Source organism: Lathyrus oleraceus, chromosome 2 (assembly GCF_024323335.1).
Source record: "Lathyrus oleraceus cultivar Zhongwan6 chromosome 2, CAAS_Psat_ZW6_1.0, whole genome shotgun sequence".
NCBI classification, from domain to species: Eukaryota; Viridiplantae; Streptophyta; class Magnoliopsida; order Fabales; family Fabaceae; genus Lathyrus; species Lathyrus oleraceus.
The window spans coordinates 63,959,798-64,031,886 of record NC_066580.1 but is presented as its reverse complement, the minus strand read 5'-3'; the positions used below and the strand labels follow the sequence as shown (position 1 = coordinate 64,031,886).

The following is a 72,089-nucleotide window of genomic DNA, read 5'->3' as shown; positions in this document are numbered from 1 at the left end:
GCCTACCAATTATTTAAAAGTTGTAGCATCTACATCGTCACCCTTAACATTAGAATCCAACTTGTGATTTGTCTCTGCATGTGTGATTACAAACTTCCAATTCATCAGCTCAAATCTCTTCAGAAGCTCAAGTTCATACTTCAGCTTTTCCAAGATGATACCCTTATCAGAGTACATAATCTTCATCCCTATAAAATATGTCATGTTTCCTAGATCTGTCATTTCAAACTCATTCATCAACACCTTGTTGAACTTAGCTATCTCATCTAAACAACTCCCTGTTAGCAATATGTCATCAACATAGAGACGCACCAGAATCATATTGTTATAAGATGTATGTTGAACATAAACATCATACTCCATCTCATATTTCCTGAATCCTTGAAGCTTGAAAAATGAATCAATTTTCAGATTTCAGGCTCTAGGAGCTTGCTTCAATCCATACAAGCCTTTATACAACTTGTACATCATCCCTTCCTGATTCTTTTTCACAAATCCAGGAGGTTTTGGTACATAAACTTCCTCTTATAAATGACCATTTAGAAATGCAGATTCCAATCTAAATGCATCATAGGCCAATTCCTATTAGCAGTTATAACAATCACCAGTCTGATTGTTTCATGTCTAGCTACAGGAGCAAACACCTCAAAGTAATCTAGTCCAGATTTCTGTAGAAATCCTCTAGATATTAACCTTGTTTTGTGTTTGCCAATTGATCCACTTGGATTTAGTTTCATCTTGTAAACCCATCTGACACTAATGGATTTCTTGTTCTTTTAAAGCTCAGTCAACTCTCAAGTCTTGTTTCTTTATATAGCCTCAAGTTATTCTTTCATGGCCTTCATCCATACTTTCTTTTTGAGAGCTTCTTTAGTACTTACTGGTATAGAGTCTAAAGCATGTTTTTCTCTAAGTGAAGGTACTTTAAATGGTTCACATACATCATAATGTACTACCCCTAAAGCATGTTTTTCTCTTGGAGCCACTTCTGATGCAAATGGCAATCTAGGTTGCTTACCTTTCATGCATATCTCACATGACTTCTCATGCATCACAATATTATGAGCGCTATGTACCAACTTCTTAGAACTCAAATGCCACAAGCTTCTTAAGTTTAGTTGCCCCAATCTCTTGTGCCATAACTCATTATCACCTTCAACACCTTTTGCACTAAGATATTTAGTTTCAGTTGTTTCAACATTCACCTTAAAAGTTTTGTTGCTTCCCTGTTCATAATGCATAATCAGCTTCTGATCAAGATCATAAACTTCAAGAGATTATCCTTCATAGTAACTGAGAAGTCTTTCTCAATTAGATGACCTACACTTATTAGATTACTTTTTATGCCACGAACATACCAAACATCCTTGATCAGAACAGTTTTTCCATTCTTCACTTTGACCTTGACATTTCCCATTCCTCCAGCATTCAGATACTTATCATTAGCACGTTTGATCTTTGTCCACTTTCTAGGGTCAAAATTAATCAACCATTGTTTGTTTATAGTTGGTTGGTTTGAGCAGCCAGTGTTTATATACCACTAGTCTCCTATGGCTATGTTTGCTTCTTCTGATTTCCTTTCCTTGTTTGACCAACAGTCAGCAGTAAAGTGACCAAACTTCTTACAATAGTAACATTGAACCTTCTTCTTGTCAAACTTCTCATTTCCCTTCTAATGTTTCTTCTCATCAGAGTTAGAGACTTCAGACTTCTGATAACCACCATCATGTCTCTTCTTGGCCTCTGACCAAGTCAACTTCTTATTCTTTTTACTAAAAGATGCCTTCAGGGCATGCTTATACAGAGACTCATTGTTCTTCATATTGAGATTCTCATAGTGCTTATACAGAGACTGGAGCTTCACCTTCTTCACTGATGCATCACCTCAATAGCAACATATCAGTATGTCTTATGCAGCCTTTGTCATCGTTGAATTTATTAGACGAAGGCAAACCTAGAGGGGGTGAATAGATCACAATAAAATTTTCTGTAAGTGGAAGCAATTCTGGATCGACACTCGTCTATCCCAAACTGTTATCGGAATAACCGGATATGCATTTACACTATAAAGAAACATATACAAATGATGAGAAAGTAAATCAATATATCTTACCAAATACGTTAGAGCTAAATCATACATTGATAATCATTTTCCAATGAAATAGAAAACGAAAATTGACAAAGACAATTTATCGAACACTTAGTGTGAAAACAATTTATCAAGCACTCGGTGTTCCTCAACTCAATTATGATTACAACAATCCTAAAGTGGACCTTATCAATATATTATATATGATAATCAACAAAATTGATTGTGTGTAATTGTTGAATGTATGAAGAAAAAGGTTGAAGATGAAGAGAAAATTCTTTGTATATTCTTGGTTTTGTTTTTTGAGAAATGATGTATGAATGCATATTTATATGCACATGTGTATCTAAAAGAAATAACAAACAAAACATATTTTTAGCAAAAATTACAAGTTTTAAAAAGTTTGAGCCAATGCATGTATTGACTCGAAATTCGTATGAGTCAATACATAGAGCTTGGGAGCCGCTACATAGAGCCTGTGAGCCGCTACAAGTGAGGCAGAAGTAAGGGCATGCTAAAACAATTCATTTGGAGCTCATACATAACACATATGTGTCGCTACATACGTAGTATGTATTGACTCAAGCCTTCTATGTATCAATACAAGTGAGGCATAACTAATTTTTTGAAAAAACCTTTTAGCATGAGCCGCTACATAACAAGGATGAGTCGCTACATACACAATATATATTGACTCAATGATGTTATATAGCTCTACATAGAGGATAAAAATTATGTTTCAAAATTCTCCATTATGTATCGACTCATAGCAATCATGCATCGACTCATTCACTTGTTTTTCATGAAAAATCATAGTTTTTTTTACTTATAATGTCTTATCAAATATGATTTTAAATGTCCTATTACGATGATTCACATCTCAACATAAACAATAAGATCAAATGTACACAGAATACTAAGTATCCTAATTTTAACATCATTTAAAACATATCTAAGATGATAGTGGACTCACAAAATCGACGATCTTCTCAAACACATTCACATCCACACACTAATGGATTTAGAATAGAGATTTCTGATCCTTCTTCCTCAACTCTCTATACGTGTTCCTTTATGCTTCAGTTGTATCTGCTATAACAACTGCATAACCTTCATTAATGAGATCAAGAACATCTTGAGCGCCAAACAACACAAGCATCTGAATCATCCGTCAATTCCAATTCTTTCCATTAAAGACTAGAAACTTGATGTTCAAGCTACCATTTCCATCATTCATCTTTGATCTTATGCAAGAATCCACTAAGATCTTGCTAAACACTCGTGTTTCCCAATCTTTCAGAATCAAGAAATGTGATTCTGTTACGATTTTGATCATAAATTCAATGTGAATTCAAGAAATGAAATAAATCAAACTCGTCTCACGTCCGCTCATGTTTCCCGTGGTGTTCCTCGTAGATCTGACCAAAGCTCCAGATACCAATTGTTGATGCAGAAGAGGAAGAAGATGAAGATGGAAGAGAGAGAGAGGGAGAAGAGAGAGAAAAGTTTCTAACAAGCTCTAGAAAATTGGAATTCTGTTATTGATTAATTCATACTCTATTACAAACTAAAACCAACTTGGTTTATATACTACTCAAAGAAAAATGAAAATTCAAATGCAAACTAAATTAAACTTAAATGCAACTAAAATGAATAACATCTAATGCCTTCCACCTCCTTGTGGTTCCCGCCCTTCAAGTTCTCCGCCATTATTTTGGTTGGAGAAATCACGAGGTATATTATCTCTCAAAGGGTGTGACCATCGTCGGGCAGTTTTATAGCCTCCGCCTACTCTAACAGTGGCTTCTCTCTCTTTGTGATTCATGACATTCAACTGGTTCACTTTGCAGGTTTGCTTTCTACTTCATTTGTTGATCTGGGCGTGTTCAATTTTGCAAGTTGTTTCTTTTTCGAATTGCCATGGGAGAATCAAGCTTTTATGGTTCATTTTTGAAAGAGAACGAACTTCTTGGGATACCATTATGTGTGCCTTTGATTGGAGATTTCAATTTAACAATGGTTGTGCTTTTAATTGAAAAGTCTGTGTCTGCATTGGATAATTCTACTATAACTCAAGCCACGGATCCTAAAATGAATAGTACAAATGCAAAATCTTTTTCTCAAGTGTTGACTAAGAAAAGTTCTATTATACCTCATTATCAATTGATGATGTCTAGTTTAAAAGGATGAGTACACAATTAGTCTCGAATCTTGCAAAAATGATCTCCATAGAAGGTTGATTCTATCTAAAGGAGATATTCCCCTCAAACTTCAAGAGTTGCGTGATAAACTAAATACTCTTTAGAAGCCTTTAAGTAAATGAGGAATTATTTCTTTAGGAAGAGGATTCTATGAATTTATTTTGTCTTCAGTTGAGGATGTTTATCGTGTTCGTGTGGGGCTTTCCTGGAGCTTAAACCCTGGTTTTCTCAAACTTTTTGCTTGGACTCCAGATTTTAATCTGAATAATCACAAACAAACAACTATTCAATGTTGGGTCTGTTTTATAGACTTGCCTCGAGAATAGGAGCCCTAATATTATCTTTGCAATTGCTAACTGTCTCGGAACGCCAATATGTTTGGATGCTGCAAAAAGTAAGGGCCCTCTAGAGAGATCTTTTGGACATTTTGAAAGAGATTTAGTTGATATTGATTTATCTTTTAAAATTAGACATAAATTTTGGGTTGAAAGATAAGGATATGCTTTTCTAGTTAAGGTTGATTATGAAAATTTGCCACTTTTTTGTTCGCATTGTCGTAGCATTGGGCATAGTTTGTCATCCTGTAAAGTTGTTAAAGTAGATCAATAGAAATGGGTATTTATTGAGAAGCATAATTGCATGGTACATAAATCTAAACCTGTTCAGAAGGAGGATTTGAGAAAGGAATATGTGGAATGTGTAAGAAATATAACTACTAAAACATGTGTTAATAATAATCCTCTTTTGGGATTTGTGAATTGTTCGAAAACTATTGATGATTAGGAGGTTGTGATTATCGATACCTTGCATCCAAAATACATGGGTGCTCAAGGTAATGAGAATTTAAGTGGTTTAGTTGATATAGAAACCTCTAGTCAAAATAAAATTGACAAGAATCTTGAGGAGGATTCATATTCATTTGACACTTTCTTTCAAGAGGATCATCAAGAAGAAGTAACATTCAAATAATATCTAGAAAAGTCTTGAAGCTACTCTAATGAAAGATGTGAAAGTTCGTCAGACCATGTTCATCTGTCTATCTCAGTGAAGTGAGTATTGTAAAAGTAAGGTAGCGTCTTAAGAGTGCTAAGGAAACTCACACACACTTTAAAATATTTTTCTGCCTTGAAAATGATTTTCTAAATCGAGACCAAGTGATTAAAAAGCTATCAAAACATTTTCTTAACAATTTAATCGATTGGCAAAACTTTTTGATATATCCGATCGATTATGACACTTGTACAATCAATTAGAAGTATGATAATCAATTATACAATCGGCAAAGATAACACATTAATAACTTACAACGGCTATATATCCAAAATTTCCTAATTGGGTTTTACAATCGATTACATTTGAGTTGTCTAATAGAATAAGAGTATTTACTAATCAATTAGATAATCAATTCAGCCCATGGAATGTTTCCTTCTTGACTTTTCCAACTACTATATAAGGGAGGGTCTTTCTCACTTCATATCAGACCATTTTTCAAAGTTTTCATATTTCTTTGGAATTTATCTCTTTCTCTCCTTTTGGAAAATATTTTTTATTCACTCCAAATTGCCTTAGCGCTACTAAGTGAAACTTTATTTGTGAGGAAGATACTTTTGTAAATGGTCGTGATGGTCATTCATATTCTTAAAGGTGTGATACCTTTAAGTTATTAAGATTGGTTCTTGAGATCAACCTTTATAAATCTCTTATATTGGTTTATTAAGCTTTGCTAGAAAAAACTTTGTTTTGGTTATTAAGATTATCCCTAAATCTCTAAACGGTTCGATAGCGTAGGCTGGATAAAAGTTGTCATTTGATTGGGGATAAGTCTATATTAAAGGTTCATGCAGGGGTGGACAACGGTCGACTGCGGACGGTTTCAGACCAAAAAATGTCCACCGGCAAAAATCGATGGGTTTAACATTTCAACTCGCTGCCGTCCATTTTGCGTAACGGTTTGAACGGGTCGCGGTTCTTTCGGATCGCAGATTTAACGGGTGGGTTCTTCGGTGACTTCTCTCGGACAAAGTGAAAAACATCAAAATCAAAAACAAAAAACTCCAACCAAAAGAGAGGAACTCACAGATGAAATGATAAACAATAAAAAAATTAACTAAAATCAATCAATACAATAACTTTTATTTTGAACATTTGTAATATATTTCAGTTCTTTTTGAAGCTAAATCTACATAACATGTCAACTTTTGATAAGATTTGAGTAGAAAAACATAACAATGTGTATTTCATCTTGTCATTAAATATTTGCGCTAAACTTAAGCTTTCATTATGGACTAAAAATGGTGGAATAGAAAGCTCTCATCATGGAGATTGTCATGATTTAAAAGGAGCCTTTAAAAGTGACATTTAAGTGTACGAAGAGTTGTGTGGTGTCTGGAGAAAAAATGAAGAAAAAAAAAGCAATTGTGAGTGAGAGAAAGAAGAAAATGAAAAACTATAATTATGAATGAAAAAGAAAAATGTACTAGTCCTACACATGAAGTACACGTGAATATCATAATAGTTTTGAAACAAATTATATTAAATAAACTTTAAATGATAAACTGTGAGTCTCAAGGTCATAAGAAGAACAACTATAATTATTACTCCATCTATACCTATTACCTACCACACTATTGAGATGAGACAACTATAATTATTACTTCATCTATACCTATTACCTACCACACTATTGAGATGAGAATATTTAACAGATTCGGTTGGATTTGGATTTCATTGGACCAATAGTTAATAACCGAGTCCGACCGGAACAATCCATTGGAACTCGATATTTTCAATCTTTTCATCCGACACCCATTTGTATCCGGCCGTTTCAATAAAATTCGGATCGGACATAGCGGATCTCGGACGGGTCCGGTAGTTTTGTCCACCCCTAGGTTCATGGGCATAACCTTAAAAGCTCAAAGTTTATAGTGAAACTCTCAACAAGACCTCTTGGGGACAATAATAGGTCAACGTTTGGCCAAACTAGTATAAATTTCAGGTGTAATCTTTCTAACCCTATCATTTTACTTATCCGCAATTTACTTTCATTGTTTAATTTTCTTCTGTAACTAGTCACATAAAATTACTAATATGATCTTAAATGATAAAGGGTTAAAATTAATAACGAATTTTGAATATTTAATCCCAACTTGGACAAAAAGGGAAATTGGAGTTTTACATTCCATGACAGTCTTGAACAATCGGCCTTGAGGCACACGTCTTGGTTCTAGCGAACGTTCATTGTCTGTAAAATAAATTTGATAAACACTTTAAATGAAAAAGGTACATTGAAGTCTTGCATTCCATGAAAACCTCGAATAATCGGCCCCGAGGCACACGTCTTGATCCTAACGAGTATTTATCATTCTCTTAAAAAATATTCAACACACTTGTTCTGGACTGGGCCATGACACTTGGCACGGCCCGGCCCAATGCTCGCCAAGCCCACGTCCAAACGACCATGTCCAAACGACCACGAGGACACGTCAGGTGAACGACCGTCCGCCCGAAGAACGTCTCCCCGGCCCCTTAAATACGTGTCGGACAACGAGCGGGTCCTCCCCATACGATCTCCATCCACTCATCGTCAACCCACGCCGCGGACACCTAAGTTGTGTCGGGCAGAGCCATAACGGCATCCCACTCACCACGTCACCCAACTCCCCTATATTGTCTCCTTAGGGATAGGGGCAGTTGGACCAGGGGGCAGACCTTGGTCTAGGTCTTAACGCTTCTTACGCGTCCCCTGGCAGCTCCTCCTTGGGCCTTGCTAATCCAGCCCATTAGGAGCCTTGGCCCAGCGCTGGGGGCTCAATATAAATACCCCTTTCATGGCAAAGGGGCAGGTATTCTAACTCACACTCTGATAACCTCATTCTGTACCTTTTCTGACTTAAGCATTGGAGCACCTTGCAGGTACACCCCCCTCTCATTTCATTCTCCGGCCCATTCACCAAGACCTTGGAAGGCCCTCCTGATCAGGTAAGATCAGTGGCGCCGTCTGTGGGAAATAGCTATCCCCATCTTCATCAAACGAGGATCAAAAGCTCATTTATTTCTGTCCTTCCAACATGGCCGGAGAACAACATAGCGATCACAGCCGTCCCCTCGTCAACTACAATATGGACGACGGCCCGCCATCCCATGAAACGGACGCTCGGGACGGTCATCCATCCACCCCGTCTCCAGAGCCCCAAAACAACGGGGATGCCTCTCACGCCCACAATTTAGGGGCAGAGACATTTCATCCCATTCCCGTTCCCGTTGAAGGAGACGCCGTAATGATTGCCATGGTGAATGCCCTCAATCAGGCCGGTTCTATGCTCCACCAGCAGCACGAACGAATCATGGCCCTCGAAGCCGAACGACAAGAGGCCCGGCCCCAGCCGGTGAGTAGGATACAACAACGTTCGGAGCCAACGAAGAAGCGAGGACGTCGCTCTCCAGAACCCCACGTCAGCAGGGCACGCGCCCGTCGTGACGGTGGTCGAGCGGGAACATCACCAAGGCGCGGACACAGCCCCGACAACAACGAACTGTCTCCCTTAAGGAGCGACGAGGAAGATTTGCATTGCCCCCTATCTCGGGCAATAATGGAAGCCCCGCTCCCCAAAGGCATGGAGAAACCACCAAATCTAGCTGTGTACGACGGGACTACAGATCCCGACGATCACGTCGACAACGTCAACGCGATGCTCGACTACCGCAATGATATAACCGGGCACCTCAAATGCCGACTGTTCTCAACGACCCTCAGGAAAGGGGCCATGGCTTGGTACAAAAGCTTGGCCCCTGAGTCCATTACGTCATGGAGAGTCATGAGGTCCATGTTCACCAGGCACTTTACAGCTTCCCGTCGTCACCCCAAGACTGAGGCGACCCTTGAAGCCATAGTGCAGAAGAAGAATGAAACACTGCGCTCATACATCGAGCGATTCAACCAGGAAGCTGTCGAGGTAGATACCACCGAGCACATGAAGAAGTATCTCCTCGAGAGAGGTCTCTTGCCCGGCAGTGAACTTAGCAGAGCCGTAGGGATCGAGCCTCCCCGCACCTTAAACGAGCTCCTGCATAAAGCCCAGGCCTACATCAGATACGAGGAAAAGCAGGTGGCACACAATGCCCGCAGCGGACGTAACGCTGGGGAGACCGAGCACTCAAAACGCGAGGACACGAGCATTTCCCGTCGCAACGGAGACAAACGAAGAGAAGAAAGACCTCGCGAGCTCCGGAAGGAAGAGGCCCCGCGGGCAGATATAGCGAGTACACCTTACTGACAGCTCCTCGAGAGCGCATCCTCGCAGAATGTATCAACTCTGAATTTAAGCAGGGCAGGGTCAGGTTCCCAAAACCGTCTGCACCAAAGCCCCACACCGACAAATCAAAGTACTGCCGGTTCCACAGAAGTCACGGGCACGTGACCGAAGACTGCGTCCACCTGAAGGATGCGATAGAAATTTTAATCCAAGAGGGGCACCTGAAGCAGTATACGAGGAAGAACGAAGCTCCCAGACACGACGAGCCAGAGAAGAAGAGACCCCGGGAAGACACCCCCTGACAACTCTCCCTATCAAGTGGCCCTCTGCGTGTCACGACCGGAAGATTTCTTCCTCCCCGAACCATTGCCCGAGGGCAAGATCACTGCACTCAGCCCCTGGGAAAACTTCCCTACCACACTGGTGATATCAGGAGGAGGAACTAACGGGGAATCCGCGGCCCTCTCCGTCAAACGTAAGTTCGACGAACTCCTACTGACTGCCCCCGAGCAGAAAGCGACATTGACAAAATACCGGGGAAAATCCAACCCAATATCCTTCTTCCTGGAGGAACTCCCGGGCGGATCCCCGAACTCGGGCATCCCACTATTGATAAGGGCAAAGATGGCCCAATTCGACGTACGACGCATCCTGGTCGACCAAGGCAGCTCAGTGGATATCATGTACGTCCACCTCTTCAAGACTCTGAAGCTAGACAAGACCAACTTAGCCCCCTACGTCGGATCAGATCTCCAAGGATTCAACGGAGCAACAACCAGACCGTGGGGATATGTTGAGCTCCTCGTCACCTTCGGCGAACAAGAAACGGCCAGGGAAGTCAAAATCCAATTCCTGGTCGTAGACTGTCCGTCTCTCTACAATTGCATCTTTGGACGCCCGACACTGGCCGAACTCACCGCGGTCCCATCCACCGTCCACCTGAAGATGAAATACTACACCAAATTGGGACGTGTGGTCACCATCCATGGTGACATCGAAGCAGCCCGGCGATGCTACGACGCCGCAGTAAAAGGACAGCCCGTAGTCAGCACGAAGAGCAACTGCGACAACAAAAAACTCAAGACCGAGGATCCTGCCCGAGGAGTCAACGCCATCGACCTCGACTGTCGCATCGGGCTGGACGAGACCGAAGAGGGGAGGTTCCCCAAGGAACGCTCTCTCGAACACCCGGTCCGACCAATCCCCGACGGGGAGTTCGAACTCATTCCTCTTGGGGACGATCCGGAAAGGACGGTGAAGATAGGTAAGGGACTACCCGAGGAAACAAGAGAAGAGCTAGTAGCATGCCTCAAAGAGAACTCCGACCTCTTCGCGTGGAATGCCGCAGAAATGCCCGGGCTGGACCCCGAGATCGCGTGTCATAAGCTAGCTTTAGACCGGGCAGCCAAGCCCATAGCACAGCGTAGACGCAAGCAATCGCCCGAAAAGGCAGAGGCTGCCGAGCGAGCTGTAAAAGACCTCTTAGAGGCAAATTTTATTTCTGAAGCCCAGTACACAACCTGGCTCTCTAATGTAGTCCTCGTTAAGAAAAATAATGGAAAATGGCGTATGTGTGTTGATTATACTGATCTTAATAGGGCTTGCCCGAAAGATGCTTTCCCCCTCCCTAATATAGACTTGCTCGTCGACAACTCTGCAGGTTTTAAACTCTTGTCCTTCATGGACGCATATAGTGGATACAACCAGATCCCTATGTCGCCCGCAGACAAGAAACACACAGCCTTCATGACCCCAACGGGCAATTACTATTACAACGTGATGCCGTTCGGGCTCAAGAACGCTGGCGCTACATACCAACGCATGATGAACAAAGTCTTCAAGGACGAAATAGGGGACATGCTCGAAGTGTACATGGACGACATGATCGTCAAATCACACGAGGAGATAACCCATGCTCGACACCTTGCGAAGGTATTCGAGCAGGCGAGACAGTGTAAAATGAGGTTCAACCCCGAAAAATGCACGTTCGGAGTCCGGGCAGGCAAGTTCCTCGGTTTCTATCTCACCGAAAGAGGGATCGAGGCCAACCCCGACAAATGCCGGGCATTCTCGGAGTTTCCGACCCCGAAAACCAAAAAATCGATCCAGTCACTCAATGGAGTGCTCGCCTCACTCTCCCGTTTCATCGCCAAGTCCGCCCAGCACGCATTGCCATTCTTCAGACTCCTTCGCAAAGAGGCTACCTTCGACTGGACCGATGAATGCGAGCAAGCGCTACTCCATCTAAAGAAGGTTCTGTCCCAACCCCCGGTCTTATCACGGCCATCAGAAAAGGAAACCCTATACTTATACCTATCCGTGGCAACCGAGGCCGTCAGCGCCGTTCTAATAAGAGAAACCGACGAAGGACAAAAGCCCATCTATTTTACGAGTAAAGCACTCCAAGGTCCCGAGCTCCGATATCAGCAAATCGAAAAGGTCGCCCTGGCCCTCATCAACGCAGCGAGGAGACTACGATATTACTTCCTCGCACACACGATAAAGGTGAGGACCGACCAGCCAATCAAACAGCTGCTCGGGCGCCCGGATATGGCCGGGAGGATGCTCAAGTGGTCACTAGAACTCTCCGAATTCGACATACAATACGAAAGTAGGAAAGCCTTGAAAGCTCAGGCACTGGCCGACTTCGTCGCGGAGATGACCCACTGCCCGACTCCAGCAGAAAGCGCCCACAAATGGACGATCTTCGTCGATGGCGCCTCTAGCACATCAGGCAGCGGGGCCGGGATCATCCTCGAAAATGAAGAAGGGATCCTGATAGAGGTATCATTAGCGCTAGCGTTCCCAACATCAAACAACCAAGCCGAATACGAAGCCTTCCTCGCAGGCCTGAGGTTAGCCGAGGACCTGGGAGCAAAAGAGGTAAAAATATCCACCGACTCCCAGCTCGTGGCCTCACAAGTGCGAGGAGAATACCGAACCAAGAACGACAACCTCCTCGAGTACTTGTCCCTCGTCAAAGAAAAACTTGATACATTTGAAAAATGGGAAGTTCAACACATACCCCGCGAGCACAACACACGGGCAGACGTTCTCTCGAAACTAGCCAGCACGAGGAAAAAGGGTGGGAATAAATCAGTAATCCAAGAAATTCTCCCTCGGCCCAGCATCGACAAACTACCGCCTCCACTCGAGGTCAACGCTATTGGAGATGCCCACTGTTGGATGACACCCATCTACAATTACCTCACACGAGACGAACTCCCGGCTGACCCGAAAGAGGCGACCGCTGTCAAACGACGCGCATGCTCGTACGTACTCCTCGAAGGCAAACTCTACCGGAGAGGATTCTCCATCCCACTACTCAAATGCGTCGAGGAAGAGAAAGTCCCCGACATACTTGGAGAGATACACCGGGGAATTAACGCTCAACACCTCGGCGGACGATCGCTCGCACGAAAAGCCCTTCGAGCAGGCTACTACTGGCCGACCATGCAAAACGATTCGAAAGAGCACGTCAAAAGATGTGACAAATGCCAACGACATGCCGACATGCACCTCGCACCCCCGAACGACCTCAAATCACTGTCTTCCCCATGGCCCTTCGCGTGGTGGGGCATGGACATCCTCGGACCCTTCGTCACCGGATCATATCAGAATAAATACCTCATCGTCGGGGTGGATTACTTCACCAAATGGATCGAGGCGGAGGCACTGGCTAAAATAACCGCGCAGAACATTCTCCGGTTCTTCAAACGCAACATCCTCGCTCGGTTCGGTATACCCCAGGCACTTGTCACAGACAACGGGACACAATTCACGGACGGAGGATTCCAGGACTTCATCGCCAGCCTGGGCACCACACAGCATTTCACGTCTGTCGAGCATCCGCAGACGAACGGGCAAGCAGAGGCGGCCAACAGGGTAATCTTACGTGGCCTCAAACGCAGACTCGGTGAGGCAAAGAGGGCATGGGTCGAGGAGCTACATAGCGTCCTATGGGCCTACCGCACGACACCACATTCTACCACCGGGGAAACCCCGTTCCGACTAACTTACGGCACCGAGGCAGTCATCCCGGTGGAGATACGGACGCCAACGAGGAGGACAGAGGAGCCCCTAGACGAGGAAATGAACGATGAAACCCTTAGAGCCGAGCTCGACCTAGTCGAGGAGATACGTTCCGAAGCAGCTCTCAGGGAAACAACCCTCAAACAAAAATAGCACTACGCCATGACGCGAAAGTCATAAAAAGAGAGTTCCAGGTCGGCACCCTGGTCCTCAGAAGAAACCAGAAAAACCCGAGAGAGGGCAAACTGGCGGCCAACTGGGAAGGCCCTTACCGCGTCCGCGACAAAACGAGCAACGGGGCCTATTACCTAGAAAACCTACAAGGAGAACAACTCGCTCGACCATGGAACGCAGAAAAACTTAGACAATATTACAGCTAAATACACCACGGGGAGACGTGGCAGGTACGACCACGCTCTTCGTCCCCAAAACCCAGGGAGGAACCACGAGACCCGGGAACGATCCGGGGTCACATAACAAACACAACCCTCCCCGACGGTTGGGATCTTGACCAAGACTCAACGTCGAAGTACCAGGACTGGCAGGGCACCCAGCTCGCGATGGGAGGACCCAAGCCTCGGGACCAGGGTTCGAACAACGGACCCGGGCTTCGATACCCACGGGCACAAAGCCCGACACTTCGTCGGTTCCCTAAACCGAGGAGATTAACAAAGTCGAGCAGAGTACGAACTCATACAAACAAGTATCAAACACAAACGAGCACAATGAATGATAACGTAAATATTCATACATTAAAAACGATAAGAGCGGCCGAAGCCAAGTACGCCCGAAGGCCATATTACAACGCCCGAAGGCCAAATACATAAGGCACGCAGGCCATGATAACTAAAATCAAAGAAAAACAAATAAACTAAGACTCCGCTCGGAGCACCTCTTCATCCTCTTCTTCTTCTTCTCCCCCAGCTCCTCCTCCGCTTCAAACGGGCAGATAATCTCACCATCCCGGACGCAGCAGTTATAGGCCGACCCTACTGTCACCAACTCAGGGTTCAGAAGCCCGAGCTGCTCGACAGCATTGTCGAAACCCTCTTTGAAGCAGGCCACGAGATCTTGGTTGAGAGTCCGAATATGCCCTAGCAGCTCACCGCGCGAACCAAGGGCGCGTTCCTCCTCGGTCTCATCTGCCAGAGGACGGACCTTTCCCTCGAGAGACTCAACCTGAGCCCGTAGGCCAGCGTTGTCCTCGGTCAGCTTCTGATGGTCGACCACCTGCTCTTCCAAGCTCGCCTTAGCAGCCTTCAACTGGTCCCTCTCCTTTTCCACCTCCTCCAGCTTCTGGCTCAGCCCTTCCTGCAGCTGATGCTCTTCTTTGTAGTCCGACAGATCTTTAGATAGTCTTTCCTTCTCCGTCCGAACCTGCAAAAGGGCATCCTCCAGCGAGGCGGTGGAGACCGAAGTGTCGGTCAAAACCATGGCCGTCTCCATCACCCGGATGACGGCAGCAATATCCCTGGCCAGATCTTTCCTCCGGACAGCAACATCCTGGTCCAGAATAGCCTTGGCCTCAGGCGCAGGCACAACAATCGACTCCTCGGCCTTGAAGAACGACCGTTCCACATAGCAGGGAGGTAGAAGATAGCTGCCCGGTCCATTCGAACTTCCTGGAGACGACCTGGTAAGGGCCCCAGCCGGACGCTTCCGTTTATGGAGGGGAGAAGCCGCTGGCGACGGACTGCTATCAGGAATGTTGATCGGGTTAGATCGAGGAGGAGAGGAAGGAATCACGCTCGCCGCCTGCGAGGGACTAGCCCCGGCATCGCCAGCAGTCTCCAAGGGACGGGCCACAGTTTTCTTCTTCTTCTTGGGCACCCGGTCAGGAGCGCCGACCTGATTCGCTAGCTTCAGCACCCGATCACGAGCATTGGGCATGGCACCTGCAAATAAATTACACACCAACATTAGCGAGCGAAGTCATAAACAGAAATAAAAAGCTAAACAAAGTCTGCCTACTCAATAACGCCAGAGCTTCCTCCTCGGTATCACACTCGAGCAGAGCCTTCGTATTGATATAACGCGCCTCGGTGATTAGTTCCCCGGCCTCATCCAGGTAGGGCACGCCCTGTCGATTCGCCCAGAACCCCAAGCTGAAGCTCTGCACGTAATCGACCAGCTTCTTGTACGCGAGCCTATCCTCCTCGCCGAGCATCGCATACTTGACTCGGTAATGCGCCGTGGAGAGATCGAAATGATCACGCTGCCACCTCAGCGGTATCTTCGACATCAGCGTCTCCTCCCCATTGGGTTTCCTCTGATAGTAGTATAGAGAGTGAAGGGCAGCCCGGGTAATCGGCATCACCACGTACCACCGGTTTTTGAAATGGCGAACAGAATCCTCGTACGTCTTGAACAGACGCACGGGCTGCTTGAAAGAAACCCAACTGTGGCGACCACGGGAACCGGACCTCTGGAGATGGAAAACGTGGAAGAAGAGAGCCCGGGTGCAACCAATGCCGAGGAACTGGCAAACTAACTCGAATGCCCGCATAAATGCGAGAGCATTAGGATGTAGTTGGGACGGCGCCAGCCGGAGCCACTTGAAGACCGACATCTGGAAGGAGTTGAAGGGCAGTCTAATCCCCGCCTCACGGAAAGCAAATTCATACATGGTGAACTGCTTCCCCGGGAAATGATGGCAAATGCGGTCTTCTTCCTTGGGGGCGCAGCAATACCAGTTTGGTGGATCCTCCCGGCTTATGGTCTCGACCATAGCGTAAGCAATGATGGCCTCGTCACAGAAGTCTGATCCCTCCTCCAAGGGCTCGTCCGCAACCCATGAGAAGTCGACCTGCCCGGAAGAGGAGGCGTGTTCGGTACCATATCGGACACTCCCATCCCCGACGGGGAGACGAGCGATTGTCGCGTCTTCGGTGGAGGACCCAGAATCTTCCCTCCTCGGTCGTAAGCGCCCGGTAGCACCTGAAACGCAGACAGAAAGAGTGAATTCGACGTCATATCAAATCCACCCTTCCACCGCAGGTCAAGTGAAAGGGCGTAGCGGCGACGGACACTAACCGTGCTCAACTCGGTGACGCGCGCATTCTGTGGAGACCGGGCATAAACTTCATACAGCCTATGCAAGTATTGCCCGGCATATGAAATTTATGCCCGTTACAGCATGATCCCAACCCTATTTTCCACCATCTAATATACACCTACAGTCCACTACACTGTTCCTAAGTTAAACCTAACCACATTTCTACAAAAATAGCATGCGTTTGACAGGAAACAACAAGGAAAAACAGTGGGTCACAGTGGAAAATCATACCTGACATAGTTAAGTTGAAAGGGGTACGGTGGTGCCCGAGCAGAAGACGGTGGTTCAGATAGGAGGACGGGCGGAGACGGCGGTCCAGACGGTAGAGCGAGCAAACGAGGGAGAATGTGGAGAACTCCGGTGAACGTGTGAGCGAAAAAAATGGAAATGAAGTTACTCAACCCCTTTTTTATAGGGCTTGGCACGTGGACCAACACGCTAGGTCATCATTGCCTAGCCTGCCTACGCCGTCTTTGCACACGAAACGAAGCGACCCCACTAATTCTGAGACACGTCTATCAAAGATAAGAAACTGAAACGACCCGAGCGCCTATCCGTCTCCTCGACTCACCAAGACGCCACCTCCCCGCGTCATACCCACGTTTACCACAAGGAAGGTGCAGACCAACCGATCACCTCCATCCCCGTCATTACCGGAGAAAGGGTCGGTCATGAACAGGTCTGTTGCGACCTCACCTGTCTAACGATCAAGCTTCCCCATCGTCTCGGGGAACCCTTAGTTGAAACATAAGTCATCTCTCTGGCTCAGAGACTCGACTTGGGGGGCTCCTGTTCTGGACTGGGCCATGACACTTGGCACGGCCCGGCCCAATGCTCGCCAAGCCCACGTCCAAACGACCATGTCCAAACGACCACGAGGACACGTCAGGTGAACGACCGTCCGCCCGAAGAACGTCTCCCCGGCCCCTTAAATACGTGTCGGACAACGAGCGGGTCCTCCCCATACGATCTCCATCCACTCATCGTCAACCCACGCCGCGGACACCTAAGTTGTGTCGGGCAGAGCCATAACGGCATCCCACTCACCACGTCACCCAACTCCCCTATATTGTCTCCTTAGGGATAGGGGCAGTTGGACCAGGGGGCAGACCTTGGTCTAGGTCTTAACGCTTCTTACGCGTCCCCTGGCAGCTCCTCCTTGGGCCTTGCTAATCCAGCCCATTAGGAGCCTTGGCCCAGCGCTGGGGGCTCAATATAAATACCCCTTTCATGGCAAAGGGGCAGGTATTCTAACTCACACTCTGATAACCTCATTCTGTACCTTTTCTGACTTAAGCATTGGAGCACCTTGCAGGTACACCCCCCTCTCATTTCATTCTCCGGCCCATTCACCAAGACCTTGGAAGGCCCTCCTGATCAGGTAAGATCAACACTAAACCTATTCCCCCCTGTGTGATCGTAAACCTTTTCAAAAAAGGACATTGTTTAGTCCGTTCTATCGCGATACAAACAAACGCTTTAAACCTCCAATTGCGAGCACAAGCAAAGTCGCTAGAGCGCAATCTAAACAGTCGTTCAATACAATTAACTAACCAACATGTAGTTTTCTCCGAAGAACTGCGTAACTTTGAATTTCTCATTATATATGAGGATACGTATCAGCTAAACCCATAATCTCTACAAGCACCCTAATAAAAAAACCTTTTTGCGACCCATTTTCTTTTCCGTTTCAATCTTTTATTACTCGAAGAAAATAAATAACATAAGTTAACATTCTAATCGCAAATCTATTTAAATGGTTTATGTTGAGTACAACGAATGTGGGGGATATTAATACCTTCCCCTCGCATAATCGACTCCTAAATCGAAATTTGTTTGTGACGATCATTTTCATTGTCTTTTAAGGGTTTTATCGATATTTTTTCCTTCTTTGAAATAAATAAAGTTTGATGACGACTCTGTTTAATCATTCCGCGAGCGCGCGGACACTCATAGGTCATAATTTTTTAGATATGACACATACATGCAAATTTTATCAGACGTTACCTTTGATATGTCATTTGATCTTATTTTTAAATGCGTAAGCTAATAATTTTGATGAATGAATATGAACAAATTCATTGTACAATGCGATGTGAAAATTAAATTTATGCATAATTTAGAATCAGATTTTTTATTTTATTTTTAAAATAATCACTTTTTTCATTAAAAAAATCTCAAATAACCACATCTTCAAAATATATATCAAACTAACCACTTTTGAAAAAAAAATTGACCCCTAGAGAATGCGCGACTGCATGTGGCACATGCATTCAAACTTGTCTTAACTTCCATTGCTTGTGGTGCATACTCATGTGTAATGTCAATGATAATGGCACATGCATACAAATTTTAGGAGCATGTGCCATTGTCTATGACTCCTATATTATATACAACATAACATAGGAGTCACGGACAAAGACGCAAGCTCCTAAAGCTTGTCATTAACATTACACATGAACATACGCTACAAGCATGACACCTAAGACAAAAATTTGAATGCATGCATCAGAGACCGTGGTGGATTCTTTAAAAGACAATTTTTAAAAAAAAATTATTAATTTGATATATTTTTAAAATGTGATTATTTAAAAAAAAAATCTTGATAATATGAATGACTTGTACGGATATGAAAATATATCTTTTTCTAAAAACATCAAGAAAGTTGAATATTGGTATAGTCTCAGTACCAAAATATAAATATAGACTCCTACTTGAATGTAAACCATTAAAAAATACGAATATCAAAACATAAGGTCACCCTCTCATTTTTCTTCTATCAATTTCATTACCTTTAAACCTTTCTTTCTCTCAACCTTTTTCAATCTTTTACATCTAGGAAAAGAAAGAGAAAAACCCACATGAAAGTAATAATTTAATTCCTTCCATTGTTCCTATATACATTCATATATATGAATTTTGAATCAGCAACAGGAACCTATAAATTTCTTTGTCAAAATCCTCGCAATCATGCAAGTTATGATATCTGGCACTCTGCCAACCCTCTTCATAACCCACGCTCTCTTTTCTTACTTCAATATTCTTTGCTTTCCATTGTTTCTCAATTTATCTTTCTTTGTATCCAACCTCTTGCTCAATCTTCCATTGTTGCTCAGATTCTTGTAAGCTTTCTCTACTCTAAACATGTTTTATATTCATCAATATCATATTAATATTGGAGGAAATATGCATTTTATTCTTTGAAATTATGTATCTAGCATCGACACCTCTAATATGTATCTGAATTCATGTCTGTATTGGTGCTTCATGGTTCAATCATTATATTTGAACAGGGTGGAGTATTACTTGGGCCATCATTTCTTGGTCACAAAAAGATAATGATATCAAATGCATTGTTTCCTCCAAAAGGTTCTATGGTAATTGAAACAACAGCAGCATTTGGAATCATGTTCTTCTTCTTCATAATAGGTGTAAGGATGGATCCTGCTACGTTATGGAAGACTGAAAAAAAGGCCAAGATGATAAGTTTTTTTGTATTCACGTTCACATTACTAATTCCAACAAGTTTATCCATTTTGATGATTTCTTATATTCCCATGGACAAAACCCTTTCCAGATGTCTTCCATTTATAGCTTTTTCGCAATCCTTTACTGCTTTTATAAGTATATCAATCGTCCTTACAGAGCTAAAGATTCTAAACACGGACATCGGCCGATTAGCCATGTCGGTCGCAATGTTTTCTGACATTGTTGGATTTTCAATGGCAGTACTTGTCTTTTCTATACTTCAATACAAACATGTCAGTTTTTCTAAATTCCTAGGTATCTTTTCATCTTTAGCCGGACTCGTTCTTTCGATTATCTTCGTAATGAGACCGATACTTATGGCGATCTCTAAGAAACGAAGAGGCGAAAAACATGTTAGTGAATGGTCCTTTGTTTGTATCATGGTCTTTGTTCTTATAACTGGACTTCTTAGTGAAACTATTGGACAACATTATGTTATGGGACCATTGCTTTTAGGATTGGTTTTACCAGAAGGGCCACCTATAGGAACAAGTTTGATTGAGAAAATAGAGGCATTTACTTATGCATTCTTTTATCCGATTTACCTTACGATTTCCGGAATGAAAACTAATCTCTTCAAAATTGATTACAAGTCTATGTGGATTGTGTGTTTCCTTGTGGTTGTTTCTGTTATGGTGAAAATTGGATCTGTTATGGTTTCCGGATATTACACGAATGTACCTTTGAAAGAATGTTTCGTGATCGGACTGATTATGAATTCACGGGGCGTAGCAGAACTTCTTATGTATAATCTATGGAGGGGAGCCAAGGTACAGAATTGTTCTTATATTTCAATTCAACACTCATTTGTTTTTCCTTTGAGATATGTGAATTTGTTCTTTTTTGTGTGTATGACAGTTACTAACAGAACAAGAGTTCTCTTTGGTAGTGTTTTCTATCATCGTGATAAATGCGATCGTAACGCCGCTTATAAAAATCTTGTATGATCCTTCAAAACAATATCATTCTATAATAAGAAGCTCGATTCAACATGCAAGTGGAGAATTGGATATTCTCCGGATCATGGTTTGCGTTTACAGGAACGAAAACATCCCGACAATGATGAACCTATTGGAAGTATCTCATGCAAGTGAAGATAGCAATGTTAGAGTGATAGCACTTGTTCTGGTAGAGCTTTTAGGAAGATCAAGACCGCTTCTCGTCGCGCATCAACCGCACCATATCCTACGGTGCACCTCGTCGAAATCAACACAAGTCAATCATGCATTTCACCAATATATAGACCAGAACAAAGGGTATGCGACAGTTGAACTGTTTACTTCAGTCTCAAATTTTGAAACCATGAACGATGATATTTGTCGTATAGCAATCGACAGAATAGCCAACATTTTGATTCTTCCTTTTCATAAGCAATGGGAGATTGATGGAAGTGTTGAAGTAACAAACAAATCAATTCAATACATGAACATTAAGGTTCTCAACACGGCGCCATGTTCTGTCGGAATCCTAGTTGATAGAGGTGCAAACAATACCAAACAACTGTTTTCAAGCCCTACAACACCATTAGCATACCACGTCGGCGTGTTCTTCCTTGGAGGTTCAGATGATATAGAAGCACTAGTCTATAGTTCAAGAATGTGCAGGCATGAAAATGTGAAAGTTACGGTGATTCGGTTTCTACAACACGGATTGGAAAATTCTCCGGAAAAGAGGCGCGAGGGCGATGTGATAGGCGAATATCGAAACTTACATAAGGGAACCCGTAGGTTTAAGACTGTTGATGAAGTTATAAAAGACGGAACAGAAATGTCAAAAAGAATACGAAAACGGATAGATTCTTTTGATTTGGTTATGGTAGGAAAGGAACATGCAGAATCTGCTTTGCTTCAAGGGTATGAGGAATGGAGTGAGTGTCCTGAATTAGGAGTCATTGGAGACATGCTTGCTTCTCAAGATTTCGAAACAAAGACTTCTGTTTTGGTTGTGCAACAACAGAGAATTATTCAAAGAAAGTTTTCTAAGGTCAAAGTTTTTCCAATGACAAATGAAAAAGAAAACGATTACCTTTTACATTCTCATGCACTTAATATGCAAATAAGAATAGATGACAAAAAAATAGAACATAAATAAATGCTCATTATGCTCTCTTTTAATTTATTTTGTTGGTTGATTCTTTCATGCCTGTTAAGTATTTCTTACATGCACGTAATGGCTAGCTAAGAACATGTTTGGTTTGCACAAACAAAAATAGGAGCATTTTTGGTTTTTGATGCATGGTCTAAAATGCAATTTTTATATATGAATCAATTTCTCATCCAATTAATGATAAGTGATGTTGGATCACAGATTATTACATTATTTCTTAAAGATATAGAATCTAATCTACCATGGTTAATCACTTATTACATTATCTAGTCATTAGTGTAGAATGCAGCATGAAAATTGACATGTCAATGAGAGAAACTACCCTTATTTAGTTTTTCAACCTTCTCTAAGTATCTTAAAACTAGAGAAACTAAATGATTCTTGGGTTGCACAAAGTTGAAGAGATGCTGGTTCAAAGAATGAGTGAGGAGCTGAGTCCAAAACAAGACTGAATGTTGATGCATAATAATCTTGTAGACCTTGTTCATTCATTAACATTAAATACGTTTCATCATTTTCTTTTCTTAGCCATAAAGCAAAATATCTATGGTATTTTCAAAATCAATCATTACTGGATTGTTACAGCAGAATACAAAGCATATATGGTGTCTAACGAATCATCAACAATATGAAAGGCTGGCTCAGTTGATATTGTTGAATGCTGGTGAGACAGCAATAAGAGGGTCTCCATAAGCAACAGCCTCTGAAAACAGTAAGCAGAAAAAACACCAAGAAATTCTTCAAAACTATGTATGTCGTCAGATTTAAGAAGAAATGAATGTTCAATCAATGGATGTTGAATTGAACCCCTCATCAAGAACTTCCAAGTTAATTTTCCAGCCAAGTGAGCTAAGCTCACAAAAATGGTAACACTATTAAAATCCTTTCTATTATACATATACTTGAAACCTAGGGGGTGTTCGCGGTGCGGTTTTGACGCTAAAAATATCTCAGCCGCAAGAGAAAAAAACATGCGGTTCGGTTTGGTTTGGTTTTCTTTTAGAAACAAAATCAAACCAAACCAAACCAATGCGGCTAGGCTAGCATTTCAACAGACCATCTTTCTCTAGTCTTGGTCAATCATTTTATACATATACTGCTCTTATTTGAGAAGAGTCATGCTACTTGAATCCTAAATGCATTTTAATAGAAGTCATAGACATTATACCTTCATCCTGAAAGAGTATCTTCAATACTTCTCCAGCCACATTTGACTGCAAGATTTGAAAGGAAAAAAACAAGTCAGGAGTAGTACATAGGAAGGATGAATAGCTACAGAAATCGACAAAGATCACCTTCACAGGAAGTGAAGTGCCACACTGATCCAAATAGCCTATAACTTGACCATCTTTGATTATATCACCCTGTGGATTTCAAAATTGAAAGCAGGAAATTGAATTTACGCAAAAATATGAAAAACCTGGCATATATTTTAAGGTTACAACATCAAATTACCTTGGTAAAAATATACATTTTAAGGTTACAACATAAAATTAGCTTGGTAAAAATATACAGGTCAACCTATATCAGAGTTCCCATGATAAAATATTAATTTACATTTTCATAGATAATTTTACAAAAAAAAAAGACTATTTCTTAAAACAATTTGGGATTCTGCCCCAGTTATGGGTTATGGACAATAGACACAGGAACATGTCAAATACCTCTTTACATATAGGAGGTTGCCTATTCCCTTTCACAGTTTTACCTCTTCGAAATAAACCAACCTAAAAACAAAGAAGGAGAGAAGAAAAATAGTGATTGCAGACTCTACTTAGCTCATGTCCAAGATGGTAACTAGGTGAAATCAAAACTCAACGTAAATATTTATATATGGCATACCATAGGAGATTCTACCAAGAGATAATTTTTGGTCTTAGATGCCTCCAATGCAGCCAACTTTGGTGACTTATCATGGAACTCATTTACAAATGGATTGGTTTTTCCTGGAGATGGTTTAGGTGGTGGGGTTGAAGTTGTTGATTCAACTATGAGTTTAGTTGGAACAGGCGATGGTGTAGCTTGTGAAATGTCGGAAATTGGAGCATCTGCTACTCCCATGCTTCGTTTCATATGCATCTCAAACTCTCCAACCTATTTTCATAACAAAAACCAATTAAAATTATTCTCAAGATCCCATATTCAAAAAGCAAAAGACATGTTTCTTTGAATAAACCGATAAAGATGCAAAGTTAGGTCTAAATTGTTGCATACAATGCTATATCAAATGAAGGCCAGCAACATCTGGGATACATACACGTGAGCCAAAAACATCTTAAACATTCAATTAGATTTGCACATTTTCATATCAAATGAAGGGTAATCCAATATCAGAGGTTGAAAGATTGAAGAAGACAAAAAATAATATAGGACAAACACTTAAACACACAAAAAGAAAATGTGGAAACTGTACCATATCTATAGTCTCGGGGTTATAAGCATTCAATGAATTTCCATTTTATCCTTTAATTATACTTGAAGTGTGATTTTAATTTTATGAAAGCAGAAAACAAGAAACTAGAAAGTCACCTTTAATTTCACTTCAGCAATTTGAGTCTCATCGCATATATCTAATAGTAAAGCCTGTCATAAGCAAATCAGACCATGTCAGACAAAACGGAGTTTGTAGGATGATAATACAAAGTACTATAATCATCAAACAGATCCATTTTAATATGTAGGCAATGCAACTTTGTCCTATAGATTGGTAAAAATAGTGTCAATATGATTGCCCAACTATGTTCATCATACTAAAAGTTTGCTTAGGATTATAAGATATTCAAACTCACAAGGCAATGATTCAAGTAGAAAAATATGTTGACTAGTGGCACACTATTGCTAATTGCCGTAGAAGTGTATAATTTTTCAATAATAAGCTACATGATGTTCCTGGTAAATACTGCTAAATATAAGAAAGGATAGCTATAGACCTCAAATCCATTAGGAAATGTAGCTGTTTGCAAAGGATTTTTCTCCAATGATTCTTTTGTAATGTTGTCCAAAGAAGCTGCAACATTATAACATAATTACCAGGTCTTAAGATATAGCAGCCAAATTGAATTAACATGTTACCTCCAAAATACATATCTCAATCAGCAAAAATAATGCTCATCAGAAAGTAAATAGAATTGTTGCCGAATTTTAAGCATTCAAGTAAATATATAATTCGTTTGAAAGAAGCAAAGAAACAAGAAGAAATTAGAAATGACATATAGCTCTTACATTAAAAGTCGACTTATTCACATACAAATTTTGGAAAATAACAGAAGTTAAGACTTTCAAATTCGATCAAGATATTATAGTAAGAGAAAATATAAATCTTGAATATGTATAGAAATATAAACTGCTGGCAAATACTTTTATAGTGATAACCGCAATGCAAAATGTTATAACCATTAAAAGAAAAGCTAGAAATCAAATACTAACAACATATTAATGAATAAAGAATAAGGCTTCTTAGTTGCCATACTCAACACAAAGCCTAATAGAATAAATTATAGAAGATAAGTACACAACTAATTTCAGAATCAAAATAACCCACCCTCGGACTTGGTAGTGTCAACAGCTTCTGTTGGTTTTGAGCAAGACACTAGTGTTTTCTTCCATTTGTTGTGAGAATCATTGTGCTTAACACTAACTGCCAAGCTCTGGATGAAAGTCCTACTTTGAAAGTTCCATCCAACATTTTTTATGGGAATTACAACTGGTTTCTGAAATGAGGATTGCATATGGGACATAAAGCCTGTGGCATTTAAAGTCAAAAAAGTAACATTAAGCTTCTGATTGCAATGGTTTTCAATAAGATCACTAAGAATATGGTACTAACAGTAATAAATACATGAATATCTTATTTGAATAAATTTTAAAGGTATCCACAGTTAAATGATACACAATTAGGGGCTCTAACTAACTATCTTTCAAGCTCTTTATCACAGCGTTCTAAAAAACAGTCTGCAATCGTGAAAACAGCTGCGACAAAATATGTCGATACGGATGACGACCGTTTTTATGTTAAAGAACTAATTATGGATAATTCACACCGAGACGACCGCAATAAGTGTTGCAACACTTATACCGACCGAAAATATAAAAGCCTTTACTCTAACGCGTTACCGGAATGCGACTGCAACAGTTTTTTTAAAACCATATAATCATTACAATTTTAAAAACATAATGGATAAAATCTTTATCTAGATAAAAATTTAAAGCGCATTCATATATCACGAGACTCCGCACAAATGTAAAGCGCAGAAAAAGAGTACAAATGGAATCAATCAATGAATGTCAGTGATTCAGAGACATTCAAAGCATGAAGCGGAGAAAACGGAGTTGCGATTCAAATTGCAAAAAGTATAAACAAATCAAAGATGAAAAACAAACAGCGAGATCAGAAAACACAGAAGCAAAGGTCAGATTGCAATGAAGATACGAAAATAGAAAGAAAGAAAGAGAGGGATATACAGTGAGAAGATCGAATGGCGGCGGAGGAATCCATGGAAGAAACGAGAGTTTGCAGAGAATGGGTAAAGTGTGAAGAGTTTATTATGTTATAGAGAAGAGATGTAATGCAAATGGCGAAGTAGTTGACGAAATAAGTGTTGTTGTTGTTACTTCGTAATGTTCACCTCCTCTCTTCACTTTCTCCGTCCCATTTTCGTGATGCATCTATTAAACTTGTCTTTAGGATTAATCAAAAACTAAATGATTCGTATCACTAAAAATAATAATTTAAATGACAATATAAAACTAATTTTATATAAAATAATTTAGTTTTTATCCAATGATATAAAATAATTTTATAGTGTCAACTAATTACCATCGTGTATTCTACTTTATTATATTCGATAACTTTTAAGTGAATGGTATGACATAACTGAATAATAAATTTTTATTGAATGAGAATATAAAACTATTTTACACTATAGATGTGTCGCTATGCGAAAAATACACCGTCGTTATCGGATTTTATTTATTCCAAGAGGAAAAAGAAAATATTGATAAAATCACCTAAAGATGAAGGAAATGGTCTCACAATCAAATTTGGGTTCGAAAATCGGTTATACAAGTGAAAAGTATTAGCACCTCTCACATATGTCGTACTCGACGGAAACCATCTAGGTTGTTTAAGCACGAATGAGTGTCGTTATCTAAGGGTTACTTGGTATCAAGGGAAAATGAGAGGTTTTTTATTAGTGTGCTCATCAAAGATTGGGGTTCTCGTACCTACGTATCCTCATTGTGAAATGAGGAATCAGAGCTCCTTAGTTCGGAGTAAAAAATGATTCTTTGTTAGTTGATTTTACCTTGGAAAAAAAATAGTTTGGGAAAGATTCCCTAAGGTGCAAAAAAGAGTTTGATGAGTTGATGTTGTTTTTAGGATTAAAAAAAACGTTATTTTTTATTCGAATCGCACTAAAGACTATGAGTGGAGGTGAATATCTCAAACAACCAATCCAAACGTCTTGTGTTCAAAATAATTAGAATGAGAGTAAGAAAGTTCAATTCTCACTCATTCTCCACTACTTAAGGCTCGTGGCGCGCAATTCTAATCGTATTTTAAAGTATTTTTTAGTTTGATTGAGAAAATGTTGTTTGACGTTGGATCAAGGGTTTGAGAGTTTATTAAGAAATGGTGAGAACGATCCTAGTTCCTAGGGGTGAGCTAACAAGCAAAACCAAGTCGAAGGAGAGCAAGAAATAAAAAGTACATCAAATGAGGGAAGGGGTATATAAGAAAATTATAAGGAAAATTAATGCGAGAAATAAAGAGTCTCGTTGTAATGTGGTCCAAGAGAAAGTCACGTGTGTGCAAAGTGTCTTAAGTTAAGTCATGGATAATGGAATCAAGATTACATGCTTCCCTTTGCCTTAGGGTAGTGCCATGAATGTCATTCTTGCAATTAAAGATTACAAGTCCATGATGAAACTCCAAGTCAAGCATATGTCAATCACAAGATCCATGGTCCATCTCAAGTCCTCTATGTCTCACTATTAAAACTCAAGTGTCATATCTTTTTGGTCTTTTCCATTTTTATCATATATTTGTTCTTTTCTTTAATAATATAAAACAATAAAACAAAGGAAAAATAAAATGACATGAAGTAAAGAATGCATGAGATAAATAGATGATAATGAACATAAAAGTAAATTGCAAGAACATAAATAGCAAGAAATAAATGATAAGGAAATAAAATGAGCCAGTGGTTAGTAATTAGGGTTAATAATCAATTAATCGAGTCAGGATAATATAGCGCTTTGTTAAGCAATCGTAGCACGGTCTTGTCGCAACGCGAAAAACAACCGCCGGAAAAAAAACACAGAGCCGTCGCCGACGCTATTCATCCTATGACGGAAAGGGAGCGCAGGACTAACCTAAGAAAGGGAAAGGAACGGTCTTACGACCAGAGATTACAAGGCACGGGAGTCGGTTACGCAAGGGGAAGGTATTAGCACTCCTCACGTCCTCCGTACTCGACGGGATCCACGCTCAAAAGAATAGGAAAAGGTTGCTAATAAACTGCTCAAAGAAATTGCACACACTGGAATAATAACACAGGTGAAAGAAGATGGAGGAAGTGGACTCGGCAGGATGTCGCATCCTGGGCCTACGTAGTTTGTCAGAAACAAACATCAGAGTCAACGTAGTTCGGGGAAAGGAGACATGCTCGCTAGGATGTCGCATCCTGTGCCTACGTATCTCATCTGGAATGAGAATCAGAGCTGTCGTAGTTCGGCTAACGCACGCCGAAACAAAACACCAAGAAGAGACGCTGAGACGTCAAAAGAAACACCCAAAAGGAAACAGAATGTCAATACATGGGCTTACATCCGACTCCAAACACACAAACAAAAGGAAATAGAATGCCAATAGATGGGCTTACATCCGACTCCGAACAATAACCAACGCTAACCAGCGAACACCAAAGGAAAAGGTTCTCCGACTGACAAACTAATAGGGAGTCTGGAACTCTAACCTAATAGTTGTCACACGAACACAAAGAGACGCTGAGACGTCAAAAGAAACAAAGAGGTTGAACACACTCAAAAAACAAAAGGTTGCCCGGAGAGATCTCGCTCGATCTCCTGCCTACGTATCTCATCTGGTATGAGAATCAGGGCTATCGTAGTTCCCCTTAACAGGGGAGAAACTCTCTCCTAACCAGAGACCAGGGAAATAACAAACTAAAAGAGAGACTGACTCGAGCCTAATAGTTGTCATGTAAACAAATCCCTAGGTTGAGGTCTCTAATCATGCATCTAACTCACACAGGAAGCAAGTCAGTCTAAACAGCAAATAAACATCCCAACAATCATCACACTCTATATACAAACAAGAGGTTCAGACAAATGGTTGGGCTTTAGTCAAGAGGGGTCATATCAACCTCGACAAACAAGCCAAAACTGTAGGGGTGTGCTGAAGCTCTTAACCACTAACATTGAGAGTTAGGGTGAAGTTGATGAAAGGTAATGAGGATTAGACCTCATGCTCTTAACCCTGGCCTGGGTGAGCTCAAATCAAAGAAAGCGTGGGGGTCCAGAAAGAGGGACCCTGTTCCACTTGACTAACCCTATACACAGATCTTGGGTTCATTGTTCAAGAGCATCAGCACGTAGTGCGAGCATAATGAACGACTCACTGACTAACAGGGGATTGATTGCTAATCCCTTCTATATGTAAATTGCCTCTTCACTTAGGAGGACTTATCAAGTAACATGCTTCATTTAGAGGTCTTTGGCACAAATGTAAACATACACAATCAGAGCCTCATAAGGAGGACTTCAGCCAAAATGCCTGCCAAAAAAGTGACAGGGCTTCCAGACTACATGTAGTGAGAAGGCTAAACTACCTCAGTGGTGTATCAACCACACTCCAAAGCTTAAGCAAAAGCAAAGCTATCGACTAATGTACTTGTACAAAAAGCCAAACAGTTAATATTGTATTCAGAAAACCAACAAACAACAGTGGAACTTTCCAATATCTACACAATGCAAGTCACAAGTGCAAGCACTCAAGTGAATTCATCACATCAATGGACCTACAACACAACAATAGTTAGTAATCAAAGCAACTTGCATCTCAAATAGTGAAACCAAACCAACCATTAGTGCCAAATGCACAAACCTGAAACACAAAGCACAATTAGTATGCATACAAATCACTAGTTCAAAGATTAGGTTCAAAAGCAAGTCACATGACCAAAACAGAACATGGTCTTTCACATGAAGCACATTCAAACAAACAAGAAAGTGTCCTCAAAAGGACCAAGACCAATTCATAAGGCAAAGGCATCAAATGATTCATGTAAATCAAAGACAAGCAATGTGATCAAAGTTGGACATCAAAAATAGAAAATCCAAATTAAAACAGAAATGTATCCAATGATCATGAAATTTTTTATCCAAGCACTTCATGTTATAAGCAAACATCATGCAAAAAATTAAATTCAGAAGAGCTCAGATGGTACATGAATGAAAACGCACAAATGCAACATAAAAATTGTGACACAAATTGTCACACTACATGTTCATGTGTCCAAAACAGTGATATCAAATGATAAAAATGCCAAACCAAAGCCAGAAAATCAAATCACATGTTAAGATCAAGCATGCCAAATTTCAAGTCAATTGGATTAAACATGAGCATTTCACAAACAAATGAATGTAGCATGTCAATTTGGCACATGATGCAATCAACAATCACACATTAAAAATCCAGCATCACACAAAAATCATGAAACAAATGCTAAAAAAAACTAGACATTGAAACAAACTCATGAAAAAAATTTGGAATCAAATTGGATTAATCTACTATTTTTAGTGATTTTTTGAAATGAAGAAAATAAAATGAAATATGCATGGCAATGGAGGGAAAGTGATATTTCAAATATATTCAGCAAAGTGCATGAAGCCAGGTTCGAACTCATGCCAGGCAGATTAACAAAAGAGTTCAAAATAAATTCAGAAACACACACACGCCAGGATTCGAACCCAGGCGCTGAAGATCCAAATGAGAATGCAATTGAAATAAAGAAAAAATGTCTGGCGAAGGATCGAACTCGCGTGCATCAGGTCAAATGATAATGCAAATATTAAATCCACAGAAAACACACGCCAAGTATCGAACTCGCGTGCGGACGGTCCAGAGCGCTTGCCAAAACGCTGCGTTTCAGCCAGGCGAAACCCTAGCAAATGGAACAGTTGTAGACGACGGAGGACGGCGGTTTCAACCGTCTTCTCCGACCGTGTACACGGCGGAGCAACAAGAAATTTTTCCAGAATTTTGCAAACTATACACCGTTAGAACCGTCATGCAACGTAGATCACAGATATCATACTCATTAAGCCTAAAACCTCATGAATTAAACGGATCGAAGGAAAACATTTTCAACAACCAAACTTTAAATCAACATATCTTGATCAATATCCATCCATTTCAAAATCTAATTGTATCAGCATCATCAGCACAACAGGATCTACCTAATCATGGCAAGAAATTGGAGAAACGTGATGATCGAAATTCAACTTACTTGAAGTGCAGTGATCAAAAACCGTGTGTTCAAGCCTCCAAAACTTCCATATCCACTTCTTTTATCCTCTAATGAAGCTTTGTGCAAGAAAGGATGGTTGAAAGCACTCAAATCCAGCTCAATTTGAAGCTTCCATGTTCATGTTCATGCACTTGTATAGCTTGAATCTGCACTGTATTCTTCAAACCAAAGGTGGATTTCAACTCAATGATACATAATGAGCAAGATTATGCAAAGAAAATGCAGGTTTATGTGATTTCAAAGAGAGAGAATTTTTGGAGGGAATGGAAAATTTGAGATCTGAAATTTGTTGTTATGAGCAAAAACAGTTATGATTAGGCTTTTATATGGCTTGGTAATGATGCTGTTAATCACAATTTGCAAAGGCTGAACATGATTAGGGAAATATGAGGTGTAATGCAAAATTGCCAAATACACCTAGCATGGCCAAAGTGCACGTGAACAGTGCCATGCTGAGGCACAAATTCACTTAAAATCATCCCATAATTAACATGGAAGTGTTAATTGGCTTGCATGATCATCAAAATTTGAATTATCCAATTTCCCTACAAAATGCACAAGTATGAACACATGATCATATGAACTTTTTCCATGCAAGGCAATTATTGATATAGAATCTCTTGGTCACAAGGAGCATTTTGCAAAAAGAGTGGACCAATTTGGAGTTTTGAATCAAAAGTTATGCCACTTTGAAATTCCATATACACTTTGTGATCATTTGGCCATAACTTCTCAACCAATCATCATATAGACATGATCTAGGACGTTTTCAAAAGAGGAGAGAAAGATCTTTAACTTTCATGTTCACCAAAAATCCATTTGAAGCTTATTTGATGTTAATAAGTCAAGTTGAATGTGGACCAAAAACTTGCCATTTTTGGAAACTTGAAATTACAGGTCACTTTCCATATTTGGAAACTTTTGCCATGACTTCAAAATCCTCAAGATAGATGTTTAGAATGACAAATGGACCTATTTTTAACATGATGGAGGTGTTGAAAATCATATCCCCAACTCATAGCCCTCAGTTGACTGCACAGTTGACTTTTTGGTCCACAGATGACCTTGACATGCTCTGATCAGCTTGAACCTCCACCACTTGGGGAAATGGCTCAGAAATGAAACCCTAGTTCATATAAGCTCCTCATAACAAGCACTACGCCAAAAACTGGAATAGACAGCGCCCCTTAGAGGGCGCTTTATTACAAAAGCGCACTCTAAAGTAAAGAGAAAAAATAAGGAGCATACTATTGGAATAGACAGCGCACTTTAGAGGGCGCTTTTGTAACAAAGCGTACTCTAAAGTGAAGCGAAAAAATAATGAGGAAATGGAGGGACACCAATAGAGGACGCTTTATTGAAAGCGCCCTCTAAGGGTAACCTTAGAGGGCGCTTCTAAAAAAGCGCTCTCTATGTCCATGTACATTTCCAGTTTATAAGGCGCTTTTGGAAAGCCTTAGAGAGCGCTTTTAGAAGCGCCCTCTTAGGCCCCCTTTAGAGGGCGCTTTTGTAACTAAGCGCCCTCTAAAGTGAAGCCAAAAAAAAAATGGAGGGACAACAATAGAGGGCGCTTTTGTGAAAGCGCCCTCTAAGGTTACCCTTAGAGGGCGCTTTTGAAAAAGCGCTCTCTAAGTCCATGTACATTTCCAGTTTAGAAGGCGCTTTTGGAAAGCCTTAGAGAGCGCTTTCAGAAGCGCCCTCTTAGGCCCCCTTTAGAGGGCGCTTTTTAAAAAAAAGCGCCCTCTAAGGTCCCCTTTAGTAAACATTAAAATTATAACATATACTGCATGTCTCTTTATTTTCCCTCTCTATAAGCTATTTCGTTTACGTAACTGGGTTTTCTCTCAACTGCGATTACTCTCTACTGCGATTACTCCCGTCCTCCGTTCGTTCTCCCTCCCTCACCGTCATCGTCGCCGTTCGTTCTCCCTCCCTCACCGTTCACGTTCACTGCGTTAACCTCTTCCACCGTCACTGTTCACTTTCTTCTCCATCGTTACCGTCACCTTTAAGGTATTTCTCTTCTCCATCGTTACCGTTCACTTTCTTCATGTGTTTGATTAGGGCATTTTCTAAACTTAGTTTTTCATTTTGTACATTATGTTGATTAATGTTGTTTAGGGCAAACTGAGTTTTTTATTTCTGATTGAAAACTGATATATTTGAAGTGTGTTTGAGCTTGTGCTTGGAAGTTTGATGATTATGGATGCAAGTTTGTTCATGTTCCAAACACCATAAGTTTGCATTGGTCTTTTGCATGCAGTAGGTGTGTGTGAGTAAATGTGTATGCAGTAAGTTTGTGCATGCAGTAAATGTGTTCACGTATTGAATCATTGTCTTACTTGGGTCTTATTGAATCATTTCTATATTACAGATAAAATGGCTAACCAAGACGATACCCATGCCGCGAATGAATCACGTAATAATGTTGAAAAAGAAATCAAACGAGGATTGACTGTTATGAAGTCAATCATTCGTGCAAGAGACAAGGGTGTAAAATTTGAAGTACATTGGAGTGCTGAAGACCAACTAATTGAGCCTAACGGTTCAATGTTGGCAAGTTACATTGGTTTCCTTGTTCGCCAACATATTCCGATTACATGTGATAATTGGAGAAGTCCGGACTTGAAGGTTGGCAAGGAAAAAATATGGTCGGAGATACAGGTACTTACCATATATTGTTATATGTTTTTTTTGTTGACTATTTGTTAACCATATATTGTTATAATATTACTTTATAATAACACACTCCATTTGTATGTTTTTTAGAGATCCTTTCACATCGATGAAAGCCGGCAAAAATATTGTATTCAATTGGCCGGAAAAAGACTCCGAGGATTTCGATCCTTTTTGTGCAACAAATTTCTCAAGGATGAGGAAGGAAAATTTGTTGAAGGAGAACGGCCAATGAAGTATGCCGAGATTATTTCAGCCGATGAATGGGATAACTTTGTCGCCAAACGAAGAAACGAAAAATTCCATGTAATGTCTATTAATTATGGTATTATACAATTGTTAAGTTACTTGGTTCTAATATGCCTTAAACTTTTTTATCCAGGAAGTAAGCGACATAAATAGGAAAAGGGCATCAAAACCCGCGTATCCGTACAAAAAAGGGCGTACGGGTTATGCACGGTTACAACAAAGAATTGTGAGTATATTCAAATGCTATGAGCTTATACATTGTCACAATATGTTATAATTGATGATCTTATAATCTAATTCAATGTGTAGCTAACCGAGGAGAAAAGTGACGCAACATCTCTTCCGGACCACGTATTATGGAAGGCTGCTCGGGTTGGGAAGGATGGGGCTGTCGTTGAAGCGGTCCAAAATGTTTATGACGAATGTGTAAGTATATGTAACATTATTTCTTTAATTATATCGAAAATTTTGTTAGACATATAATTCATTTTTAATCTCCTCTAATAATATTTCAGGAGACTTTATCCCAAACTGTACCTTCAACCGAGGTCCAGGATTGCAGGAGCGTACTTAGTCGAGTACTAAATGTTCCTGAGTATTCCGGTCGTGTGAGGGGTAAGGGTTTTGGTGTGACTCCGTCGTCATTTTATAAAAAAACAAAAACAAAAATTCCTACCAACAAAGAGGTGATGGAGACCTTGGCGGAGTTAAGGGCACAAGTACTCCAACTGCAAAACGAGAATGCAAGGTATAGAGAGGAAAGGTGCGCTTCCGAGGCAAAAAATACTAGTGACCGAGCTAGTATCAATCATCAACCGAAATTTCCCGAGGTAATTATATATGTTATTATGAAATTAAAATAGCACTTTTTTACTTGACACATATACAAGTTAACAATAACATTTATTATTGGTTTAGGGCATTTCACATTGTCAGCTGTATCTATCGTCACCAACTTATCGCATGGTTGGCAAGGGAAAAGTGCACAATACTTCGGGTGAATTACTTCACCATAATCCCCTCCCGGTGGGATTTATGAAAGTTTCGGTTGACCTCGTATTAGATACGGACGCCCGTCTGCCATTACCCGACGTTGTTTCAGAGACAACGTTGATGCGAGATGCAGTCGGATCCTTTGTTGGTTGGCCGTCAGATCTAATTTTCCCTGATGCCGAGGTATATATGTTCTAAATGATTATGAATATTTAGAATTCACATTTCAATTCAGCTACAATTATGATATTTAATCAATCCTTATTACATGGTAATGTTAGACTCCTACAAGACCCACCCCTAAAGCTGGTAAAGGGATTTCAAGACGCATCGAGTCGGTTGCATCTCAAAAAGAGGTACAAATATATATACCCATTGAATTATATACACAACGATTCTTTTGCATCACAAAAAGTAATGATTTATTTTATATGAATTTTTAGGTTCCCGGTCGAAAGTTGAAAAGCGATGGTAAGGATATTCCAACGAAGGATATTCCAACGACGGCCGGGACAAAATCTCAAATTATGATGCGTCTTGAGAAAATGGTGGAAGAGTCCGATATTATGGACGGGTCCATTCGTAGTATAGATTTTGATGAAGGTGTTTTCGGAAAAGCTCATTTCGAAATAATTGGAAAGGAGGACATGCAACAACTTTTTGAGCACGACGAATTGGGCATCGCTATCATTCATACATACATATGGTACTCCGATCAATCTATAATTTACTTAGTTGAACAATTTATTTACACATTTCAATGAGTAGTCTAATATTTATTATGTTTCTATTTAAGGTATATGTATGACAAATTGATGCGGGGAACTGAATTGTGTAACCGTTTCAATTTTATTGCTGGTTCCCGTGTCAACGCAACGTTAATATCAAAAAATCCAACATCCGTAAAGAATGATCTAGTCGATAGATTCATGGCGGCCGGCGATAATACTACACGCAGTTTGTATTTTTTACCGTTTAATTCTGGCAACGGGTTAGATTTTCTTTCTAATAATTTCATTCTAATCTATGTATATCTTTTACGTAGAAAATTTTCATTCATCTAAATTTTTGTTTTATTTTACAGTGGCCACTGGGTGTTGGTTGCTATGGATCTTTCGAGACTAATAGTGTATTATCTCGATTCGTTATCGGGTGATTGGAACTCCGGGTTTGAAGAAGACGGTTGACACGTAAGTGAAATTCCCCTAAATATTCGTGTGTATTTCTATATTTAATTATGTCTGTCAGATTGATCTCAATATACGTTTTTATTTTGTTAGGGCAATAATAAAATTTAGATCGAAAAAGAATTACCGCATTAGGAAGGACATTACCTGGGTCAGAGTTCAGGTATATATTAAGTATCTTATTTTTGCTTATAATAGTGTTTGTTTTTTTTGCTTATAATAGTGTTTGTAAGAAATTAACTATATATATATTGTTTGTTTTTCTGTGTAGTGTCCTCAGCAAAATAATTCGGTCGATTGCGGATTTTTTGTATTGAGATTTATGAGAGATATCATTGCATTGAATCGTATAGACATCCCAAAAATGGTATGGAATAATAACTTAGGGTTTATTTTAATATTATCGGATAACTAATCTAATTTGTTACTAAATCATGAATATGTTTTATTCTCTTAATTGTAGTACTTTGAGGAATACAAATCTTACTCAAGAGCTCATTTGGATGAAATGAAGGATGAATTGTGTCAATTCATTGTTGATCAAAGAATCATATAGCTAGGTTGTATATTGTTGTACATATATGTATGGAATGTTGTTGTTGTATGCTGTTGTTGTATATATGTTGTATATTGTTGTTGTACTTTTACTAAATCATGAATATGTTGTTGTATATTGTTGATCAAAGAATCATATATTAATGTTGTATATATGGAGGATTTATGTTGTATATAAATGGATTCATGTTGTATATATCAATGGATTAATGGTGTATAACATTGGATTAAAGGATGAAATCAATATGAATTTTACACTTTTGCAGCATGCGAACAGGTTACCAATTAAATATCCACTGTTTTTCAAACAAATTTTTTTAAAATAACTAACACTTTAGAGGGCGCTTTCTGTAGGAAGCGCCCTCTAAACACTTTACATTGAGAACTTTAGAGGGCGCTTTGTCCAGAAAGCGCCCTCTAAACACTTTACATTGACAACTTTAGAGGGCGCTTTCTGCAGAAAGCGCCCTCTAAAGTGTTAGTTATTTTAAAAAAATAAGCGCCCTCTAAACACTTTACATTGACAACTTTAGAGGGCGCTTTTTCCAGAAAGCACCCTCTAAACACTTTACATTGACAACTTTAGAGGGCGCTTTTTCCAGAAAGCGCCCTCTAAGGTGTCCCTTTATGGACCACTCCAGAGGGCGCTTTTTTCATAAAGCGCACTATAATGTGGGCCTTTAGACAGCGCTTTCTCCAGGAAAACAAAGCGCTGTCTTTACCTATGCCAGCGCCAGATTAGAGGGCGCTTAAAAGCGCTGTTATAGGCCAAAATAAGCGCCCTCTTTTCCCTTATTTGGCGTAGTGAAGCATGTGATCCTCTTCATCAGCAAATACCTCCTTTCTTTGAAAAGCCCTGGTTGAAAGAATGTCATTGATTAGGGTTGACCAGAGGTCAGAACCCTAATCCAAAGGAACTTGAGGATAAATAATGAAACCCTGGATGATGACATAACCATGATGATGATAATGTATCCTTGCAAGCAATATAATGCTCAACCTTTGAATCCCTGGTGAAAAGCAAACCCCTAGATGGTTGACAATCCATTCATAGAAACCCTCAGGCTTGAATTATGTAACCTCTCCATCTTCTGAAAATACTTTGGAGGATGACTTTTCTTGTTTTCATATGATATGCAAAATGCAATGCCTAATGTCCTAAAATGAAATGCAATGTGTCAAACTAGTCCCAAGAAGAGGAGGGCAAATTTTGAGGTGTTACAGCTGCTCCTATTCAATCTACTGTGAACCTGTCGATATGAACAACCTCGGCTTTCAGATGATCAGAGTGAAGAGTGGTTGAATACCAAGAACAGACGAACAATTTGCGCTCCGCTGGGGATTATTATATTTTTTTTTTGCTTTTCTTGAACCCCAGAACTTTTTGATTTTTTTTTTTGAACCCCAACACATATATTTTCTTTCGCGTGGACGATCCCTGATCACCGCATTTGAACCCCGACAACTTCATGTCACTCTTGCTGCCAAACAATGAACCTCGTTCTCCATTTGAACCCCGATCGCCTGACGATAACTCGCGATCGTCGTTGTGAACCCCATTCTCCAGAAAACACCCCGTGTCTCCTTTTCTCCATTTGAACCCCGTTCTCCAGAAAACACCCCGTGTCTCCCTTTCTCCATTCGAACCCCGTTCTCCATTTCTCCCCATGCTAATTCCATTGGCAACGCCGAAAATAACACCAACCACCACTCTGATGGCGATATATCAGGGGGTACACCTTCACAACAGGAAGGTAATCATGCGCATTTCTTCCCTCGAAGACACCCATAACGACTTCTCTTGGCCCCGCCAAAGTCTAAGGTGACACATGATCAGAAGACAATCCTGAGGACCTCATCCCGGATACCATCTTCAACTCCAATCTCCAGTTGAACCCCGTTCTCCAGAAAATGCCCAGCACTTCCTTTTCTCCATTTGGACCCCGCTCTCCAGAAAATGCCCAGCACTTCCTTTTCTCCATTTGAACCTCGTTCTCCAGAAAATGCCCATCACTTCCTTTTCTCCATTTGAACCTCGTTCTCCAGAAAATGCCCAGCACTTCCTTTTCTCCATTTGAACCTCGATTTTCGCGCTGATCGCGTAACATTCTCCGATCTTCATTTCCATCTCCGCCCGACGGAATTTCCTCCTCCAATATCGCACTACTGGGGAATATTGTTGCTCCAACGTCATGATGCTAAACTCCTCAGTGTAACATCTTCACCAACCGGCTAAACCAACTCTCAAACGGTAACCACGGCTTGAGTCGCGCTGATCGCGTAACGTTCTCCGATCTTCATTTCCATCTCCGCCCGACGGAATTTCCTCCTCCAATATCGCGCTACTGAGGAATACTGTTGATCTAGAATCACGATGCCGAACTCCTCAGAGTAACATCTTCTACCTTCCATCTCCGCACGACGGAATCCTCCTCCAATATCGCGCTACTGGGGAATACTGTTGATTCAGAAACACGATGCCGAACTCCTCAGAGTAACATCTTCACCAACCAGCCAAACCAATTCTCAAACGGTAACCACGGCTCGAGACTAGTTTATGCTTGCAATGTTGATGCATGGGTTTTTTTTTCTTTTTTACAACGTAATGCTCCATAACCATGGAAATGCTACGCAATGAGGTATGCAATATGCTATGCTTTTCTAAATGATGAATGCATAAAGGAATATCCCCCTCAGGGGACGGCACGAGCAACTCTGCTGAGGAACTCGATAGCACTCCAATCTCCGACCCTGCTGGGGATAACACCGTTGCTGGGGAAAGCAACCCTCACGAGGGATAACCTCCACTGAACTCGATCCGCTTGGGGACTTCACTGAGGAAAACAGCTACCAACGCACACCTCCGCCGGGGGGACGGCAACCTTCCGACTTGCTGGGGATATAACAATCTCAACCCTGCTAGGGGAAACAACAACCTTCAGACCTGGTTGTCGAAGAAATATCGATCTCGAACCTGCTGAGGAGGAACAACATATTTGACACGGAACACCTGTCGACTCGTCGAACACAGGCATTCACCATCTAACCATGGTGTCAATTTTTCACTTTTGAGAACTCCCAGACTCATCTGGTCTCTTCTGATTCGTCACCTTGTATTCTCGACTTCTCTCTACTTCGAGACAATCGATCTCCTCAGATCCGGGCTAACTCTCTAGTCCTCAGACTTTGAAGAGTCTTCTTGATTAACCCTCTAGGATCATTGTAATTCTTTCGCCGTCTTTACACCATTCTTCCATTCCTCGTCCCTGATCGAATCTCAAAGGAATCTTTCGTCAAAAAGCTTCACATCACAACCTGCAAGTGAGTGAAAATATCTAACAGCACCTGCAAAAGAGATCGTTAGATAAAAACGTGCCCCAGGCGTGCCAAAATTTCAACACCTAGGTCACTCAACCTTCCGAATAAGATTTGAGGCTTTCAATCCTATAAACATGCATTGGAAGGGACCCGTATGTTCGCAAAATGAAAAGATTCTTTATCAAAATAAACTGATGTTTTTGCAATCAAAGCGGTAATGAAAACAAAAACAAATTTATTTGACTGAATATGCATTTTATTGGTTGAACAAAAGTGGCTCGTAACTGAGCAATACACAGGAAGCAATCCCTGAAAAGAGGTAATTGTGCACAAAAGGAAAATCTATCCTAATGGCAATGTGAACCCGTGATCTCATCGAGTTCCAACTCGGTTACACCCCATATGTCCTCAAGACTCTCCGTGATTTTTGCCTTCTGAACAAGACGCTTCCGACCGATCTCTGCCGGGGATTATCCAGGTGTCATATCCAAAGCACAAACGGTCATGCTAGACGCAGTTGTTCGTTTCATTCCCTCTTTTGCCTGGACCGCCCTTTCGGGTTTTCAGTCCACCGGGATACCCTTTTTTGCCCAAGCCGCCCTTGTGGGGTTTTCGACTTACCGGGTGTACAATTTTTTTTCTCTTTTTATCCCTAATTTTTGCCCGAACCTTTTTCATTTTTTTCTTGGTTCGCCGGGATGCCCCTTTTTGCCTGGACTATTTTATTCTTTTTGTCCAGCGAGTCTCTTATACGAAGTATTTTTTAACTGCGTCCGCATTCACAGGGGATGGAAAATCCTCGCCATCCATGGTCGTCAACAATAAGGCTCCGCCAGAGAAAACCTTCTTGACCACGAATGGACCTTCATAATTGGGTATCCATTTACCCCGACGATCGTTCTGAGGAGGAAGGATCCTTTTCAACACCATATCTCTCACGTGGTACACACGAGGTCGCATCTTTCGGTCAAAAGCACGCTTCATTCGCTGCTGGTACAACTGCCCATGACAAATGGCTGCCAGCCTCTTTTCCTCAATCAGGCTCAACTCTTCATATCGAGTCCTTACCCATTCAGCCTCTTCCAATTTCACATCCATAAGGACTCTCAGCGATGGAATCTGGACCTCAACCGGTAGCACGACTTCCATCACATACACAAGCGAGAAAGGCGTTGCCCCAGTAGATGTACACACTGAGGTCCGATACCCGTGCAAGCTTCGTATTCAGCCACATCGTTGGTGCCTTCAAATTTTAGCCGGGCGGCAAAAGGAATGTGGGATCCTTTCGGCGTAACCAAAACAACACCAACTCCACTACCATTCATGTTAACGGCCCCATCAAACATCAGAATCCATTCGGATTCAAGGTCAGGCCCCTCCTCCGGGATTGGTTCCTCACAATCTTTCGATTTGAGAAACATGATGTCCTCATCAGGAAACTCAAACTTCATCGGTTGATAATCCTCAATGGGTTGCTGGGCGAGGTAATCAGACAATACACTCCCCTTTATTGCTTTTTGAGAGGTATACTGTATATCATATTCAGTCAAAATCATTTTCCATCTCGCAACCCGTCCGATCAATGTTGGCTTCTCAAAAATATACTTGATCGGATCCATCTTGGAAATCAACAAAGTGGTATGAACCAACATATATTGTCTCAGTCGGCGAGCAGCCCATACCAAAGCACAACAAGTTTTCTCGAGCAGTGAATATCTTGTTTCACAGTCGATAAACTTTTTGCTAAGGTAGTAAATTGCATGCTCTTTTCGACTAGACTCGTCATGCTGCCCCAATACACACCCCATAGACCCCTTGAGGACTGTCAAGTACAGAATTAACGGTCGTCCCTCCATAGGAGGCATCAGAATCGGAGGCTCCTGCAAATATTCTTTTATTTTTTCAAATGCCGCTTGGCAATCATCATTCCACCTGACCGTTTGATCTTTTCTCAACAACTTGAATATGGGTTCACACGTGGCTGTTAGATGAGATATGAACCGTGAAATATAGTTCAATCTACCTAAGAAACCACGAACCTCTTTCTCTGTTCTCGGTTCAGGCATTTCTTATATTGCTTTTACTTTAGCAGGATCAACCTCGATTCCTCTTTCGCTTACAATAAACCCCAGCAACTTACCGGACTGCACTCCGAAAGTGCACTTATTCGGATTCAACCTCAATTTGAATTGTCTCAACCGGTCAAACAACTTGGCTAGATCCACCAGATGCCCCTCTTCTGTTTGGGACTTTGCTATCATGTCATCAACATATCATTCGATTTCATGATGAATCATATCATGAAACAAAGTCACCATAGCTCTTTGATACGTGGCACCGGCGTTCTTGAGACCGAATGACATCACCTTATAACAAAAAGTGCCCCAAGGTGTGATGAACGTTGTTTTCTCCATATCATCTGGCGACATTTTAATTTGATTATAGCCAGAAAAGCCATCCATGAAGGAAAACACCGAGAATTGAGCTGTATTATCTACCAACACATCGATGTGAGGTAATGGGAAATCATCCTTCGGACTAGCTCTGTTCAAATCCCGGTAGTCCACACACATCCTCACCTTTCCATCCTTTTTCGGCACCAGCACAATATTCGCGACCCAAAGTGGATAATTAGTGACGGCTAGGAAACCAACATCCAACTGCTTTTGCACTTCCTCTTTGATTTTCATGGCCATCTCGGGTCGAGTTCTGCGCAACTTCTGCTTCACTAGAGGACAGTCTGCTCTCAATGGTAACTTGTGTACAACGATATCAGTATCCAACCCTGGCATATCTTGATAAGACCAGGCGAAGATATCAATATACTCTTTCAACAGTGTTACCATTCTGCTTTTGACATTCACCTCCAAAGCGGCCCCAACTTTCACTTCCTTTCTGACCTCCTCGGTGCCCAGATTAACAATCTCGACTCGCTCCTCGTGTGGTTAAATCACCTTCTCCTGTTGTTTCAACAACCTGGCTAATCCTTCCGGCAGTTCACAATCTTCTTCGCCTTCTTCTTCGGCATGATAGATCGGATTGTCGAAGTCATATAGGGTGTAACAGGATTGTTATCAATGAGATCTAGAGAATGATCGCATTTGCATGAATGTTGATTCATGCATTGCTTTTAGAGTCGGGACGAGACAAATTTAAAGGAAGGAAAATGAAAACAAACATTGCCATTTTTATTTTTGTTTTAAACTGCAAAAATAAGTGAAAAACAGGGAACACCGCTTTTAGTGAAAAAACATCCTTTTATTGATGATGCAAATATTGCAAAATGAAACACATGAGGTGGCCCTTACAATGAACCATTACGTTTCGGGCAAAACGTATGGTTTTCATGCAGACAGAATTGAAAAACAGAAATATTACTCTTCACGTAGAGTGACAGTGATGATCTTTTCGGCCTTCCAGTTCTGGACCTCCATCCCTGGTACGCACGGTTTTATCCACGAATCCAGCTCACAGTCACTGTCGATCTCTTCATCCACCGCATAGACGTGATTTGGATCTAGCATTCCAACACTGGTGAACGTGAATGGCTGACGACGTCCTTTGCTCTGCCCAGACGAGCCTAGGCCCGGCCGATAGCCAACCCCAAACCTATCTCCTTTCACCACAATGTCTATCATTCTTCCCCAACCTGGGGCTTCTCCACTTCTCACCACCTCCACAGCCTGTTTATAAGAAGTAATGGACGACTTCTTCTTTTTCTCAGCAAAAATGGCATTCTCCACCCTGACGGTTTCAAACGCCTGACGTGATGTTTCACATATTTCACCGTTCATTTCCCCATATTTGCATGATGACAAGTGGCTGACAAAGATATCCTCCTCCTCCCAATCAACTTTCTCAAATCGGAGACGATCCTCATCCATCATTCTCTGAATCGTCTCCCTCAATATTACACACCCATTCGTAGTGACAGTGCAAGCAGCACAACAATTATCACAACCAGGGAAAACTCCACTCTTCATCAGATGTCTCTTGACCACAGACAATGGAGTCCTCAACTGATCCACATCCGTCACCTCTATTTTTCTCTTATTCTCTGACATCACGTTCACCCCCATAGGACCATGCGTTGGCATGGAGTTAGCATTAACATTCGGCATCAGTGCAAAATTGATGGCCTTAGAATCCACCAAATCTTGAACGACATGCTTAAAAGCTTTACAACCCTCAATGTTATGCTCGGGTGCACCAGAATGGAATTCGCATTTGGCATTCTCATCGTGACCTGCATGCCTCTGATCTAGTCCTACCGGAGCCAACGTCCTCGGCTGAACCAACCCAAGATCTTTCAACCTCTTAAACAGAAAGGCATACGTCACGGGTGGCCTATCAAACTGACGATTTGTCATCCTTCTTCTCACTTGATACCCGGCCCGTTGTGTTCTCTTTTGAGGTGACTGCTGTTGCTGTTGTACAAATTGATTACCAGCAAGAATCGTTACTGTAGCAGCATACGGGTGGTAACGATCCCTACCGTGTCCCCTTTGGGCATACACATCACTCGATTCACCCTCATTCTTGCGCTGACCGTTCCCAAGTGACTTCTTTACTCCAGATGACGGAGCATTTCCCTGTATTTTCCCCATTCTCAGCCAGCTTTCAATCCTCCCCACCTTCTCGGCGATTGCTTTCTGCTCCAAGGTGAAACTTTACATGACATTGATCAAGTCACTCATCTTCTCTTTCAGCTCAAGAATATCTGCGTTGGATGGATCCATCAGTTTGGATCTGTTGCGCCTGGTAGGGTATTTGTACGGACGAGCTACGTGCAAGGGAATGATTCTACGTGCGCGAGCAATGATTCCTCAGTCAATCAAACATGTTAGAAACTGACACCTACAAAACAGAACACATGTTTTTATGACTCACACATGAATGCAATGTCTATCCGTATGAGGAACATTTTGTCCTTTGATTCTGGCTTCACCGAGACGGATAATAATTTGACAATAACATTCTGACATCGGGATGTCTCTCAACCAGAATCTCAATCGAGAATGTACCCTGAGTATGGATAGAAATAAATGATAAGGAAATAAAATGAGCCAGTGGTTAGTAATTAGGGTTAATAATCAATTAATCGAGTCAGGACAATATAGCGCTTTGTTAAGCAATCGTAGCACGGTCTTGTCGCAACGCGAAAAACAACCGACGGAAAAAAAAATACAGAGCCGCCACCGACGCTATTCATCCTATGACGGAAAGGGAGCGCAGGACTAACCTAAGAAAGGGAAAGGAACGGTCTTACGACCAGAGATTACAAGGCACGGGAGTCGGTTACGCAAGGGGAAGGTATTAGCACCCCTCACGTCCGCCGTACTCGACGGGATCCATGCTCAAAAGAATAGGAAAAGGTTGCTAATAAACTGCTCAAAGAAATTGCACACACTGGAATAATAACACAGGTGAAAGAAGATGGAGGAAGTGGACTCGGCAGGATGTCGCATCCTGGGCCTACGTAGTTTGTCAGAAACAAACATCAGAGTCAACGTAGTTCGGGGAAAGGAGACATGCTCGCTAGGATGTCGCATCCTGTGCCTACGTATCTCATCTGGAATGAGAATCAGAGTTGTCGTAGTTCGGCTAACGCACGCCGAAACAAATCACCAAGAAGAGACGCTGAGACGTCAAAAGAAACACCCAAAAGGAAACAGAATGCCAATACATGGGCTTACATCCGACTCCAAACACACAAACAAAAGGAAACAGAATGCCAATAGATGGGCTTACATCTGACTTCGAACAATAACCAACGCTAACCAGCGAACACCAAAGGAAAAGGTTCTCTGACTGACAAACTAATAGGGAGTCTGGAACTCGAACCTAATAGTTGTCACACGAACACAAAGAGACGCTGAGACGTCAAAAGAAACAAAGAGGCTGAACACACTCAAAAAACAAAAGGTTGCCCGGAGAGATCTCGCTCGATCTCCTGCCTACGTATCTCATCTGGTATGAGAATCAGGGCTATTGTAGTTCCCCTTAACAGGGGAGAAACTCTCTCCTAACCAGAGACCAGGGAAATAACAAACTAAAAGGGAGACTGACTCGAGCCTAATAGTTGTCATGCAAACAAATCCCTAGGTTGAGGTCTCTAATCATGCATCTAACTCACACAGGAAGCAAGTCAGTCTAAACAGCAAATAAACATCCCAGCAATCATCACACTCTATATACAAATAAGAGGTTCAGACAAATGGTTGGGCTTTAGTCAAGAGGGGTCATATCAACCTCGACAAATAAGCCAAAAGTTGTAGGGGTGTGCTGAAGCTCTTAACCACTAACATTGAGAGTTAGGGTGAAGCTGATGAAAGGTAATGAGGATTAGACCTCATGCTCTTAACCCTGGCCAGGGTGAGCTCAAATCAAAGAAAGCGTGGGGGTCCAGAAAGAGGGACCCTGTTCCACTTGACTAACCCTATACACAAATCTTGGGTTCATTGTTCAAGAGCATCAGCATGTAGTGCGAGCATAATGAACGACTCACTGACTAACATGGGATTGATTGCTAAACCCTTCTATCTGTCAATTGCCTCTTCACTTAGGAGGACTTATCAAGTAACATGCCTCATTTAGAGGTCTTTGGCACAAATGTAAACATACACAATCAGAGCCTCATAAGGAGGACTTCAGCCAAAATGCCTGCCAAAAAAGTGACAGGGCTTCCAGACTACATGTAGTGAGAAGGCTAAACTACCTCAGTAGTGTATCAACCACACTCCAAAGCTTAAGCAAAAGCAAAGTTATCGACTAATGTACCTGTACAAAAAGCCAAACAGTTAATATTGTATTCAGAAAACCAACAAACAACAGTGGAACTTTCCAATATCTACACAATGCAAGTCACAAGTGCAAGCACTCAAGTGAATTCATCACATCAATAGACCTACAACACAACAATAGTTAGTAATCAAAGCAACTTGCATCTCAAATAGTGAAACCAAACCAACCATTAGTGCCAAATGCTCAAACCTGAAACACAAAGCACAATTAGTATGCATACAAATCACTAGTTCAAAGATTAGGTTCAAAAGCAAGTCACATGACCAAAACAGAACTTGGTCTTTCACATGAAGCACATTCAAACAAACAAGAAAATGTCCTCAAAAGGACCAAGACCAATTCATAAGGCAAAGGCATCAAATGATTCATGTAAAGCAAAGACAAGCAATGTGATCAAAGTTGGACATCAAAAATAGAAAATCCAAATTAAAACAGAAATGTATCCAATGATCATGAATTTTTTTATCCAAGCACTTCATGTTATAAGCAAACATCATGCAAAAAATTAAATTCAGAAGAGCTCAGATGGTACATGAATGAAAACGCACAAATGCAACATAAAAATTGTGACACAAATTGTCACACTACATGTTCATGTGTCCAAAACAGTGATATCAAATGATAAAAATGCCAAACCAAAGCCAGAAAATCAAATCACATGTTAAGATCAAGCATGCCAAATTTCAAGTCAATTGGATTAAACATGAGCATTTCACAAACAAATGAATGTAGCATGTCAATTTGGCACATGATGCAATCAACAATCACACATTAAAAATCCAACATCACACAAAAATCATGAAACAAATTCTAAAAAAAACTAGACATTGAAACAAACTCATGAAAAAAAATTGGAATCAAATTGGATTAATCTACTATTTTTAGTGATTTTTTGAAATGAAGAAAATAAAATGAAATATGCATGGCAATGGAGGGAAAGTGATATTTCAAATATATTCAGCAAAGTGCATGAAGCCAGATTCAAACTCATGCCAGGCAAGTTAACAAGAGAGTTCAAAATAAATTCAGAAACACACACACGCCAGGATTCGAACCCAGGCGCTGAAGATCCAAATGAGAATGCAATTGAAATAAAGAAAAAATGCCTGGCGAAGGATCGAACTCGCGTGCATCAGGTCAAATGATAATGCAAATATTAAATCCACAGAAAACACACGCCAAGTATCGAACTCGCGTGCGGACGGTCCAGAGCGCTTGCCAAAACGCTGCGTTTCAGCCAGGCGAAACCCTAGCAAATGGAACAGTTGTAGACGGCGGAGGACGGCGGTTTCAACCGTCTTCTCCGACCGTGTACACGGCGGAGCAACAAGAAATTTTTCTAGAATTTTGCAAACTATACACCGTTAGAACCGTCATGCAACGTAGATCACAGATATCATACTCATTAAGCCTAAAACCTCATGAATCAAACGGATCGAAGGAAAACATTTTCAACAACCAAACTTTAAATCAACATATCTTGATCAATATCCATCCATTTCAAAATCTAATTATATCAGTATCATCAGCACAACAGGATCTACCTAATCATGGCAAGAAATTGGAGAAACGCGATGATTGAAATTCAACTTACTTGAAGTGCAGTGATCAAAAACCGTGTGTTCAAGCCTCCAAAACTTCCATATCCACTTCTTTTATCCTCTAATGAAGCTTTGTGCAAGAAAGGATGGTTGAAAGCACTCAAATCCAGCTCAATTTGAAGCTTCCATGTTCATGTTCATGCACTTGTATAGCTTGAATCTACACTGTATTCTTCAAACCAAAGGTGGATTTCGACTCAATGATACACAGTGAGCAAGATTATGCAAAGAAAATGCAGGTTTATGTGAAGAAAATTTGATTTCAAAGAGAGAGAATTTTTGGAGGGAATGGAAAATTTGAGATCTGAAATTTGTTGTTATGAGCAAAAACAGTTATGATTAGGCTTTTATATGGCTTGGTAATGATGCTGTTAATCACAATTTGCAAAGGCTGAACATGATTAGGGAAATATGAGGTGTAATGCAAAATTGCCAAATACACCTAGCATGGCCAAAGTGCACGTGAACAGTGCCATGCTGAGGCACAAATTCACTTAAAATCATCCCACAATCAACATGGAAGTGTTAATTGGCTTGCATGATCATCAAAATTTGAATTATCCAATTTCCCTCCAAAATGCACAAGTATGAACACATGATCATATGAACTTTTTCCATGCAAGGCAATGATTGATTTGGAATCTCTTAGTCACAAGGAGCATTTTGCAAAAAGAGTGGACCAATTTGGAGTTTTGAATCAAAAGTTATGCCACTTTGAAATTCCATGTACACTTTGTGATCATTTGGCCATAACTTCTCAACCAATCATCAGATGGAGATGATCTAGGACTTTTTGAAAACAAGAGAGAAAGATATTCAACTTTAATGTTCACCAAAAATCCATTTGAAGCTTCTTTGATGTTGATAAGTCAAGTTGAATGTGGACCAAAAACTTGCCATTTTTGGAAACTTGAAATTATATGTCACTTTCCATTTTTGGAAACTTTTGCCATGACTTCAAAATCCTCAAGATAGATGTTTAGAATGACAAATGAACCTCTTTTGAACATGATAGAGGTGTTGAAACTCATATCCCCAACTCATAGCCCTCAGTTGACTAGACATTTGACTTTTTGGTCCACAGATGACCTTGACATGCTCTGATCAGCTTGAACCTCCACCACTTGGGGAAATGGCTCAGAAATGAAACCCTAGTTCATATAAGCTCCTCATAACAAGCATGTGATCCTCTTCATCAGCAAATACCTCCTTTCTTTGAAAAGCCCTGGTTGAAAGAATGTCATTGATTAGGGTTGACCAGAGGTCAGAACCCTAAACCAAAGGAACTTAAGGATAAATAATGAAACCCTGGATGATGACATAACCATGATGATGATAATGTATCCTTGCAAGCAAGATAATGCTCAACCTTTGAATCCCTGGTGAAAAGCAAACCCCCAGATGGTTGACAATCCATTCATAGAAACCCTCAGGCTTGAATCATGTAACCTCTCCATCTTCTGAAAAGACTTTGGAGGATGACTTTTCTTGTTTTCATATGATATGCAAAATGCAATGCCTAATGTCCTAAAATGAAATGCAATGTGTCAAACTAGTCCCAAGAAGAGGAGGGCAAATTTTGAGGTGTTACAGGTTTACATGAAGATCATACTATAAGAGACCGGACAATGGAATTTATGCATCAAACGTATTAGAGAAATAATAGAAATTAATCTCTTAAAATACGAAGTGCAAAAAATAAAGAAAATAAAATAAGATGGAATAAAAGGAAATTAAAATAAAATCAAATATTAAACTAAAATGAAAATAAATGACAAAATAAAATTAAAGTAAAAATAATAAAAGGTAAAATCAAGAGTTGAAATATGAAAAAAATCAGAATAAAAATAATGAAAATAAGAAAGAAAAAAATAGAAAAAAGAAAATCAAAATAAAATGAAATAAAATTGAAAAAAAGAAAGAGGGTGTGTAAATTGGACAAAGGGGTTCAAACAACAATTTTGCAAGCCCAAGGACGCTGGAGGCCCAAAGCCAATGGCCAGCTTGGATGAAGGACGCAGAAGACCCCTCAAATGATCAGATCCATTAGATCTTATTTGATAGTCCACACGCGTTTGACCAATGACTCCTTGTAACCATTGTATCAGATTACTAAAAAAAGGTAAACATGGTGTATGGCTCAGATTAAGAGGACCATGTGCATTGGAGTCAACCAGACCTTATTAAGTCCAGTCAACCAGGTCACTTTAAACAACCTATCCGAGCATGACAAGTGGAATATTTTTATTAGTGAATTTAAAATGAAATAGAAAATGGAGGGATAACTCATGAAGAACATCATCTTCAACCTCTAGCCATATGAAATATCAGACCATACAACTCAAGATTCAAGTGAAATTAACCACGAATTCCACTTCCTCCATGGTCATCATTGCAGGCTCCACACTCAGAAGCCATTGATTGACCCTGAGTGTGGAGAATTCAATTCAAAATCAGATGAACACAAAACCCTAATTCAAAAATTAAATCACAACGGAATAGTAATAGGTAATCCAATGTTAGGGGAAACAATCAGCACGCAACCACGAACAAGCTGGTAACTAGTTTCAATCTAATGATGTAGTGTTTCTACCTTACTAGAAAATGATGTATATGAAGATTCCGATGAAGTTGCAGAGCTCAGGTGAGCTTGGTTTGGGATATCCTTTCGGTCCCTTTAGTTTCATTGATGCTTGGTGAAAGTGTTTGCGTGCTCACGATGCTTTGAGAATGGCTCAAATGCTCTACTTGTATGCTCTGTTTTGCAGAATTTTTTGGAGTGATTTCTGCAGGGTTTTGCTGGTTGTGAAGCTTGAATGAATAAGGGAGAATGGTGTTCTATTTATAGAGAAACCAATGGTAAATTAGGGTGAGTGATACGTGCCAAATGGTGAAACTTTTGTGAAGCAAAAGATGAAAAAAAAGGTGACTTGCTTGCTAAGAATGATGAGTTGTCACACTAAATTTAGAGTGCACAATCCTCCTCTCATTTCGTGCAATGCAAAAAGGAATCTTTTTCCAATCATGTGCGGTCCTTACTCACTCTAGAAGCTCTCTCAATTTCGTATTTTTGGATTTTCTGCACATGTGTATTGTATGTATTTGTTGCGTTTTTGCACTGATGTTATACACTTGCTGCAACGATTCATGTATTGGTATTACACTTATATGGTATTGGGCCTGAATGCTTATACCTTGTATGTTATTTTCACCCTAGATGCTTGTTTGAATGATGATGTTTTGAATTGTGGGATCATCATGAACTAGTGTGTATACTTCGAATGATGAAGTTGATGCACCTTGTTCATGTTAATCTCATAATTTCGTTTTACTTAAGCTCTTAGTATTGGATATTGATGTTGTTTCCCTTTGAATTGATGTCGTTGTTATTGTAACTTCTTGAACTCGTGCCAAGCTCATGATCCCCCCATGCCTTGCTTCAACTCTAAGAAACCATCTTGATCCTTGGACTTGCATTTCCATGACAATGGCTTGGTGATGTAACCCGTGTACCATTACACTTGACCTTTGCTTGATGAAACCTTGTTCATTTTGGATCCGAATACATGACTTGAAAATGAAAGTTTTCATGACAAGAACAACATTCAAGTGTGAGTTGAATTCAAGAACCAAGACAGAACACACTTTGAAACCTTTTTGACATCATATTTGAATTCTTCACTAAAAACCATCTTAAAACTGAATAAGGTGCTTGATTCCATGTTGAACAACTTAAGTACATCTTGAAAGAAAACCTTTGAACATTTATGATGTCTTGTACATTTCTTGCCACTTAAACCATGACGAACCAAAAACAAAAACCTCATGAACCAAAATGAGTATGCCTTGAGATAATGACCATGTGAGCCTCCTTTTGATCTCAATGGCACTTGCCTTCCAATTGGACTTGGTTTGAAACTATGAGCATCTTAATCCAATCTCGCACACTTAATGAAAACAAAGAAATGAGAAACATATGCAATATTTTTTGGTATTTTTGAATGCACAATGGTTAGATAATATGTTAATGAATGACAAGAATAAGTAAACCCTAATTTCAAAATCCATAAGCATAAGAACAAAGATACCAAGATAGAAGGCAAAGGTGGCCTTGGTGAGAACCCTTAGGGAAGAAATCAGAGGAGAAGTCCTCATACTCAAACTTATGAAATCACCATGCTTGGGGACCAATGCTCAAATAATGCTAATGCAAATGATATGATGAATAAATGACATGAATTCTATGGTGAAAATGAGGGTATGACAATTGCCCCTATTTAATCTTCTTGGACCTGAAGGGATGAAGAACAATGGATTTCAGGCATTCGAGGTAGAAGAGGATCAAATACTAGAATACAGATAATTATTTGCTGTTAAGAAAGGAATTGATGTAATGTAAGCGTATTATGGGGATTTTATTTATTATGGTTATGGAATGAAAGATAGGTTTTTGTTTATGGTCATCTGTTGGGGGTTGGCTGAAGTATATGTGGGGAATATAGGACAACTGTGATGGAGATGTTATGATATGAAATAATATGCAATATATGTTATGCACCACTGAGTACTGCTTCCACTGATAGGCTTTGCTTGCATTGATAATTGAGATATTCCCGTAGGATTCCAGAGATTTATGCATTTGCAAAAGGCAAACAACAAAGGTATAATTGTAATTTGAATCTCCTTCTGCAGAAGGAAGAGATACGTCTTACAAAAGGAAAACATGACTTGATTGGGGAATGAGGTCCCTCGTGCAACATGCAAAGAGAACACTGTGGTGGTTGAAAGGATTTTCCGCTACAAAAGGTAGAGGTGGCTTGTAAAAGGCAAGGAAGGGTATAAATTTTTCTCATGCAAAAGGCAATGAGAACTCCTTAACAAAAGGTCAAGGAGAAAAGATGACCAACAACTTCATTGGGGATATAATTTTCTCGTACAAAAGGTAGCAACGACTCCTTAGCAAGAGAAGTGAGAACTTCCTAACAAAAGGTTAAGAAGAAAGATACACAGGTTTCTCACACAAAAGGTAATGAAAACCTCTCATCACAAGGCCAAGAAGAGAGATGGGGATGAGATTCTGTCGCAACGCGAAAAACAACCGGCGGAAAAAAAGAAAACAAACAGAGCCGCCACCGTGCGTTATTTATCCCAAAGAAGGGAAAGGTAACGCTTGAAGTAAACCTGGAAAGGAATGGCCTTACGACCGGAGATTGCAAGGATCGGGAGTCGGTTACGCAAAGGGGAAGGTATTAGCACCCCTCACGTCCGTCGTACTCGACGGGATCCACGCTCAAAAGAATAGAATAAGGTTGCTAAATAACTGCTCAAAAAGAATGCACACACACTAGAATAAAACACAGATGGAAGAAGACGGAAGCAGACTCGGCAGGATGTCGCATCCTAGGCCTACGTAGTTTGTCAGAAACAAACATCAGAGTCGACGTAGTTCGGGGAAATGGGAACGAGCTCACTAGGATATCGCATCCTATGCCTACGTATCTCATCTGGAATGAGAATCAGAGCTACCGTAGTTTGGCTAACGCACGCCGAAACAAAACACACACAAAGACGCTGAGACGTCAAAAGAAACTCGCAAATGGAAACAGACTGCCAATGGCTGGCCTTACGTCCGACTCCGAACAAAAGAAACACAAACAGGAAACCGAATGCCAATCGCTGGGATTATATCAGACTCCAAACAACAAACACCAACAGAAAACCGAATGCCAATGGCTGGACTTACATCAGACTCCAAACAAAACAAACAAACGCACACAGGAAACCGAATGCCAATCGCTAGACTTACATCAGACTCCAAACAAAGGAACACAAACAGGAAACCGAATGCCAATGGCTGGACTTACATCAGACTCCAAACAAAACAAACAAACGCACACAGGAAACCGAATGCCAATCGCTGGACTTACATCAGACTCCAAACACACACAAAAAGGTTATCAAATTGACAAGCTAACAGGGAGTTTGGTACTCGGACCTAAAAGCTGTCAAGCAAACACCAAGAAGATGCTGAGACGTCAAAAGAAACAAAAAGGTTGAACACATAAACTAAAAGGGAGTCGGGAACTCGGACCTAATAGCTGTCAAGCAAAACACACGCAAAAAAGAAAAAGGGTGCCCGGAGAGATCTCGCACGATATCCTGCCTACGTACCCCATCTGGTATGAGGATCAGGGCGACGTAGTTCCCCTTAACAGGGGAGAAACTTTCTCCTAACCAGAGACCAAGGGAATAACGGACTAAAAGGGATACTGACTCGAGCCTAATAGTCATCATGCAAATTATAACCCTAGGTTAAGGTCTCTAACAAGAGTTTGACTCACACAGGCAGTGAGTCAACTCAAGTCTATCTCTACGTACGTTCAACTTACTCTAAAGTTGATCATACGACTCCTACAGAAAGGAGATGAGAAGCAAAAGCAGATAAACATCAAAAGCAATCATCACTCGCTATACGCAAACAAGCGGCTCATACAAGGCTGGGCTTTAGTCAAGGGGTCATATCAACCTCGACAAACAAGCCAGATACTGGAAAGGTGTCTGAGGCTCTTAACCACTGACATTGACCGTCAGGGTGAGCAGATGAAATGGGAGATGAAGGTTAGACCTCACAGCTCTTAACCCGAGCCTGGGTGAGCTTGAATCAAAGAAGGTGTGGGAGTCCAGAATGAGGAACTCTATTCCACAATGACTGACTCTATATACAAGATTTTGGGTGCTTATTCAGAATGCATCAGCACGTAGTGCGAGCAAGATGAAAGACTCAACTGAATAGCAGGGGATGGATCGCACATCCCTTCTATCTGCCAATGCCTCTTCACTTAGGAGGTCTTTATATGTAACCATGCCTCATTGAGGTCTTTATCACAAAATTAAACAATCAAGAACATGGCCTCTTAAGGAGGGCTTCAGACAGGTGCCTGCCAAAGATAACAGGTCTTCCAGACTACATGGAGTTCAAGAAATTACCTAAATGGTATGCCAACCACAAGCAAAGCAAAGCAACTCAAATAATGAGTTAAAGCGGCTAAAGTACCTGTAAGAAAATCAAACAAGTCAATATTCACATTCAAACAACCAAACAATCAACAACAGTGAGACAATCCCAATATGCACAACAAGTAAGCCATAGAAGGCAAACACTCAAGTGATTCACTACCAAAGGACCTACAAAATAACCAAAGGTTAGTAAACAAGGAAAATGATAAAGCTCAAATGATGAGGCAACATCAACCATGTAGATGAATGCTTGATCCTGAAAGACAAAGCTCAAATTGTGATTTCAAACCCCTAGGGCAAAGCCTAGGGTCAAAAGTGAAGCAAAAAATCAAAACAACAACCAATATTCCACATGAAGCATGTTTAATCAAGCAAGAACATGTCCTAAAAAGGACCAAATCAAAAGCATCAAGCAAAGACATCTCATGAGCAAGACATGGCAAAGGCAATTTCAAAGCATACAATTGGACATCAAGAATCAAAATTCCAAATTAAAACAGAAATGAATCAAACAATTCTGGAAATTTTTATGTGTACATAACATGTCAAATATAATCATCATGCCAAAAATCAGAATCAACAGAACTCAATTGACCTAGAAATGAAAATGCACAAGTATGACATCAAATTGTGTGACACACATTGTCACACCATACAATCATGTGCATAAAACAGAGATGAAAAATGATAAAAATACACAACCAAGCCTAAAAAATCAATCAACATATTGGGAATCAGCATACAAAATTTCATGGCATTTGGACAATGTATGAGCATTTCACAATAGAATGAATGAAGCATGTCACATTTGCATACATGTTCAAATAACAATTCACCATCCAAAATCCAGAAATGATAAAATCAGGAAAATCACATCATAAAATAATAGACACTTCAAGGAGCATGTAGCAAAAAATTTGGAATTATTTGGATTAATTTTCAATTTGTTATGAATTTTGGAAGTTGGAGAAAATATTTGAAATAAATGAAGAAATCACATGAGAAAATGGAATTTGGAGAAGAATTGGAAAAATGCTGGAGCGGAGGATCGAAGTGAGGAGGGGCGCTGGCCAAAACGACGTCGTTTTGGTGTAACCCTAGCCTCCAAACCAGGTGGTGGCGCTACAGTTCCAGGCGATGGTTCATGCGGTGGTTTCCACCGTTTTCTTCGTGAAGACGGTGGTGCTACTGTTCATTTTTTTTTTGTGTGCAGAATTTTATAAAATTTATATCGTTGGAAAGGTCTTGATGAGTAGATTCCAAATATCATAAAAGCTAAGCCTAATTCTCAACATATTTTCTGGATCGAAGGAAATAAGTTTCTAGATCTAAACTTTAATTCAACATAACTTCTTCATTTTTCATCCAAATTTCATGAAATTTATATCAGAATAACCAGTGATGAAAGCTCTACAAGTTTATGTATATAAAATCAAGATTTATGAGATTCGAATTTTTGACCTCTTGAAGAACAATATATGGCAGTAGTGGATCCAAGGCCTTGCAAGTGTTAAAATTTGCTCCTCTACTCTTGTTATGAAGTCTTGTGCACGAATCAATGCTTGGAAAGGCTTGGATCTAGCTTAATCTTCAATTTTCATCTTCATGTTCATGTATGGAGTATGCATAATTCTTCACCAATTTCCACAAAAGATGACTGATTCATGCTCCAAATTCCATGAGGATGATGGATCTATCAAGAAAAATGTGTGGTTGTGTGGAGAAAATTTGAATTCCAATGAGAGAGAATTTTGGAGGGAAAATTTTTTCTAGATCTAGAACTTGTGATTATGCCAAATTCTGTTATGATTTACTATTTATATGCCATGTTAATCACTCTGAAAAATTAATTAAGCAAGGGTTAATTGTAATTAGTGAGAATGAGGTGTTTTAGCAAATTTGGAAAAGTGTGGTGCATGGCCTAATTTGGACGTGAATAGTAGCATGCAATGATCCATTTTCACTCAAAATCACCTAATGAACACAATGGCAATGGTATTTTGTTCATATGATGCACCAAATTCAAATTTGTCAATTTCCCTCCAAAATGCATTTGAATTAACATATGGCCATGTGATGAAATTTCATGCAATGCAATGGTAGATTTGGAAAATATAGGTCATGAGAAGAAATTTGCAAAAAGAGTGGCTTCATTTGGAGTTTTGAGTCAAAAGTTATGGCATTTTGAAGTTCCATGCATACTTCATGATCATTTGCTCATATCTCCTTAACCATTCATCATAAATTCATGATCTTGGACCTTTTGGAAATGGGAGAGAGAGATCTTCAACTTTCGTGTTGGAAAAAATTTCATTTGAAGCTTCCTTGATGGTATAAAATCAAGTTGAATTTGAACCAAAAACTTTCCATTTTTGGAAACTTTTAATTACAGGTCACTTTCCATTTCTGGAAACTTTTGATCTGACCTCAAATTCTTCAAGATAAGTGTTTGTAATGACAAATGAACCTCTTTTGAACATGAATGAGATGTTGAAACTCATTTCTCCCCCTCCTAGCCCTCAGTTGACTTTCTGTTGACTTTTATGGACCCTAGATGACTTGGAAATGCACTGTGGACTTTGAGCCTCTAACACTTGGCCAATTTGATTCAAAATGAACCTTGGCTCATATAAGTTCAATAGAATTATCATGTGATCCCCCTCTCAATAGAATACCTCATCTCCTTGAAAATCCCTGGTTGAAAGAATGCAACTGATTAGGGTTGACTAGAGGTCAAAACCCTAATCCAGAGGAATCTAAGCATGAACAATGAACCCCTTGAGGATGACATAACCATGATGATGATGATGTACCCTTGCAATCAAAATAATGCTCAACCTTCTTGAGGGATCAAGAAACCCTAATTGAAGCACAAACCCTCAGATGGTTGGTGATCAATTCAATAAGACCCTCAGGCTTGAACTATACAACTTCTCCATCTCTGACAAGACCTTAGAGGATGACTTGTTTATTTCACATGATACGCAATATGCAAATGCCTAATATCCTAAAACATGAAATGCAATATGCTAAACTAGTCCTAAGAAGAGGAGGGCAAATTTTGAGGTGTTACAACTGCCCCTATTCAATCCATTGTGAACCTGTCGATATGAATAGCCCCGACTTTCAGATGATCAGGGTGAAGAGTGATTGAATACCAAGAATAGACGAACAATTTGCGCTCTGCTGGGGATTATTATTATATTTTTTGCTTTTCTTGAACCCCAAAACTTTCTGATGTTTTTCTTCTCTTGAACCCCGGTACTTCTTTGATTGTTTTTTTTTGCTTTTTCTTGGACCCCGAACAATTATTTTCGTGCGTATGATCCCTGATCACCGCATTTGAACCCCGACAACTTCATAACACTCCTGTTTGCCAAATCATGAACCCCGTTCTCCAGTTGAACCCCAGTCGCCTGACGATAACTTGCGATCGCCGTTGTGAACCCCGCTCTCCAGAAAACACCATGTGTCTCCTTTTCTCCATTTGAACCTCATTCTCCAGAAAATGCCCAGCACTTCCTTCTCTCCATTTGAACCCCGTTCTCCATTTTCTTGTGATAATTCCGCTGGCAACGTCGGAAATAACACCTAAACACCACTTTGATGGCGACATATCAGAGGGTACACCTTCACAAAAGGAAGGTAATCATGTGCATTTCTTCCTCCGAAGATACCCATAACGACTTCTGTTGGCCCCGCCAAAGTCTAAGATGACACATGATCAGAAGACAATCCTGAGGACCTCATCCCGGATATAATCTTCAACTCCAATATCCATTTGAACCCCATTCTCCAAAAAATGCCGCAACACTTCCTTTTCTCCACTCTTCGATTTTTGCGCTGATCGCATAACGTTCTTTGATTTTATTTCCATCTCCGCCCGACGGAAAATTTTCCTCCAATATCGCACTACTGGGGAACATTGTTGCTCTAACGTCATAATGCTAAACTCCTCAGAGTAACATCTTCTAACTTCTATCTCGCACGACAGAAATCTCCTCTAGTATCGCACTACTAGGGGAATACCGATGACCCAACGTCACGATGCTAAGCTCCCCAGAGTAACATCTTCCAACTTCCATCTCGCACGACAGAAATCTCCTCCAGTATCGCACTACTGGGGAATACCGTTGACCCAACGTCACGATGCTAAGCTCCTCAGAGTAACATCTTCACCATCCGACGAAACCACCTCTCAAACGGTAACCATGGCTTGAGACTAACTGATGCTCACAATGCTGATGCTGATCTTCCAACTAGCGAAACCACTTCTCAAACGGTAACCACGGCTTGAGTAGCATCTTCACCAACCGGCGAAACCAAATCTCAAACGGTAACCACGGCTTGAGACTAGCTTATGCTTGCAATGATGATGCATGATTTTTTTTCCAGCGTAATGCTCCATAATCATGGAAATGCTACGCCATTAGGTATGCAATATGCTATGCTTATCTAAATGATGAATGCATAAAAAGTATTCCCCCTCAAGGGACTCTTTTGGGGAGCTCGAGGCACTCTGCTGAGGAACTCGACAACACTCCAATCTCCACCCTGCTGGGGAATAGCATTGCTGCTGGGGAAAGGACAACCCTCAACAGGGATGAACTCCATTGAACCCGATCCGCTTGGGGACTTCGCTGGGAAACAGCTACCAACGCACTCTGCGGGGAAAACAACAATCTTCGACTGGCTGGGGAAATAACAACCTCCATCATGCTAGGGGAAACGACAACCTTCAGACCTGGCTGTCGAGGAAACACCGACCTCGAACCTGCTGGGGAGATACGACATATCTGATATGGAACACCTATCGACTCGTCGAACAACGACATTCACTATCTAACCACAGTGTCAGCTTTCCACTTTTGAGAGCTCCCAGACTCGTCTGGACTTTTCTGATTCATCACCTTGTATTCTTGACTTCTCCGTACTCTACGGAGATTGAACCCCTCAAATTGGTATCAACTTTCCAATTCTTCAGACTTTGAAGAGTCTTCTTGATTAATACTCCAGGATCGTCGCACGTTTCTCGCCGTCTTTTCACCATTCTTCAATCCCTTTGTCCCTAATTGGACTCCGCGGGGATCTCTTGTCAAAAGTTTCACATCACAACCTGCAAGTGAGTGAAAATATCTAACAGCACCTGCAAAAGAGATCGTTAGATAAAAACGTGCCCCAGGCGTGCCAAGATTTCAACACCTAGGTCACTCAAACTTCCGAATAAGATTTCAAGTTTTCAATCTTATGAACATGCATGGGAAGGGACCTGTATGTCTCAAAAATGCAAAGATTCTTTATCAAAATAAACGGATGTTTTTGCAATCAAAGCGGTCATGGAAACAAAAACAAAATTATTTGACTCAATATGCATTTTATTGATTGAAAAAGGTGTGGCTCGTAAGTGAGCAATACAAAGGAAGCAATTCCTGAAAAGAGGTAATTGCGCACAAAAGGAAAATCTATCCTAATGGCAATGCAAAATCGTGATCTCATCGAGTTCCAACTCGGTTACACCCCATATGTCCTCAAGACTCTCCGCTCTTTCTGCCTTCTGAACAAGACGTTTCCAACTGATCCCTGCCAGGGATTATCCACGTGTCTTAACCAAAACACAAACGATCATGCTAGACGCAGTTGTTCGTTTCAATCCCTCTTTTGCCTGGACCTCCCTTTCGGGTTTTCAGTCCACCGGGATACCCTTTTTTGCCCAAGCCGCCCTTGTGGGGTTTTCGACTTGCCGGGTGTACAGTTCTTTTTCTTTTTATCCCTAATTTTTGCCCGAACCTTTTTATTATTATTTTGTTCGCCGGGATGCCCATTTTTGCCTGGACTATTTTATTCTTTTCGTCCAGCGGGTCTCTTATACGAAGTATTTTTTAACTGCGTCCGTATTCACAGGGGATGGAAAATCCTCGCCATCCATGGTCGTCAACAACAAGGCTCCGCCAGAGAAAACCTTCTTGACCACGAATGGACCTTCATAATTGGGTGTCCACTTGCCCCTACGATCGTTCTGAGGAGGAAGGATCCTTTTCAGCACCATGTCTCCTACGTGATATACCCGAGGTCGTACCTCTCAACGAAGGAATTTGAACCTCAACCGGTAGCACGACTTCCATCCCATACACAAGCGAGAAAGGCGTTGCCCCAGTAGATGTACGCACCGAGGTCCGGTACCCATGCAATGCAAATGGCAACATCTCGTGCCAATCCTTATAGGTCACGACCATCTTCTGCACAATCTTCTTTATATTCTTATTAGCTGCCTCAACCGCCCCATTCATCTTCGGACGATAGGGAGAAGAATTGTGATGCTCGATCATAAATTCCCGGCACAGTTCTGCCATCATCTTATTGTTGAGATTAGAACCATTATCAGTAATGATTCTCTCGGGAACCCCATATCTGCAAATGATGTCTCTCTTAAGGAATCTGGCAATGACCTGCTTTGTCACATTCAAATAAGAGGATGCTTCCACCCACTTGGTGAAGTAATCAATAGCCACTAATATGAACCGGTGCCCATTTGAAGCTGTAGGCTCAATCTTTTCGATCATATCAATGCCCCACATAGCGAACGGCCATGGAGACGACATCAAACTCAACGGGTTTGGAGGCACGTGCACCTTATCAGCATAAATCTGGCATTTATGACATTTCCGCACGAAATTGAAACATTGGGCCTCCATTGTCATCCAATAATATCCAGCCTGTAACACCCCAAAATTTGCCCTCCTCATTCATGCATTCATTTAGCATTTCATATTGCATTTCATCATGTCAATCAGAATTAGATCCGAAAAAAAAAAAAGGAAAAAAAAAAAAGGAAAAAAAAATGAAAAATAAAACGAAAAAAAAAATAAAAAATTTACAAAATAAATAAACAAATAAAAATAATAATAATAAAATAAATAAAATATAATAAAAAATTTTGGACTTGGGTCTCTCTCATTTGAGCCCACAAAACCATGAAATTCAGTCTATAAATACCAAGGCTTCACTTGAGAAAAAGGAAGAGAAGCAAAATACTTTGAGGTTTCCTTGGAACAAAACCTGAAGAGAAACCTGACAGAGAATTCAGAGCAGCCTCCAAACCCTGAAGGGCCTCACGGGTGCAACTCAATTTCAATCAAGCTCTCCAATCAGGTTTGCCCTATTCCCATTATTTTACGCCTTCAATTTGAATGTTTTAAATGTGTGATGTATTATGAATGGGTGAAACCTATGCCTTGAATGTTTAATCACATGATTTCTGAAGTGTATGCCACAGGGTTTGAGGTTTCTGAAACCATACTGTTATCCATGAAAAAAATGCTTATGGTGTTTCACTAACCCTTTGTTGAGTTTTTGTGAGGGCTCACATGACTTTTGCAGGGATAACTTGCGTGGTTTCCCACTTTATTTGTGGGATAACCCCTGGAGGTTCATTCCGATTACCTGTACTGACCCACTTTCTTTGATGATGTTAGCTTGGAAGGATCTCAGGGTTTCCCATTCCTCTAATTGCTGTTACTTCGGATCTTTATCCGCGTGGTACTTTTACATTTTTCCCGCATTTTACTGCTTTCCTAGCTGGAAGACCTCGATAGGAGGCATTTGTTTTCTTTTGTTTATTTACTTCTGAGCCCCCTTGTTGGCACATTTACTTTATACATGTTTGTTTTGTATGTGTTCGTATCCCTGCAGGTAGCGCGGTTCCTTCGTCAAGGACTGCCTTTTTGCCCTTGAGCATCCCAAACCCTAAAACCCAAAGCAACACGTTAACTCCTTCTACTACAGGCGAGTAAGTCTCCAAAGGTCGAGCATCCGGTAGATTGCGTAGTGACGTCGTTCGTCCAAAACCCAATCCATAACCCCGTAGTTAGCCGAACTACGGCTTGCTCTGATTCTCATTCCAGATGAGATACGTAGGCATAAGACGCGATGTCTTAGCGAGCACACATCCCCCCAACCCCTAGGTAGCCGAGCTACGAAGACTCTGATTCTCATATTCAGATGAGATACGTATGCAGTGGATGCGACATCCGCGCGAGTCATTTTCATTTAACCCTTTTTTTAGTAAATAGTACATTAGATAAACCCACACCCTTTAGACAAGAACTACAAAAGTGGATCCCGTAGAGTACTACGGATGCGTAGGGGTGCTAATACCTTCCCTTCGCATAACCGACTCCCGAACCCAAGATTTGGTTGCGAGACCCCGTCTTGTCCTTTCCTTTTTCAGGTTTACTTCGAGCGTTTCCTTTCCCTCCTTTGGGATGAATAACGCACGGTGGCGACTCTTCTGTCTTTTTCTTTCGCCGGTTGTTTTTTTTGCGCACTGTATTTTTCAGGTTGCGACAGCTGGCGACTCTGCTGGGGACTAAGAAGTTGACCTCTTGCTGGTCCATCTTCCCTAAGCGAGTCCCTCTTAGCTTTTATGAATTTCTTGTTTATTGGGTGTTCATGCTTTTGTATATTTATTTGCTTACCTGCTTGTATGCATCTGTTGTATCTGCTGGATCTGTTTGTTTGTTTGTTGGGATGGGATGTTCTATGAGAGATAAGCCCATTACCCAGGCTTGAGTGTACACACAGGTTTTAGAGTGGATGATCATGAGGCTTGCGTGGCATGTTGCTACGTTAAGTCGTTCGTGAAGAACCACACCCAGACGAGGTTTCTTTTGGATATATTATGTCCTACGGATGTTCCGTAACGACATGATGTTCCTTTAGAAATCGTCGACTTTGGTGACCATTTCCCGAGAACTCAGTCGAGGCCTCTCCTCCGAGACGTGATTATGTTAGCTCTGGTGGGCGCATTCTCGCTGATCAATCCGAGGACCCCGAGACTGGGAACTTGCTTTAGGATGTCCTGTTGAGGGGAGTCAGTGGAGGTCTTTTATCCCGTAATAATGCCAAACCTTCAGTGGTAAACGTATTATTCGCGACTGAAGGGCTGAAGCTGACGAACTTCTGTTCTTAGAACCTACCAGTGAGGGGTGGGCTAAATTCAGGAAACCTTAACCTTCAACCAACCCGGTTTTCTGGAGCAGAGTTTTGGTCTTGTATTATATTCCTCAGTGAATTTCTCTCCAGGAAGTGCAACCTGACAGATGTTCAAGCGGATCCATCAATTCTGATTGACATGCCTTTGCATTGCATAACATCATCTGCATATTTGCATCCAACATCTCATGCTTATTCATTTGCAGGGTATTCCCTTTCAAAACGGGGGTGCCTTAAAACTGAACAAGCAGTGCATCGCATACCATGCATATTAACCCTTGTCTGTTTTGCAGGTGTCACCGCAGTGTCTAATGTTTGTTCCCTGTATCAGGCAGTTATTGGTCCCAAGCGAGTTCACAGATACCCGACAAAGGAAAACCGTCCACGACTAGCGATGGACCAAGTACAGAAAGAGCTGGCTGATATGCGTGAAAGGATGGATCAGTTCATGACATTGATGACTGGTATGGCAGAAGGCCAGGAAAAGATGAGGGAATTGGTTGAGCAACCGAGACCCGATCCGGAGGTGGAGATACCAAATGCTGAGGGAAACCCTGGTAACCCTGGGAACGCTGATAACCCTGTGAACACTGGTAACGCGGGTAACGCAAATGCTGATGGAAACCCGGGTAATGTTGGCAACACAGGGAATGTTGGAAATGGCATTGGCGGAAGGTACAATGTGAATCAAGGAATTCGGATTAACGGGCACCCCGTTACTGAAGATTATCAGTATGATCAATTTTCTTTGCACGACGAGGCCCTCGAGACCACTCGCCGTATGGATGAGCTTGCTGAGAAGCTCAAATCTTTGGAGTCTCAAAATTCCTTAGGCTTTGATGTCACAAATCTTGGTCTGGTTTAGGGAGTAAGGATTCCTCACAAGTTCAAACCCCCTACTTTTGAGAAATACAACGGGGCTTCTTGCCCACGCACTCATCTCCAATCTTATTTGGGAAGGTTGGGAGCTCACACGGAAGATGAAAAGCTGTGGATGTACTATTTTGAAGACAGTCTAACTGGAGCTTCTCGTGAATGGTATTCTCATTTGTCTCGTACTACCATCAAGAGCTGGAAAGACTTGGCAGAGGCTTTTGTCAAGCAATATCAATACAACTTGGACATGGCTCCAAATCAGACCTTGTTGCAAGGTATGTCCCAGACTGCCAAGGAGACCTTTAGAGAGTATGCTCAGCGTTGGAGACAGATTGCTGCGTCCGTCCAACCCCCTATGTCTGAAAGGGAGATGGCGGACATGTTCATGAACACTCTTCAAGGCAATTATATTGAGAGATTGGCTGCTTGCCCGTCAATCAGCTTTGCAGAGATAGTAATTGCTGGAGAAAGAATCGAGAGTCTGTTGAAGATGGGCCGAATTCAAGACAATATTGTTTCCAACCCATCAGGTCCCAAGAGACCATTTGCTGGTAACGGTCAGCGAAGAAAAGAAGGCGAGGCAAGCGTTGTGTATGCCGGCAGAGGCATGAGTAAAGGACGCCCTAATTATTATCAAGATCAAGTGGCCGCAGTCACTATTCCAACACCTGTTCCTCAACCGCAATATCATTCGCAACAACAACCCAGGTACAACAATCAACAACAAGGAGGTAATCCGGGTCAGCAGAGACACTATCAACAACGTCCAAGGCAGACGGACCGGGTCATCGAACCAATCCCAATGCCTTATTCAGTATTACTTCCCAAGCTGATTGACATGAATCTGGTTACATTGAGAACTCTGGCCCCACCAATCGATCCCAATAATTTGCCTAGAGGTTATGATGTCAACGCCAGATGCGCTTTTCACTCCAACGCACCTGGCCATACTACAGATAATTGCAAGGCTCTCCAGTTAAAGGTACAAGATTTGAGAGATGCCCAGGCTATCAATTTTGCTCCGGTGCCTAATGTTATCCAGAACCCGATGCCGGCTCACGGCAGGCAGAGGATTAATGCTGTTGATAGTGGGGAAACTTTGAATTTGGTTTCTGATGTGACTAAGGTGAAGACTTCGCTATCGGTGGTTAAAGACCGACTTCTGAAAGGACAAATTTTCCCGGGCTGTGGGGAAGAATGCAGAAATTGTCAAGCTGCCGAAAACGGATGTGACAGTTTGAGAAGGGGTATTCAGCAACTGATAGATGAAGGTTGTCTTCAGTTCGATCAGGCCCGTCCAATGAAGACTGATGTATCGACGGTGACGTTTTATTTCACTCCTGAAGAAATATATGTTCCCGAGAGACTCGCTCCGACAACAATATATTTCCCAGAAAGTACAGAACCAACAGCGGTGAACATCGAAAGTTCAGCACCAGTCGCAATTTACTCTGACAACCCTCAACCGACTTTGGTTGGTCCAATCACCATCACGGTACCAGGACCTGTTCCGTATGAGAAAGACAGTGCTATCCCGTGGCACTATGGGGCTGATATCTACTGCCAGGGGCAGAAAGTTAACGAAGAAGACATTGACATTGGTAGCTCCGCTGTAGACAATGTTGGAGGGGTTGGTGGCTTCACTCGCAGTGGACGCCTATTTGCACCATCAACATTACGCGCGAATACTGAAGCCGAGGCAGCTGCCAAGGCTAAAGGGAAACAGGTATCCACCGAAGAGGTTACTACTGAGGAAGATCCTCCTAAGACCGCATTCGAGAAGGAAGTGGATGAGTTTATGAGGATTATCAAGAAAAGTGACTACAAGGTAGTCGACCAGCTAAATCAGACACCCTCAAAGATCTCCATTCTCTCACTATTGCTGTGCTCTGAGGCGCACAGAGCAGCCTTGTTGAAAGTACTGAATATGGCCTATGTCCCGGGAGAAAAGCTCGACAATTGGTCGTCTGAAAAAACCGTCCGGGTTACTCTACTGAAAGAGTGATTTTTATTGTTTTCCTTTATTACATGCATAATAAAGTCTTACACTTTGCCCAAGGTGTAACGACTCATTTGTAGGGCCATCCATTTAGTTACGTTTCGGAATTATTTTTATCATCAATAAAGGACGGCTTTTGCAAACAATTTTGTGTTCTCTTTCTTTCAGTTTTTTTTCTTTTTACAAAAAAAAATGGCAATGTTTCTTTTTTCGTTTTTCCTTTCTTTCAAAAAAAATCTCTCTCATTCTAAGGTAAAGCATGATCCTCCATCATGCAGAGCCGACCACTCGGATCTCACTGCTAACGACACTGCTATGGCCAAGTATGACTTCGACAATCCTATCTATCAAGCCGAAGAAGGGGCTGAGGAAGATTGTGAATTGCCTGAAGGGTTAGCCAGATTGTTGAAACAGGAGGACCGAGCTATTACACCTTATCAGGAGGTGGTTGAGACCATCAACGTTGGTACCGAAGACGACAAGAAAGAGATCAAGATCGGGGCCAGTCTACAGGCCGAGAGGAAAGACCGTTGATCATGTACTTGACTGTGTTAGAAAGGTCAATGGGTTGTGTGCTCGGTCAGCATGACGAGTCAGGTCGAAAAGAGCATGCAATATACTACCTTAGCAAAAGTTTACCGACTGCGAACGAAGATACTCATTGCTCGAGAAAACTTGCCGCGCTTTGGCATGGGCTGCTCGCCGACTAAGACAGGTTATGTTGACTCACACGACTCTATTGATATCAAAAATGGATCCAGTCAAGTATATTTTTGAAAAGCCATCACTTACCGGAAAGGTTACTAGGTGACAAATGATACTGACAGAGTATGACATCCAATACACTTCACAAAAAGCCATCAAGGGAAGTGTCTTGTCAGACTATCTTGCAGAGCAACCGATTGATGATTACCAACCTATGAGGTTTGACTTTCCTGATGAGGACATCATGTTTCTCAAATCGAAAGATTGAGAGGAACCACTCCCAGAGGAGGGGCCTGACCCTGAATCCAAATGGGTTATGATGTTTGATGGGGCGGTCCACGTCAATGGTCGCGGAGTTGGTATAGTGTTGATCACACCGGAAGGGGGTTCATATGCCATTTGGTGCCAGAATAACTTTTCCCTGCACCAACAATGAAGCCGAATACGAAGCTTGTATCCTAAGACTTGAGGAAGCCGTCAATATACAGATTAAAACCCTGGATGTATACGGGGATTCAACTTTGGTCATCAATCAAACCAACGGGAAATGGTATACACCTCAGCCTCATCTGGTTCCTTACAGAGACTACACGAGAAGATTGTTATTTTCTTTTGAAGAAAACCAATTTGCTGATGCTTTGTTTACCTTGTCTTCGATGATTAAGGTGCTATGCTGGAACTACGTACCCAGAATTGACGTATCTCGGTCAGAGACGAATGAAGAAAGCATTTGGTCAGAAAGTGCGCCCTCGGGGGTATCAAGTCGGTGAATTGGTACTCAAAATATTTCTTCCTCCCAACACAGATCACAGGGGCAAATGGACACCGAACTATGAGGGTCCGTACGTGGTTAAAAGGATTTTCTATGGCGGAGCTTTGATGCTAACAACCATGGATGGCGAAGGATTCCCGTCCCCTATCAACTCAGACGCAGTTAAAAAATACTTCACATAAAATAGACCCGCTGGACGATAAAAAGAATAGTCCAGGCAAAAAAAGGGCATCCCGACGAACCAAAAAAAAAGAGAATAAAGAGGTTCAGGCAAAAATTTGGGATATAAAAAAAGAGTACACCCGGTGAGTCGAAAACCCAAAAGGGCGGCTCAGGCAAAAATGGGTATCCCGATGGATTGAAAACCCGAAAAGGGGGCGATCCAGGCAAAAGTTAGGGAATAAGCGAATGACTGTGATCTGAGTTCATCAGTGTTATATCACCGTTTCATTCAATCCGGCAATCTTCGAAGGTTAAAGATCGACTAATCATCCACTTCAGAAAGCAAGATGAGCAGAGCGTCTTGAGGACATACGAGTCATAGCAGAGTCGAAACTCAGTGGGACCCCGTATCCCCGTTGTCATTAGGATAGTTCTCTTTTTATAGCGATCACCTCTTTTCAGGGATCAGCTTCCTGATACCCTCGCCTATTCCTGGCACAAATTTTCTCCCCATTAAGAGTCGAATAATTCAGTTAAAGAGCCTCTTTATTTTTCATTTATCAGTTTGTTTGCAAAAATGTCCGAATTTTTGATAAAACATATTTCATATGAACATAATGGTGGCTTTTGCAGATGATTTGCACAGGAAAACATTTAAAATTGCTTTGAATGTGCTTAATCCCGAACGGTGAATTCAAACCGAGTAATTCCCCCGAGGCATACGTGTATTTTTGGTTGCAGGTCACAGGAACCGGATGCCAAGTCATGAATCCTCATCCCCAAGCGGTTGACAAAGTCTCTCCTCAGCAGAGCATGTTCCCCAACAGAGTTGACAGTATCCAGACTGTCTATCCCCAGTAGAGCTGACAGTATCCAGACTATATATCCCCAGTGGAGTTGACAGTGTCAGACTGTATCTTCCTAGCAACAGCGGAGTGGTTGCATAACCAACAGATGAGAGGGTGGCGTTCCCAGTGTTCATCTCATTCCCCAGTAGATTATTTTTAACAGATTTGTTAATCCCCAGCTTGAGGGCGATTAGCAAGTTCATATCCCCAGCAAAGGTCGTTTCCTACGATATTTCCCCAAGAAGTGTTTTCCCCATAGACTCTCCTCACAGAGCCTCGCCGAACAAAGTTTCCATAGTTGATACTCCCCCCGCAAGGTCAACTTTTCAAGCAGCCAATTTATTTTTGGTGGCTCATTGGTCCCGGCAGACGGATCATTCCCCACAGAGCATTCAAGGATTGATACAGCGATCTGTTCCCTACCGGAGTTTGCTTCCCCAAGCAGATTTCTTTTTACACCATGCATAACATTTGCATTTGCATGCATATCATATCAAGCATACACATAAGCTGATAAACAGGTTCTTCCAAGCAGACTAAAAAATTAGTTTACAACCAAGGTCATGAGATCCAGCCAGAGGATCAAGTGTGAGTGATCCAGCCTGAGGGTCGTTTTGAAGATTCAGCCTGAGAATCGTTTTCCAGTGATCCAGCCTGAGGGTCATTTTGAAGATTCAGCCTGAGAATCGTTTTCCAGTGATCCAGCCTGAGGGTCATTTTGAAGATTCAGCCTGAAAATCGTGTTCCAGTGATCCAGCCTGAGGTTCATTTTGAAGATTCAGCCTGAGAATCGTGTTCCAGTGATCCAGCCTTAGGGTCCATTTCGAAGATTCAGCCTGAGAATCGTGTTCTAGTGATCCAGCCTGAGGGTCATTTCAAAGATTCAGCCTGAGAATCGTGTTCCAGTGATCCAGCCTGAGGGTCATTTCGAAGATTCAGCCTGAGAATCGTGTTCCAGTAAGCCAGCCTAAGGCTCAATTTGAAGATTCCCCAGTGAAGTCGCCTACAAGCTTTATTTCCCCAGCAAGCCCAAGTCTAATTGAGGAGTCGTTACAACATGTTCTAGCCCGAAGAATATGTACGAAGCCCAAAAGTGGAATATTCTCGAAGCTGCATATCTAATATGAAGGTTGGGTGTAGATTTCAAAAGAGGGTCAACCAGCGCATGCCTCAAATGCGGGATCCTAATGACGGGAATTTATCATCAAAACAATCCAGATCTAGCCAGAAGATCGAAGTAGATTCAGCCAGAGAATCGAAACAAAGAAGATCTAGCCAGAAGATCGAAAATCGCAACAATTCAGATCTAGCCAGAAGATCGAAGTAGATTCAGCCAGAGAATCAAAGGAAATAGATTCAGCCAGAGAATCGAAACGGAGGAGATCTAGCCAGAAGATCGAAGAAGATCTAGCCAGAAGATCAAAATCGTATCCAGCCCGAGGATCAAAATTAATATCCAACCAGAAGACTAAATTGAGTATAGGTTCAGCCAGAGGATCGAAACTCCAGATTAAGCCAGAGGATC

At 41.2% G+C, this 72,089-nt stretch overlaps 2 protein-coding genes across 3 annotated transcripts; one reads left to right on the top strand and one right to left on the bottom strand.

Annotated features, from left to right (window-relative positions):
* The first annotated feature begins 19,379 nt into the window (after positions 1-19,379).
* LOC127118106 (cation/H(+) antiporter 15) lies at positions 19,380-22,544 on the top strand. The gene is made up of 3 exons (XM_051048250.1): positions 19,380-19,751; positions 19,923-20,927; positions 21,016-22,544. The coding sequence occupies exons 1-3, from the start codon at positions 19,542-19,544 to the stop codon at positions 22,246-22,248; spliced, it is 2,448 nt and encodes an 815-aa protein (XP_050904207.1). The 5' UTR covers positions 19,380-19,541; the 3' UTR covers positions 22,249-22,544.
* Positions 22,545-22,718: 174 nt separating this feature from the next.
* On the bottom strand, positions 22,719-51,946 carry LOC127118107 (uncharacterized). Of its 2 annotated transcripts, none has more exons than XM_051048252.1 (9): positions 51,788-51,946; positions 25,805-26,005; positions 25,194-25,270; positions 24,793-24,846; positions 24,106-24,357; positions 23,928-23,990; positions 23,559-23,627; positions 23,432-23,477; positions 22,719-22,966 (listed from the first exon to the last, which is right to left on the bottom strand). In XM_051048252.1, the coding sequence occupies exons 2-9, from the start codon at positions 25,998-26,000 to the stop codon at positions 22,905-22,907; spliced, it is 819 nt and encodes a 272-aa protein (XP_050904209.1). In that variant the 5' UTR covers positions 26,001-26,005; positions 51,788-51,946; the 3' UTR covers positions 22,719-22,904. The 2 variants fall into 2 exon arrangements, with proteins under 2 accessions (XP_050904209.1, XP_050904208.1); XM_051048251.1 differs by lacking the exon at positions 51,788-51,946 and adding an exon at positions 26,725-26,950.
* Positions 51,947-72,089: the final 20,143 nt, after the last annotated feature.

What these genes read in the sequence shown, in the direction of transcription:
- LOC127118106 (XM_051048250.1), top strand. Translation starts at nt 19,542, where the DNA reads ATGAATTTTGAATCAGCAACAGGAACCTATAAATTTCTTTGTCAAAAT. An exon ending in CCATTGTTGCTCAGATTCTT is followed by an intron (nt 19,752 to 19,922) that starts GTAAGCTTTCTC and finishes ATATTTGAACAG; the next exon opens with GGTGGAGTATTACTTGGGCC. An exon ending in ATCTATGGAGGGGAGCCAAG is followed by an intron (nt 20,928 to 21,015) that starts GTACAGAATTGT and finishes TGTGTATGACAG; the next exon opens with TTACTAACAGAACAAGAGTT.
- LOC127118107 (XM_051048251.1), bottom strand. Translation starts at nt 26,758, where the DNA reads ATGGATTCCTCCGCCGCCATTCGATCTTCTCACT. An exon ending in CGCCATTCGATCTTCTCACT is followed by an intron (nt 26,006 to 26,724) that starts GTATATCCCTCT and finishes TAAATGCCACAG; the next exon opens with GCTTTATGTCCCATATGCAA. An exon ending in AACCTCCTATATGTAAAGAG is followed by an intron (nt 23,628 to 23,927) that starts GTATTTGACATG and finishes TGAAATCCACAG; the next exon opens with GGTGATATAATCAAAGATGG.